This window comes from Uranotaenia lowii, chromosome 1, assembly GCF_029784155.1.
Source record: "Uranotaenia lowii strain MFRU-FL chromosome 1, ASM2978415v1, whole genome shotgun sequence".
Classification (NCBI taxonomy): domain Eukaryota; kingdom Metazoa; phylum Arthropoda; class Insecta; order Diptera; family Culicidae; genus Uranotaenia; species Uranotaenia lowii.
Genome location: NC_073691.1, coordinates 159639889 through 159700836, shown reverse-complemented (window position 1 = coordinate 159700836; position 60948 = coordinate 159639889). Strand labels below are relative to the sequence as shown.

Sequence of the window (60948 nt, the reverse complement as noted above, 5' to 3'; positions counted from 1 at the left end):
TTTCTCACTCAACTAATGAGTAATTTGATCTTCTGCTTCGGGATCGGAACAAAAATCAGAAAAAAAATTGACATAAGGTTTCTTCGCCACTGTTTCCGATCGTAAATCTGGCTATGATTCCCTCTGGAGGTCAGTTATGGTACCAAACTGTCATTGAAATCAAAAGTAAACAGATTATTTGGCACCAGAAAGTTCAGGGGGATGGCAGATGGCATTCTTATTCTTTGTCATTGAATTTGATAACCATCAAAATTACGAGCCCACGATTTTCTGGGCCCATAACAAACTTGACATTTGACTGTCTAGGAACTAGACTAAATGTTAAATCAAATTATGAATGATTACACACCAACACAACAATCATTCTGGCTCCGCATTGGTTGAAAATTTGACTTTTTCAACTCTGTACTACTTTGAGAGGAGAACACCATAAGCCTTCCTCCCGATGGATAGAAAAAAAAGATTCTTGTTCGAAAAAAGAACCAGGTTGCTAAAGGGTGATACGGTCAAAATTTGGTCAAGAGAAAACGCGTGTAAATCGGTGAAATAGTTTATTTAAAAAATCAACTTCAATTTCTTTTTCAAGTTTAATTAATAAAATTCAGAAAAAAAATTCAGTTAGGCTTCCGCTTTTCCAAATCCGAATTGCCGGGCCTACGCTTAACCCCTGCCATCAGATTTTGTACAGCCACCTTGTCCACCTTCTTCGCCGCAGAAAGCCAGATTGCCTTGAACTGCTGCTCGTCCTTAGCAGTTTTTTTGTCTTCTTTAGGTTCCGCTTGACAAAAGCCCTGTATTTTTCAATTGGGCAGAGCTCTGGCGTGTTGGGAGGGTTATTGTCCTTGGGAACCACCTGCACGTTGTTAGCGGCGTACCACTCCATGGCCTTTTTACCGTAATGGCAAGATGCCAAATCTAGCCAAAACAGTATGGAACAACCGTGTTTCTTCAGGAAAGGCAGCAGACGTTTATTCAAACACTCTTTCACGTAAATTTCTTGATTGACAGTCCCGTAAGCTTCAAGCCACAGGTACAGATGGTATGCCAAACCAGATATTTCTTCGCGAACTTTGACAGTTTCATGTGCTTGAAAATATCTGCTACCTTTCCCCTTCCTTTTGCCTTATAAAACTCCTGTCCCGGAAGCTGCTTGTAGTCGGCTTTGACGTAGGTTTCGTCGTCCATTACCTCGCAGTCAAATTTCGTCAGCATCGTCGTGTACAGCCTCCGGGATCGCGCTTTGGCCGTCGTATTTTGTATATCATCGCGATTTGGAGTCACTACCTTCTTGTAAGTCGTTAGTCCGGCTCGTTTTTTGGCTGGATGCACGGTTGTAGACGATACACCCAGCTTATTTGCGGCATCTAGGAGAGAGAGGTTAGGGTTTCGCTTGAAACTACCGGCATCTCTCTTTGTCGTCTCAGCGGCTTCCGGTTTTTGATTTCCTACCGACCCAGACTTCCTGGCTGTCGACAGACGTTCCCCAAACACTTTAATTACATTTGTAATGGTTGATTTGGCAACTTTTAGCGATTTTGCCAGCTTTGCGTGCGAGTAGCTTGGATTTTCGCGATGCGCGAGCAAAATTTGGATACGCTGCTCTTCTTCCTTGGACGGCATTTTGACAACTGAAGAGTGAATTCCAAAATCAAAATAGAAGCAACATTTTACACAAACACACCTTCAAAATGAGGGGTGTTCAGGTATTTTAAATGCAAAATTGAAAGAAATACGTCAAGTTGATATTGACCAAATTTTGACCGTATCACCCTTTATCCTTTTGAGAAAGTCGCTTCCATACGTTGTCCTATGATTTGACAGTTACTTAAATCATTTGGATTCAACGCCATCCTTTCAAAATGTTGTACTATGTTTATCCTTTTCATGGAAACAGACCTATGATCATTTGACTGCTTCGATTCGGAGTCATTTATTGATTTATCAAACCATGGGGTTTTAAAAGCTTCGATTTGGTTCAAAACTCATCCATGATTTTTGCAGAATTTTTAAGTTTCGCTTACATGAGTAAATTTGAGCTTTTAGGTTCGAAAGGGAAAATTAAATATTTTGTACTGAAAATTCAGCATCATTTTTGTATCTTCTATGCAACTGAACCTGGTATTTTTTTTTTGCCAGGAATTTATCACGCCATAATTTTTGTGCCAATCCAAAAATTATTTTAAGGAAATTTTCCGCTTAATAAATTTGCTGAAGGCCGTAACTTTGTATAGAGGTATTGCATGGCCAGTTGTCTAGAAATATGTACCGTTAACTGGCGGAGCTTTGATAAACATGAAATTTTTGCACTCTTCCAAAATATTCGAAAATGAATTAAAAAATTTATCAATGTTCCCTTAGTTTACGGTACTTCAATAGGCACAAGCAGTGAATTGATTGATTTACAATACCAAAAGACATACCCTTGTCCAACAGCTCATAACTTTGTTTTAAACCAATAAGATAGGAAGTTACGGTCTTCGAGAAAGCTATTCAGCGACATATTTATATCGTTTTTTTTATTTTTTTATTTTCTTATTGTAAAACATTTCAAGAATGTCGTGTCAAATTTTCAAGTCAATTGAAGCCAAACTGTAGAAATTATAGGCCTTTATCTCCTTCTATCTAATACTGCAAGAAAGCAAGAGCAGAAACTTAAAACGCGTTTTTCTCGAAAGCACATTTTTAAAGTCCGTGGACATCGTCACTTGAAAACTACTTATCCGATTCTTTTCAAATTTGGAACATATTTTCTACATATAAAATACTAGACCCCAACGTTTTTCTTTTTTCTTTTTACTTTGGGGAGATTGTTCAGATAAAAAATGACGGATTTTTTTTGTGATAAATCGTAGTTTTTATCTCAAACAGGCACAAAAATTTCATAATTTTTTTTTAAGTTAAATAAAAACGTTGGGGTCCAGAAAAACATCTATTAAAAATATTTTGCTCTGATTTTTTTGACTTAAGATGATTCTGTGCTGAGATACAGTGTCCACTGCAAATCCTACGAAAAAATTACTAAATGTTCTTTTAACAATGCTTTGTATAATGCAAAAAATTTGAATACATTTGTTTGAACGATAGCTCTAGAAAAAATCGTGAAAATTGTGTTTTTTTTTACTCGTTAGACCCTACCCCCCCCGCCCCCTTAAATCATGGTTCGATTCATATATCCGATGCAGAACTGCATTCGTCAGACTGAGTCGCATCAAATCCCAAAATTTACTGTCATTTTTGTCATTTTTGTCATTTTTGTCATTTTTGTCATTTTTGTCATTTTTGTCATTTTTGTCATTTTTGTCATTTTTGTCGTTTTTGTCATTTTTGTCATTTTTGTCATTTTTGTCATTTTTGTCATTTTTGTCATTTTGTCATTTTTGTCATTTTTGTCATTTTTGTCATTTTTGTCATTTTTGCCATTTTTGTCATTTTTGTCATTTTTGTCATTTTTGTCATTTTTGTCATTTTTGTCATTTTTGTCATTTTTGTCATTTTTGTCATTTTTTGTCATTTTTGTCATTTTTTGTCATTTTTGTCATTCTTGTCATTCTTGTCATTTTTGTCATTTTTGTCATTTTTGTCATTTTTGTCATTTTTGTCATTTTTGTCATTTTTGTCATTTTTGTCATTTTTGTCATTTTTGTCATTTTTGTCATTTTTGTCATTTTTGTCATTTTTGTCATTTTTGTCATTTTTGTCATTTTTGTCATTTTTGTCATTTTTGTCATTTTTGTCATTTTTGTCATTTTTGTCATTTTTGTCATTTTTGTCATTTTTGTCATTTTTGTCATTTTTGTCATTTTTGTCATTTTTGTCATTTTTGTCATTTTTGTCATTTTTGTCATTTTTGTCATTTTTGTCATTTTTGTCATTTTTGTCATTTTTGTCATTTTTGTCATTTTTGTCATTTTTGTCATTTTTGTCATTTTTTGTCATTTTTTGTCATTTTTGTCATTTTTGTCATTTTTGTCATTTTTGTCATTTTTGTCATTTTTGTCATTTTTGTCATTTTTTGTCATTTTTTGTCATTTTTGTCATTTTTGTCATTTTTGTCATTTTTGTCATTTTTGTCATTTTTGTCATTTTTGTCATTTTTGCCATTTTTGTCATTTTTGTCATTTTTTGTCATTTTTGTAATTTTTGTAATTTTTGTCATTTTTGTCATTTTTGTCTTTTTTGTCATTTTTTGTCATTTTTGTCAATTTTGTCATTTTTGTCATATTTGTAAATTTTGTCATTTTTGTCATTTTTGTCATTTTTGTCATTTTTGTCATTTTTGTCATTTTTGTCATTTTTGTCATTTTTGTCATTTTTGTCATTTTTGTCATTTTTTGTCATTTTTGTCATTTTTGTCATTTTTGTCATTCTTGTCATTCTTGTCATTTTTGTCATTTTTGTCATTTTTGTCATTTTTGTCATTTTTGTCATTTTTGTCATTTTTGTCATTTTTGTCATTTTTGTCATTTTTGTCATTTTTGTCATTTTTGTCATTTTTGTCATTTTTGTCATTTTTGTCATTTTTGTCATTTTTGTCATTTTTGTCATTTTTGTCATTTTTGTCATTTTTGTCATTTTTGTCATTTTTGTCATTTTTGTCATTTTTGTCATTTTTGTCATTTTTGTCATTTTTGTCATTTTTGTCATTTTTGTCATTTTTGTCATTTTTGTCATTTTTGTCATTTTTGTCATTTTTGTCATTTTTGTCATTTTTGTCATTTTTGTCATTTTTGTCATTTTTTGTCATTTTTTGTCATTTTTGTCATTCTTGTCATTTTTGTCATTTTTGTCATTTTTGTCATTTTTGTCATTTCTGTCATTTTTGTCATTTTTGTCATTTTTGTCATTTTTGTCATTTTTGTCATTTTTGTCATTTTTGTCATTTTTGTCATTTTTGTCATTTTTGTCATTTTTGTCATTTTTGTCATTTTTGTCATTTTTGTCATTTTTGTCATTTTTGTCATTTTTGTCATTTTTGTCATTTTTGTCATTTTTGTCATTTTTGTCATTTTTGTCATTTTTGTCATTTTTGTCATTTTTGTCATTTTTGTCATTTTTGTCATTTGATCGTTTTTGCCAAATTGACCTATTTTGCCAGTTTGTTGAATTTGTCAATTTTTTTCAATGTTTTAAATTTGGTCAAATTTGTAAATTTAATCATATCTGTTATTTTCTCAATTTGTCCGTTCATTCATCTTTTTTTTTATTAATTTGTGAAGGATTGTTCGATTTTTTCAATTTTCACTATTGCCAATTTGATATATTTCATCAAATTTGTCATTTTTGTCGAATTTTTCATTTTTGAAAATTTTGTTAATTTTTTTCACTGTGTCCATTTTCTCAAATTTATCAACCGGTTTTTCGATGCGAACGTAAGGTGTGAAGAGAAGAAGAGAAAAGTGCACAAAAAAAAAATCAAACCTCAGAGCCAGCGATGCCACGCATATAGATTTTCTGGTTTTTATACCGATTTTTGGCCAAGTTTTGCCCAAGTATCTGTACATACCGAAAAGAGATTTATGGTAAATCATACCGATTTTACACCGATTTTTGAAATTTTGAGAAATTGAGAGTTTTAATGAAAAATATAGATTTTCTAATTTGCTGTGTTTTTATTTGTAATTTTGCTCTACGTCAGCAAAAGAACATATTTTCAAAATTTGTAACGAATTAAGTTTGCTTAACTCGCTCGCATAAATGAAACCATCATTTCTTGTAGACTAGGGTCACATCGCAAGCATTTATCTTAAGAAAAATGTGATAGAAAGTTTACAGTGTGAACTTTTTTTCTATCCACCTTTGAATACCTATTTTTATATCAATTTTTAGGATTTCTATATCGAAAAAAGATTTTTTTTTGGCTTGAAAAAATCCAATTTAAGTGTGGCATTACTGCTTAGAGCTTCAAGCTCGAGACAAATGAGTAGCATTTGTCTGATTGGATTCAATTTGCTTCCACGAACGAAATTCTCTCCTGTCGTTTGTACTTAGGAAAAAGCTTCTTGAGCACGAACGGCATGTGAGAAAATAAGATGGTGTGTGCATCGTTCAGCTTCCTCGTGTCGTTTTCCCTTTCTCAGAGCAATCTGTGCTTACGATTTTAGCGTTGGGCGACGGATGAGACTTACAATCGCTATCAAAGTATACGATGTGAGAATCAAGACACTATGATTAACTCATTTAACTTCGCGTTTGCATCCCTTGATGCAATCTAACACATTTCATAATGAATTCAGCCCCAATTTTTGAATCCGGCTCGGCTTAAAGCTGAACAGGAATTTTGACAACTTCGTCAGTTTTGGCAATCAATGCCATGATTGTCATTTTGACAAAGGCTCCCCCCTCGATTACTCACGGAATATTGTACACCAATAAAGCTCGCTTCCCTTGGCTATCGTGTCTAGGATGTCATGAAAAATATGACGTCATATTTTGGTCGTCTTGATTAGTGATTGCTGGATATTGCTAGCAAGCCAAATGGACACGTTTTTTTTTGGGGTGATTATTTTAGGATATTTATTTATATATTTTTTTCTTTTCTAGCTTGTCCAGTTTCGCAAGTAACGTCGAGATTCTAAGCGACAAATTTTGAGCTTCCGTATGTTCGGGTTAAGCCTGGAACAAAAAAAAATCAAAAGCATGCAGTTCTATGTACCTAAGGAACTAGACTCAATTGAACCAGAACATCTCTGGTTCTACTCTCGTTCAACCGAGAATGAACAAGTAAAGCAGAGCTAAAGTTTTCGATGAGAAAAGCCACATGTTGCTGGTCTTGTGAAGCGATAAAATAAGGGAAAATATTCACGGTAAATTTATTCCTACTGTTTGCCGCTTGCTGTTCCCAAGCGCCCGTAAATGCTAGAAGTAGGAAACCGGCCCCACTTTGTTGGAGTATAAATAACAGCCGTAAATACTTTGCGGAACAGCAAATTAAAAAGCATCCTACTGTTCCCCTCGAGACTACGCATGGACAAATTCTGATAGCAAGAATAACAAGTATCTTAGGAAAGGACATCTAGATTTATTTGCTGTTGATAAAAGAAGCAATACTTTGAGAAAACTAATAGCTAAAGGCTTACATCTTTTGATATTCTTAATTTTAACGGAAATGGTTAAAAAAAAAAGGTTAAAACAGCTCTCACAGGAGGTACCGGTACCGTACAATTAATTCATACAAAATAACACCGTCATGTTGCGCATCGATGACTCGCGTGTGGTCTTGATTCATTATATCGGTTTCCGAACCGAAAGTCAAGCCAATCAACGAAATCCAAACACATTAGGGAAAACTGCTCCAGCACTGAATGTACTCTGCTGAATTGGTTTGCCAATAAAGTTGACACGTGTTCCCTCCCAGCTTCGATTTCTGCCGGTTCAATATACATAACTATGTATGGAGGAACGCATCGAACGATGGATTTGTCTGCCCCGGTGCGTGTGCGGTGGAATGCCCAAATGTGCCATCGTCATCAATCGCGTCAGGAAAATATGCTAATCACTGGCAGTTCACTCATTGACAACATTTTCGAAGCGTGGAGCAACCTTTTCGTTTGCTGCGGCTGTTCAATATTTCGGCAGATTGTTCTTGTGGAGTAATGAAAAGACTAAATTTAAACTTAGCAAAATTCCAAATTTATTTGGCGAAAAGACGAAACGCGGTTCTAATGTACTGTGTGGCACTTTATTGGCTACTGAAGGCAAATTCCTATTCCACTGCCTTTTTAAAGATACTTCTGACAACGTTATCTACCTAGATTTAAGAACAATAGGCACGAACGTGCTGTTGATCGGATTCGATCGGGATAGAAATCAATTTGATAAGAGAGATAAGCTCTCTTGCGAATTTTATGGCAAATCGACATCCATATATTCCGCTATGCGTGAACATGCCGGCCACCGTGAAAAAGGTTACTTTTTAACAATCAAATTAGTTCCTGTTGAAAAACTGATTCTAAGTTTCAAATATCCTAGTTGCTATCTAATTCATTACACTAACTTGTTCAAGTGAGTTTCACAATTTTTCAATATGTGTAGCATCATTCATTGATGCGGGATTCTTCTGTTGCTTCGTTCAATATTAACCATGTTTTGGTACGATGTTGTCCTCTGCTTCGGTTGGAATGTTGTCATCTGCCTCGTTTCTATCACGTGCTACGTCGGCTGTCGATCATACTTCGTTGCAATGTTGTCCTCCGCTTCGGTTCCACCATGTGCTTCGTCGCCTGTCAATCGTATTTCGCTACCATGTTGTCCTCCGCTTCGGACACACTAACGTGCTTCGTCGGGTCATCCATGTGATCGCTCGGTCGATCCGTCTTCTTTGTCCCAATGGATGATCGAACTCGGTTGGCAAGGTCGAATAGTCAGTTGATTGCCAACCAGCAAATAGTGAATGGGTGGCTCATCGGTCTTCCTTCGGGCTGTTGACGTCTCGCTGCATCCCCATTGGCCGAACGAACTCTGGAACAAAACATAGGCGGCTTTTTACAAGGTAAATGAAAAAAATTAAACGACTTAACTGGGTTGGAGGCAACCGGCCTCCACGGGTCCGTAACCGGACGATGAACGTTGGCACCAAGATACTGAGCGTACTTGTGCATGAATCAGGGCCCTTTGGAAACGAGTTGGTGTGCGACAAATAACCAGACATCCTTCCTTCTGGGTGAGAATCAGCTACCAGGTGAAAACTCAGCAAATTCTTGTGAATCTTCTCTGTCTCGTTGCGAAAACACAGGTCTATCCGACAACAGTGGATGCGGTGAGAACAGATGCAGATTACTTGAGGATTGCTAGTTTTAGGGACTCGCTCGTGGTTGTGGGTTGGAGCAGATGACATCAGGACATGGAGGGGGACGAAACATTCCATAAGCTTTTTTGAAATTCAATATATAATACAGACTTACATGGATGGGAGGCCATTCGACCCCCCAAACGGTGCGCAGTGGGATACTGCGATTGATGGAAGGCACTTAGTTGCCTTCTTTGGGAACCGATTCCTCAGGTTGTTGGATCGGTAGAACGCAAATTTTTCCAATTGATCTCCGATATTCCCCTTGAGCCGTTCGAACATTAACGACGCGAATGTTGTTGTCATTTCCACGGAAGATTTCCGTTATTCGGCCAAATTTCCATTTGAGAGGAGGAAGATTTTCATCTTTGAGTAGAACCATTGTGTCGACCTTTATGTTGTCACGTTGTGTCGTCCATCGAGTGCGAGGTTGTAGACCGGACAAGTATTCGGATTGCCATTGCTTCCAAATTCGACGTACGTATTCTTGAGTCTGCTGCCAGCGGTTCAGTCTATTCAACGAGATTTCTTCCAGACTAGGTTCTGGGATAGCTTTCAATGGACGATGGATAAGAAAATGTCCAGGAGTGAGAACATCTAAATCATTTGGATCAGTTGATAGTTGAGTCAGTGGGCGGGAATTGAGACAAGCCTCAATTTGGGTCAGCAAAGTTACAAACTCATCATGGTAGAGGATGACGTTACCCACTGTACAGCGAAGATGTTTTTTCATAGATTTGACGGCGGCTTCCCAGAGACCACCGAAGTTAGGTGATCTTGGGGGAATGAATTTGAAGGTGATTTGATCCTCTTGAAAGCTTCTATGTACAAGTTCTTGATGCTGCTGCGATCGAAGGAGATTAGCCAGCTCCGCGAGTTCACGTTTTGCTCCTTGAAAATTCAGTGCATTATCGCATTCGATAAGCTCTGGAGTACCTCTACGTGAGACGAATCGTTTCAGGGCCGCAACAAATGCTTCGGATGTTAGATCTCCCACACATTCAAGATGCACGGCCTTTGTCACAAGGCAGACGAATACTGCTACATAGCATTTCCAAGGTGTAGCACGACGAGTTGGACGATAATAAAATGGGCCGCAATAATCAATACCAGTTCGCAGAAAGGGAAATGCAGGTGTCACACGTTCTCTTGGCAATTCACCCATTAGCTGTTGTTGTACATCTGGTTTGCAACGGAAACAATTCACGCAGTTATGAAAAACCTTTCGAGCAAGGTTTCTAATGCGAAGAGGCCAAAAGCGCTCACGAACTGAAGCAATCATCAGCTGGGGTCCAGCGTGAAGTAGTTTGTGGTGATAGTGAACCATTACTAATTCGGTGAAAGGGTGGTTATCTGGTAATATAATTGGGTGACGTTTATTGAAGCCTACTGGCGCATTTCGCAGCCGGCCACCAACGCGCAATATTCCTTCCACTAGAATTGGGCATAATGACTTCAAGCGGGAGCTAGATTTTACTTGTTGGTTACGCTGAATTTCAAAAATTTCCTCCTCAAAACGTTCAGATTGAGCTAGTTTGACTAGCGTATACATAGAGTTGTTCAGCTCATCGCTTTTAAGACAACCTGAATGTCGGTATTCGATGTTTTTAAATTTTGAATTATGCGTAAAACGGAGCATCCAAGCAGTGACGAGCATAACCCTCATGAACGATGAGTAACGTAAAAATATTTCATTGGGTGGAGAAATTTTTGCAACCAAAACAACAGATCGTTCTTCAAGTTCTTCTGTAGAAAATTTTATACCGGTTGGTTTTCCAAGTGTAGGCCAAAACCGAGATGGTTGTGATAGCCAATCTGGTCCCTTCCACCATACTGAATGATTACGTAGCTGTGCAGGAGCAATTCCTCTGGAGATAATGTCCGCAGGATTTTCTATTCCAGGTACATGGGACCAAATTCCCCCAGCAGTAATTCGTTGAATTTCCGAACATCTATTTGCAACAAACGTTTTCCAGCGAGAAGGGTTTGATGCCAACCAGTGAAGGCAAATTTCAGAGTCCGTCCAGAAGAATGAATTTGCATGAAGACGTAAAATTGTAGAAATTTTTTCGAATAGATGACTCAGTAATAAACAACCGGCTAATTCCAATCGAGGAAGACTTTGTTTTTTAGTCTTTTGTGGGGAAATTTTCGATTTAGCAACGAGAAGTTTTGTACTAATCTCGCCTGTTGATGATATCGCACGAATGTAGATGCTAGCTCCATATGCCCGCTCCGAGGCATCGGAAAACCCATGAATCTCAAGGTGTACAGTTGAAGGAGCAACAACCCATCTTGGAGCGGTCAATGTGCATAAGTCCTTGAGACTCTCACGAAATTCCATCCATTGTAGCTGCAAATTTTCTTTAAGAGCTTCATCCCATTCAATTTTTTCTTGCCAAAGCGTTTGCAAAAATAGTTTTGCTTGGACCACAACTGGGCCGACTAATCCCAGTGGATCGAATAAACGTGCAATGTCTGAATAAACGATTCGTTTCGTGATTGGAGATTGTTCACAAAATCTGGGAGTTTCAAATCGAAATAAATCAGAAGCTGTATCCCATTGAAGTCCGAGAGTTTTTATCGGTGAATTAGTTGAATCGAGTTCAAATAAGGTTCGTTCATCGCGCAAATTTAATGGGACATCCTTTAAAATCTCCAAATTGTTCGACGCCCATTTTCGAAGTGGAAATCCAGCAGAATTCGTAAGCTCAATTAACTCCCTACATAATTGTCTTCCTTCTTCTATACTGTTGGCTCCAGACAGCATATCATCCACGTAAAAATCACGACCAACAACCTTTGATGCAGCTGGATGACTTATTGAACTGTCTTCGGCAAGTTTTTGGAGGCATTTGGTTGCAAGGTAGGGGGCCGATGATGTACCATATGTTACAGTTGTAAGCTGATAGGATTTTATAGGTTCAGTCGAGTTATCTCTCCATCTAATTCGCTGAAGAGGCTGATCAGCTTCTCTAACAAGGATTTGCCTGTACATTTTTTCAATGTCGGCTATGATGGCAAACTGTTGCATACGAAATCTTACTACAATCGAAAGAAGGTCGTCTTGCACAACCGGACCGACCATGAGGCTGTCGTTAAGTGATATTCCAGAATCTGAGGCGCAAGATCCGTCAAACACTACTCGTAATTTTGTAGTAACGCTCTCTGATCTGATCACACAATGATGCGGAAGGTAGTAGGTAGGTTGATTCTCATAATCTTGATAGTCATTGATTGGGATCATGTGACCCAGGTTTATATACTCATGAATGAAAGAAGTGTACGCTTCATTGAGTAGGGCATTTGAATGAAGACGTCGTTCGAGCGAATAAAAACGACGATCAGCGATGTTTCTTGAATTTCCAAGTTGTGAAATAATTGAATGTCTTTTGGGAAGTGATACGATGAAACGACCAGAGTTATCTCTTGAAATAGTTTTTGCAAAAAACTCTTCACATTCAGTTTCTTCCAATGACTGAGTGCTTTTTATATTGCACGATTCAATTTCCCAAAAACGTGTGAGTAGTTCTTCTACTGATGATTCATCAGAAATATGAGCAACGTTCACAATAGCTGGGGGTGAAACTGCTGCAACCCTTCCGGATACCAACCATCCTAAAGCAGTGTTCTGCAATATTGGACTTTCAAGATCAGTCTTGCGTTGACCTTCTCGTATGAGATCATAAAAAACTTGTACACCCAAAATTAAATCGATTCGACCAGGTTTGCAAAACGAAGGATCTGCGAGGACTATGTCAGATGGAAGGTCAAACGTTGATACATCAATGGGTTGGCTTGGTAGCTCCAGAGTAATTTTTGGTAAAACATGAAATTTCCAGTTATCTTCAAAATCCGAACGATGAGACTGAATCCGAATCTTAGCTGAGTGTTTTGATGTTGTAGTCGAAAGTCCTATTCCGCTTATAGGAACTAGCTCTCTGCTGCGTTGAAGATTTAGTTGATGCATAAGGTGCTCCGAAACGAAGTTGAGCTGTGAGCCAGAATCCAAGAGAGCACGGGCCCAGATGAAATTGTTGGACGAATCGAAAACCTTCACTAGTGCAGTCGAAAGAAGTATGATTGCAGGAGCACGATGATGAGGTAGCGAAATGTGACTAGTCGAAAGGGCAGGGACCGTGGTGATTGGAGGTTCTGACGATTGACTGTTTTGACTTGATTGTTCAGATTGCAACGCATTGTTCTGAACTAGCGACGACGACGATGATGAATTTGATGATGGTAACGATAGAGTTTGGTTGAATTGATTAGGATTTGTATTACGATGCAACATGGTATGATGTTTTTGATTGCAAACACGACAAGTTCCACTCGGACAGTTATTAGCAAAATGTGATGACGATGTGATACAATTCATGCAAAGTTTGTTCCTTTTAACTTCATCGAATCTTTGGGTAGGAGTAAGTTGTCGAAAAACCTCACACTGATAAGGTGAATGTGCAGGATTCTTGCAGAAAACGCATGCTTGGTTCGATGTGATGGCTGAGTGAGTAGTTGCTTGTCTAGAAATTGTGGGAAAGGGACGCTGCGAAGGGGAGAAGCGAGGAGTCTCCGGTGTTCGGGGTTTGGAAGCTGCAATAGATTGGAGAACAAGCACATGTGAACGCAAAAATTCTATAAGTTCTGTGTAGGTTGGAACACTTGTCGACTTTCTGTGTGTCTCCCAGGAACGCATTGTTGCAGGATCGAGACGCGAGCTGAGCATAAAGACCAAAATTGTACTCCAGTTTTCAGGCGATTCCTCCATTTTTTTGAGCATTTTCAAGTTTCTTTCAAAGTCATCGATAAGTCGATTTAATGATTCGACACATTCTCTCTTGATAGGCTCAACAGAGAACAAAGCATCCACGTACGATTTTACAAGCAAATATTTGTTCTCATATCTTGACCTAAGAATTTCCCATGCAATGGAATAATTGTTAGCTGTAATTTCGATGACCTCGATCACACGCTTGGCATCGTTGGAAAGAGAAGCCACCAGATATGAAAATTTATCTACTTCACTGAGCATTGTGTTAGAATCTATCAGCGACAAAAATGTATCGCGAAACGACGGCCATTCTTTTATAGATCCATCAAAGGTGGGAAGTTTGATTTCAGGGAGTTTTACTCTAGACCTGGCAGAAATTATAGGGCTATTTTGAGCATACGTATCTATGTTAGACTGATGAGAACGCATTTTACTGGCGATTAAACCTTTTATTCGCATAAAGGTTAACTCAAAATTAGCACGTGTTTCATGGTTTAATTGGTTAGCTAAAACATCATCATCTTTTTCATACTCTGATTGATCTTTCAAAGAACGTTTTACAATAGCCTGGTATTCATCCGAACATTCTAGCTGCAATCTTGTTTCAGTGAAATCCGAAAAAATTCCATCCAACCGCTCTCTCCACCCTTCTAGCATGTAGTGGTCCCTATCATCGTCATAATTTGCAATTAGATTTTCCAAATTCTTAAGAGAATCTCTCAAAAAAGATTCGCGCTTTTCGAGCTTCTTAATACTCGAAGCCATTGTGTGAAAAGAACAATGAACCAAAATCCTACTAACCACGTGCCAATTAAAGTTTTACAAAATTTCTTAGCAACCAAAACTTTAAAATTTATTCAATTTGATTTCGATATCCTGCAGCTCCAGCTAATCAACTCCTCTGCTCAATAATGATGCAAGTCTACTTACAGTCTTCGATGATCAGTCAGAATCTACACCATGCGGTTTGCCCAAATCTCATCACCGATCGATGCCACCCAGCACAAGTAGTCGAGAGTGAAGCCTTTGTTCTTCGCCAACTGGGGCAATTGTAACCCGGTTTTTGGCGCCCAGCACACTAGGCAATAGCTGTTGCAATTAATGAGCACTCTCCGGCAGCAAGCACATGGGGTTGATAATTCAACAAATTTCAGGACACAATTTTTATATTCCGCTTGTCATTTACACGATTTGTACCAGTTTGTGAAATTCACTTAAATAGTTCACTTGTTTTGTTTGATCTTGTGAATTTCATCCACATTGTCCAATTGACTTGTTCGATTTTCACGTCCGCAAAGCTCAATTGGCTTGCTCACATGTGAATATAATTTCACAATATCACACAATTTTGCACAAAGTACACCAATTTCACTTCGAACCACGACACAAGAACAATCTCCGAAGGATGTCACTACTAACATCCGGCTCGAAGGACCACTTTTATGTTCAATATTTCGGCAGATTGTTCTTGTGGAGTAATGAAAAGACTAAATTTAAACTTAGCAAAATTCCAAATTTATTTGGCGAAAAGACGAAACGCGGTTCTAATGTACTGTGTGGCACTTTATTGGCTACTGAAGGCAAATTCCTATTCCACTGCCTTTTTAAAGATACTTCTGACAACGTTATCTACCTAGATTTAAGAACAATAGGCACGAACGTGCTGTTGATCGGATTCGATCGGGATAGAAATCAATTTGATAAGAGAGATAAGCTCTCTTGCGAATTTTATGGCAAATCGACATCCATATATTCCGCTATGCGTGAACAGCGGCTTTTTAGTTGGGTACCTACGTCAGATTGCTGTTGAAAATAGGTATGCTAGTGAAACTGTGACTTTCTGCTACAATCCCTTCCTATACAGATACCGAAAATTTTTCATTTCAGATTGATGGAAAATCCGAAAGGACCTGTGCTGGGCGACGTTCGATTCGGAATTTTATTGTTTCTCGAATGAATTTGTATTTGCGTTCCCGAGAATGCTGACGGACAGATAGAGTTCCAGCATGGTTGCAGTGCAGCAGATGTAATTCGCGCATTTCATTGAAGTGTGCGTAACAACACGCTCTCAAACCACTTGGACTCAAACACGTGGGAATTCTCTTTCTCAGTTTCTCATGTATAGTTAGCTATGTAGTGTAGAGCAAAGGCGGGACAATTCATGGGAGCTTTTCATCAACATGCCCTCTAGCCGACAATTCCAACACCTATGAAGCTTTCTCCTATTGGCGCACTAATGCCTGTCTATCCACCTTTATTTCAAATTTTTATAAGTAAATTCTCTCTAGTTTCATTCCACCGCACATGCCATTAAAATTATAATCAATATGTATAAAAAGCACTTACATGTAAATATTAATCATATAGAAAATATGATTATCAAAATCAGTTTCTGAAGTATGAAGCTTCTAGAATCAAATTTTGTTTGATTTGCACTTAAATTTAAAATTATCATAAAAAAATTTCGATTTTAATTGTAAAAACGAATGAAATAGTCACAAATGAAACAAAAATTTTAAAAAAGTCATTAATTCTTTTTTATTTTTCATGTAGGTACCTACACATAATTCTAAGTTTTTTGAATATTTTTGAATGATAATAAAAAATTGTGAAATGAAGGGTTCATTATGAAAGTTAATACTATTCTTTAGGGAACAGTCTCAAGCACTTGCAATTGAAATAGCCAAGCTTTCAGATTCAGAATATCAAACCTTAAGCTAAATTTTTAATTAAAATTTCAATATTATTGAGTAGATGAGCTGAAATCAGCATCAGCGACACAATTAGTGTAGATCTTGAAATCCAGGAGTGTTAGTTAAAAATCACTAAAAGATCTTCTGACTAATTGGCATGATAGATTGCCTTGTTGCCAAAAAATAGTGGAATGATAAGGGGATAGTTCTAATTCACCAGAGAAAAATTAAAGCAGAAGCAAACTGATTTCGGAAGATTTTTACGTCCCAAACTAATTTTTTTGTCAGATTTTTTTCCCCCTTCTTATTTTCTGGCGTTAAGTAATTTTAAAACTTAGCAGTTTAGAGTGAAATCGATCAATGATAATAAAGTAACTAACCTACATGAACAACAAAAAATATGTTCAATTTTTTCATTATCCTTTATTCATTCAACGATACAGATGATAGGGATGAATGCCACAAAGTAGACAATTCCCAAAAAAAAAACAATTCAGATTTTGTCTAGATAAAATATACAAAAAAAATTAACATTTATCTTTTGCTTTTGCTAACATCACAAAAAGAAAGTTGGTTTTGTTAATTATTTGTTACAGAAAATTTTGATCTTTTTCACAACTTTGTTGAACTACTAAGAAAAGTTACAAGTTTTTATAGAAATTCAAGCATTTGCGGATATTTTGTAACGGTTTTTTGCCGCTTGGGGTGGTGATCACCCCAGAAACGGATTCTGCCGTTTATTCGTGCCCACGACCGTCCAGTAATGTTTTGGCCGGACCTCGCAAGCTGCCATTACAGCAAAACGGTTATGGAATGGTACGCAACGAACGGGGTCAGCGTAATACCGAAGGACCTCAACCCCCCAAACTGCCCCCAGTTCCGGCCGATAGAGAAATACTGGGCAATCACGAAGCGGAGGCTTAAGGCAAAGGGAAAACTTGTTAGGAACATGACTCAAATGAAGAACTGGTGGAATCAAATCGCCAAAACGGTGGACGAAAAGGGTGTGCGCCGCCTAATGTGCCGTATTAGGGGAAAAGTACGAGAATTTCTTCGAAACAGCAATGAATAATTTTTTTAATTTTTTTTTATGAAAGAGTAAAGAAAATGCTACATTTGTATGAAAAACAAATTATGAATTCGTTAATAAATGACTGAACTACACGCAATTGTTTGTGTTCCAATATTAAATGAAGCAGACTTTAAACAAACACAACAGGAAAACTTCTTGGAGTCTAATACAAACCAGGACAATCGTAATTCATGACATGTAATGGGCGATGATTGTCCAGAGCTTCTCAACTCGGCCTCAAATCGAAGACCAATCTGAGAAACCTCCACGCGATTGAAAACCACACTGAAAGACTTCTTCACATGAACGCTTCATGAAAATATATATGAATTTTTGCCACCATGAATTTCATGGCATGAAAATCACGAGGAACCTACGTGAATTTCAGGTAGCAAACAGAGCTCGCACAGCAAGCAGAATTCACGTAAATTTCATATGCTTTGTATGTGAAAATAACGTAGATCGACTGTGAAAAAGGAATCGTTCTGCTACATGCGATTGGCGTAGCTTTCTATAAATTTTTAGAACGTAGGAATTTTGATCATACAATTTAAATTAAAAGGTTTTAATTCTAAAGAATTTTATTATGCCACATAATTTACATAACACCGTGTCATTTTTTTCCAATTTCAGAACTACTCTATTTCATATGCCCATAATAAAAAAAAAACAAATATGTTAATAGTTAGGAACAATTAGTGCCAAATTAGGAACATCGACGCAATTTAAAAAACACATTAGTTTACAAAAATTAAATCTTAAAATGATTGTTTCAAATTTTCACCGAGTTCATAAAGAAATTTGGAAATAAGTTACCAAAAAATTGTATGTCCTACAATCGAAGATTTGGCCTTTTCTTATCAAACCTAAAAATCCCTGACAAAATTTAACGAAATTAGGCACACCCAACCTTCTTGACATATATGGGAAATTGAATAAAGTATGTTTTGTGTTTAAATAAGTTTTTTTAAATTTAGTTTTTTGAGCTCGCAATCAAAGTATGTAGTTACATTCGAAAATCATTTCAAGGAATTTTTAACTAATTGATGATGATTTTTTTTTAAACTTCTTACCAAATTTTTAAAATCATGTGAAAAATCACTGAAATGAAACTAAACTTGATTGACTAAAATAATCATGCAGACATTTTTAGTTTATTTTGGTGTCATCTTAAAAATCAGAATATGAATTGTTTGTATTGAATAAAATGGTTTCGTGGCTTCCTAGAAAATCTTAAATTCGAAAATTTGGCCAGCTCTTTGAAAATGTGATCCAACCATGATCAAAATAAACGATTTGGCATATTAGGATATATTGACAGTTCTACACGAACACCACCTTAGCAGGAGGCCTCAGCCCTAATCTCAAACCATGGGAGAACAGAACCGATTTTTGAGAAGGACACACGATAAACGCGATTTCTGGTACTAATATCGACGAATTCGCCCTGTGGAAAAGCGAACATCTGTGTTCGTGTTTTGATTTTTAGGCTGTTCAGGAATGCCAAGTGCATTGGTATTTGGAAAATGAAAATATTTTTTTGATTGCATTGTTATTGAAAAACCTTTTCATGAGTACTGAGAATTAGCAATTTTCCCGTAGATTTCTATTCGAATCTGAAATTAAATGCATCATTTATCTGAACGAAATAACAACTTACTGAATCGCACACTTAAACGATGTAGCGAATTATTTGGTTATGTATAAAATATTCAGAGCATGTAGGCGATTATATTGAAAGTCAACATCGACGGAGCTTTCATTAAATTACTTGTTTGTAACAGTGAATGATTTTGCATTCGTTTAGAAGTAAGAAACAACTCTTTTTTAATCTTCCAAGTAGTACATGAGAATATATTTCAGATGTTTTGAATTCACCTTGCAAATTCATTAGCAAAAATGGCTTATCTTCATCCATTTAAGGACGCCCCCTAATGAATTCAACTGTTTGCTGTTGATAGTTGAAAAATTTATTCAACTCAGAAATATTATGATTAGTTTAAAACATGCAAATAGTGATTTTAGTAACGCACCTAGCATCACTGGTGAGGCCACCAGCAAATCAGAATTTGAGGTTATGGCTGAGGCCAATTTCTCGCCAATACTGTCGTCCGTATATACCCTTATATAAGAGTAAAGAACGAATTCAAAAAAAAAATTAAAACTTAAAGTTACAGACTGTAGATTTACGAGTAAGTAAGCATTAAACATCAGAAAAAATAACAAAAAAAATGTATTTTTTTCTGGACGGCAGGTAACGTCAACATGCAACACTTTTCAACATCAATGGCTTCAAAAAACTTAATGTCGACCGATAATCATACCGCTTGTGCATCGAATGTTCCAAAATTGATGGGACATCAAATTGACGTAGTTAGAAAAATTAATGGTTTCACACAATTATTTTTAATTCTACAAAAAAAAATGCGATTTTCACCCTACTAAGAAAAGGGGGTAAGTTGCAAGAAACTTTGTTTTTGATGACAAATCATATGAAAACGTATGAAAATTTATAGTTTTTTATATATTTTGATTAGGATTGGTCGATCTTGGATCGATCCTTGGAGGATCGATCTTTTCAACTCCGATTTTCGATTTTTTGGATCGATTCTTCGGCCAGGAAAAGATCGATTAGATCAGTTTATTTTCGATTCGATCTTTCGATCTTTTTTACACATTTAGGGGAAATAAGAGCATAATAGCCACATTAAGGAGGACGCTTATTTAACCATAGAAATTAGCTATAATATGTGAGTTATATCATTGTTTCGTGTTCAGACACTAAAAAAGTCAATTTCCTTACTGAATGAAACTTGAAAAAAGTAGACATAAACCTTTAAAAATGGATTTTAAATTTTTTGTGCCGAAATCTGAATATCAGTCACAGTAGGGGAGCCCTAGGCACCATCAATTGGGGCAAAATGAGCAATTTCTGCCGTAGAATCTAGCAGCGAATTTAATTTGATGAAGTTAACTGAAATATACACTTGAGTTATTCACATCTGACGATTAACCTATTGTTAAGGTGTCGGAGAGATAATCAGAAAACTCGAGTTCGATTCCTGGATTTTTTTTTCTTGAGCGTTCATGATCAGTTAAAAAATAATTTTAGAAGTTTTCAATTTATTTCAATACAATTTGCAAATTATTTCCAAACCTTGTGAATTGGGTGCAGAAAGGTGTTTGTGATTGATTTAAAATTAAAAATTTGCAAGAATTTGCTAATCCTAACTAATTATTTTTTTCAAAAAATAAATGAATTTGTTTTTTGAGTTTTTTTTTCTGCATATTTTGTTTGATAACCCTTATTTACATTACACAATCTTGATAAAAATACCTTAAAATATTTTCTTTTAATCTCTTGAATATTTCTAGTCAGTACATGTTTGAAAAATATCGAAGCGGTTCCGTGATTTTTTGATTTTGATTGGTGTTGATTTTAAACACTTACTCCGGTTCACCTTATATAAAAGCGCCTAAAATTTTATTCTTTCCTTATGTAGATGAATTATACAAATTTGAAATTTTGTGTCTTTTTATTGCAAATTTTTTTAATAAAAAGCAGTTTCCTTTTGTTACAAACGGAAAAGATCGATTAATCGGGGATCGATCTTCAAGCTTCGATTTTTTAGATGGATCAATCCCAGAACAGTTCATCTGAATCGATCTTGTAGATCGATCTTTTCCCAAAGATCGAACAATCCTAATTTTGATGACATACTGATTCAAGAACCAATTGTAGTAATTTTCGGTTTTGTTCGAAATAAATTTTACATTTTTTTCTGTCAAAAATGTTTTTAGAGAAAAATCGAATGGATGCTGCATACATTTAGGGGTAAAAATTACTACAACAAATTTTAAAAGCTGAAATTATAAGAATTAATGTTTGGATGGATGAAATTTTGAAATGAACAAACGCGTGATGCAAAACAAATCTGCATTTTGTTGCATTTTAGCCCAAACTGGTAACTGAATTATAAAAATATTTATTTAAAAAAATGTGATGATTGTCCGAAACCAACAGTGTTGGTTCATGATAATAAAAGAAATATAAAATTTGTAGGTATCTGCCAACCCGTTATACTGGGTAAAGTTTTTTAAGACATCGAAAAAGTAAAAATATATAAATCTATTGCTTGATTTTTTTAAATTTTATTTGAGACTCAAAGATTAAAAAAAAACTATCTCACGATGTTAAAAACTATATCATCATCAAATTGTTATCACCTTATAACACTTTATTTACATAAAATTTGAATGAATTGTGGTAAACAAATGTTAAAATGTTGCATCTAATCTTGCTGTTGCAAGATAATATTGATCACCGTGGTAGCTTTGATCAACATAGAAAAAATTCACACAATCATCAATAACTAAGTCTAAAGCTAAAATACCTCAAAACTTTTTTATTGAATTTGGAAAAACTTGGTATGTTTTTGAAAATTTCAAATATTAGTAAAAATGTAATTTCAAAATCTTGAAATAACTATTTTTCCGAATGCTCTCAAACAAACACCCTTCGGATGAAATCAAAGCGTTTATGCGTGAGTTCAACATTTTCCTTTAGTAAATGTATAGTTTTGGTGTAGTTTTTGTTGTATTTTAGAGTAAATTTTTTATATTCAAAAAAATAAGGACATTTTCCAAGAGTATGCCAGTCTTGGACAAAAGGCTAGAAACCCAATCAAATGGTAAAGTTTGAAGGAAAAAATAAAAGGGGAATAGTGCGAGGGCCTAGAGAATTGAGTGGAGGCAAAATTTTATGTTTTTAGTGAATATTTTACTAGTAATGTTGAAAAATGTAGCCCCTTAATTTGTCACCACTGTCCATCTTTCGATATTAATTGTTGTTCGGCCTTAACAGAGAACCGCGATGATGTTTTGTTTTTGACCGCGAAGAAATCTAAACCAAGAAATATCGAATTCAGCATTGTTTGTCTCAGAGTCCACAGGACCAATAAATAGTTACAAATTTGGTATCTTTGAGCCATCGAAAGTGTTGTGTTCATATTTTATAGTTTCAATTTCATTTTGTATCATTTGAGTTTGTTCCGAACTGCCGGAGCAATAGATAAACTAGCATTAGTAAATAAAATGAAGATGTTTTGTATCATTTATGAACAAAAAAACTCGTTAAAACCGTTAAAATAGAGACAAATTTCTGTTACCCCAAAGCATCAAATTCTAAACAAAGATTAATTTAAAGTAGTCCAATAAATTTCTGAAACCATGTTTTACGTTCATAGGAGTCCAGTATACTGGTTTTAAAAATGCAAAACATGTTTTTTTCTTTTTTGATAGGAGGTTAACCCGTAAGGGTTATTCTTCCTCGATGCGAAAAAGATGTAAAATTTTCCTTTACAGAAAAAATAATAGAAAAGTATTGAAAAAGGTGCTCAATCTAACCATACGGTACTTGAAAATTTAAGATTTTAGTTTATTTTCCGTGTGATGTTATGTATACGTCGTCTGTTACTTTGACCTATTTACAGTATCCTCACTTAAAAAAAGTAACATTTTTATCCCTTTCGTTGCTCTTAGTTTAATTGACGTCAATCGTGGAACAGTTCAATTTAAGAGATTTATTTCTGAAAAAAACGTACATCCCAAAATGATGTTTTTTCCTACGAACCCAATACCAATCATACCTGCAGGGTCCTTGTTTTTGCGCGTTTCAAAGAACGACGAAGGGATCCAACAAAAAATTTTGATGGAAAACCAATCAAGGATGGACACTCGATATCCTGCTGGGCTCTGAGCGAAAATGCGGCAACAAAAGAACGAACTGTCCACCCACCGATGACCGCTTCGATTGTTGCAGCCGGGCGCAAAATGTTGGCATTGTTGTTCTTGAATGCGTATTTTGCTCTTTGTTTTGTTTCGCTTGAAATTGTTCTAATTAAATGAAGCTATCAATGGCTGATTGATGTGCCCAGCAGTCACTTTACATCACAATGATTGAACATTAGTATGAAAAAGCGTTGAGGTGGGCTCCTAATTGCGATAGAAATTATTTTTAAAAAATTCAATACATTTCAGTGCCATACATTTCAATCATTTTGAGCAGTTTTCTCATCTGTTCGTTGTTATGCTATGTCCCAGCAATTGAAGCTTTGATAAGGAATTTCGATTGAATACGAGAATGTTCATGTGGAAATCTTCAAAGGAAATCAACACTTTTCTTCTTCACAGCAATACGCTTGAAGATAAAAACTCATGTGCAATTGCAAAGGAATTCATTCAGTACTTACAATTGACAAGAAATTCATATAATCATTCTAGAAGAGCTCAAGCTCGATACAAATTCTACCGGAAAACCTAAATATTTGCCACAATTATGCGTCACGGTTCAAATTTGTTTACCCAGTTTTCCAGAATTGAGCTGTTGTTCGGGCATCCACCTACGTAATCTCTGTCTGCTTACGAAAAACAAACTCGGTAACCGAAACACCGGTGTTTCCAGTCCTTAAATCCCCTGTAGGCCGGCACCGGAGATAGAAAAATGACAGTGCGCCGTTATGTCCGAGCTGCAAAGATGGTTAACGGAGCGATGCCTCACTTGAAAATTTCAAGGCAAGTATTTCAGATTTTTCGAAATTTAGAATTTAAAATTATAAAATGAATATTTATTTATTTAACAGTAAAAACTGACTTTTTGATTCACATTTCGTCACACAACTTTTGGACTTATGTATTTGATTTTTAAAGTGGCATCTGTCAATAGTGTCAAAATGATTTTTTTTTATCTTGAATGAGATTTATAATTTGAATTAATTCATTTTATTATGTTGATCTGCTTTTGCCACAATGATAAAATTGAGCTGACGATTGCGACCCTACTTGCTTACTTTCATATTAGCGTATTTGCTTACATGCTTACTTATTCACTTGCTTATTTACTTTTTTGCTCACTTGCTTAGTTGCTAACATGCATATTATTGGCTTTTTTAGTTGATACTTTTCGGTGAATTTGAAATCAAATAAAAACAATTCTTTTTACGTTTCGGCCTACTACCTTCAGCCATCCTCAGAAAACTATATTATAAACAGAGAAACTTAAATTAATACAAAAAATTTTATTCACCATATTCCATCACAATTTCACTGCACTTTTGCACTTACGATTTGTTTCGCCGCGTGCTTCCTGAACGGCTGTCTTACTTGCATATTAGTTTACTGGCTTACAAGCTTACTAGCTTACTAGCTTACAAGCTGACAAGCTTACTAGCTTACTAGCTTACAAGCTGACAAGCTTTCTAGCTTACTAGCTTACTAGCTTACTTGCTTACAAGCTTACGAGCATACTAGCTTACTTGTTCATTTGCTTGCTGGCTTACTTGATAACTTGCTTATTTGCTAACTGACTGACTTGCTTACTTTCGTAATTGCATTTTTGTTCACTTGCTTGCTTGCTTACTAGCTTACTTGCTTACTTGTTCACTCGCTTACTAGCTTACTTGTTCATTGCTTACTTGCTTACTTGTTTACTTGCTTTTTCGCTTATTTGCTCACTTGTACATTTGCTTACTTGCTCACTTGCTTACTTGCTCACTTGCTTACTTGCTTACTTGCTCACCTTCTTACTTGCTAACTCGCTTACTTGTTAACTTGCTTACTTGTATACTTGCTCACTTGCTTACTTGCTTACTTGCTTACTTGCTTACTTGCTTACTTGCTTACTTGTTCACTCGCTTACTTGCTTACTTGTTCACTTGCTTACATGCTTACTTGCTTACTTGCTTACTTGCGTACTTGCTTACTTGCGTACTTGCTCACTTGCTTACTTGCTTACCTAATTACTTGCTTACTTGCTTAATTTCTAGCTTACTTGCTTACTTGCTTACTTGCTTGCTTGCTTACTTGCTTACTTGCTTATTTGCTCACTTTCTTACTTGCTTACTTGCTTACTTGCTTACTTGCTTACTTGCTTACTTGCTTACTTGCTTACTTGCTTACTTGCTTACTTGCTTACTTGCTTACTTGCTTACTTGCTTACTTGCTTACTTGCTTACTTGCTTATTTGCTCACTTTCTTACTTGCTTACTTGCTTACTTGCTTACTTGCTTACTTGCTTACTTGCTTACTTGCTTACTTGCTTACTTGCTCTCTTGCTTACTTGCTTACTTGATAACTTGCTTACTTGCTTACTTGCTTACTTGCTTACTTGCTTACTTGCGTACTTGCTTACTTGCTTACTTGCTTACTTGCTTACTTGCTTTCTTGCTTACTTGCGTACTTGCTTACTTGCTTACTTGCTTACGTGCTTACTTGCTTACTTGCTTACTTGCTTACTTGCTTACTTGCTTACTTGCTTACTTGCTAACTTGCTTACTTGCTTACTTGCTTACTTGCTTAATTGCTTACTTGCTTACTTGCTTACTTGCTTACTTGCTTACTTGCTTACTTGCTTACTTGCTTACTTGCTTACATGCTTACTTGCTTACTTGCTTACTTGCTTACTTGCTTACAAGCTTACTTGCTTACTTGCTTACTTGCTTACTTGCTTACTTGCTTACTTGCTTACTTGCTCTCTTGCTTACTTGCTTACTTGCTTACTTGCTTACTTGCTTACTTGCTTACTTGCTTACTTGCTTACTTGCTTACTTGCTTACTTGCTTACTTGCTTACTTGCTTACTTGCTTACTTGCTTACTTGCTTACTTGCTTACTTGCTTACTTGCTCTCTTGCTTACTTGCTTACTTGCTTACTTGCTTACTTGCTTACTTGCTTACTTGCTTACTTGTTTACTTGTTTACTTGTTTACTTGTTTACTTGCTCACTTGCTTACTAGCTTACAAGCTTACTAGCTTACTGGTTCATTTGCTTGCTGGTTTACTTGATAACTTGCTTACTTGCTAACTGGCTGACTTGCTTACTTTCTTAATTGCTTTCTTGCTTACAAGCTTACTTGCTTTCTTACGTACTTGCTTACTTGTTTACTTGCTTACTTGCTTACTTGCTTACTTGCTCACTTTCTTACTTGCTTACTCGCTTACTTGTTTACTTGCTCACTTGCTTACATGCTTACTTGCTTACTTGCTTACTTGCTTACTTGCTTATTTGGTTACTTGCTTACTTGCTTACTTGCTTACTTGCTTACTTGCTTACTTGCTTACTTGCTTACTTGCTTATTTGGTTACTTGCTTACTTGCTTACTTGCTTACTTGCTTACTTGCTTACTTGCTTACTTGCTTACTTGCTTACTTGATTACTTGCTTACTTGCTTACTTGTTTACTTGCTTACTTGCTTACTTGCTTACTTGCTTACTTGCTTACTTGCTTACTTGCTTACTTGCTTACTTGCTTACTTGCTTACTTGCTTACTTGCTTACTTGCTTACTTGCTTACTTGCTTACTTGCTTACTTGCTTACTTGCTTACTTGCTTACTTGCTTACTTGCTTACTTGCTTACTTGCTTACTTGCTTACTTGCTTACTTGCTTACTTGCTTACTTGCTTACTTGCTTACTTGCTTACTTGCTTACTTGCTTACTTGCTTACTTGCTTACTTGCTTACTTGCTTACTTGCTTACTTGCTTACTTGCTTACTTGCTTACTTGCTTACTTGCTTACTTGCTTACTTGCTTACTTGCTTACTTGCTTACTTGCTAACTTGCTTACTTGCTTACTTGCTTACTTGCTTACTTGCTTACTTGCTTACTTGCTTACTTGCTTACTTGCTTACTTGCTTACTTGCTTACTTGCTTACTTGCTTACTTGCTTACTTGCTTACTTGCTTACTTGCTTACTTGCTTACTTGCTTACTTGCTTACTTGCTTACTTGCTTACTTGCTTACTTGCTTACTTGCTTACTTGCTTACTTGCTGACTTGCTTACTTGCTGACTTGACTATTTGCTTACTTGCTTACTTGCTTACTTGCTTACTTGCTGCTTACTTGATTACTTGCTTACAAGCTTACTTGCTTTCTTGCTTACTTGCTGCTTACTTGATTACTTGCTTACAAGCTTACTTGCTTACTTGCTCACTTGCTTACTTGCTTACTTGCTTACTTTCTTACTTGCTTACTTGCTTCATTGCTTACTTGCTTCATTGCTTACTTGCTTACTTGCTTACTTGCTTACTTGCTTACTTGCTTACTTGCTTACTTGCTTACTTGCTTACTTGCTTACTTGCTTACTTGCTTACTAGCTTACTTGTTTACTTGCTTACTTGCTTACTTGCTTACTTGCTTACTTGCTTACTTGCTTACTTGCTTACTTGCTTGCTTGCTTACTTGCTTTCTTGCTTTCTTGCTTACTTGCTTACTTGCTTACTTGCTTACTTGCTAACTTGCTTACTTGCTTACTTGCCTACTTGCTTACTTGCTTACTTGCTTACTTTCTTTCCTACTTACTCACTTATTCTCAGATCCTCTAAACTCACATTTACAACGAAGTAGTGCATCTTCCATATCGACCATCTTTGCCAAAACCGATCCAACCTGGTCATTCATCATCAGACCGACCATCCGCAGTTTTGCAATTTGCAGTCCACAAATCTTCTCTCGGCAGGTGAACCGGACCTGGTCCAAGTTTGCCCATGCAGCATCGAAACCCATCTGTGCCGGCATTCGTCACATCAGACGGTGGCTCCCTGGGATGGGTTGTCTATTGTCCATGGAAAATATGTTAATAGTAGGTAAAGGTATCACCCTTCATGTCGAGGCGTTAGATCTAAGCAACCCGCCCATATCGGGTTTGGTGAACCGTAAATTGTGGCTAGCAGCTGTATCATCCGAAACCAACCGAAGGTTGATACAACCTTCCAAACAATCAGGCATCGTTCTCCGCCTGAGACCGGTGCGTGTGCATCGCTAAGATAATTACAGAATTTGCTGATGCCGTACGTTGCATCAGCACTGAGCAAATACAGATGTTTTATGATAGCCTAGCAGCTCACCTTTGCAGATGGATTGGCGTAAATTTGGGTGCACAAAAAGCGACGGCACTCGTTTGTTGACCCAGAAGCAACAAACATTTCTTACTCCAAATGGGTCCCATGATAGTGAAATGATACCTGATTGAGATTGTTTGGGTTTCTGTTGAACAAACTTTAACAAGAATCCTCCAGTGACATTTCAACTTTGTTGAAGTTGTAGATGTTTTCTCTGGTTATATATGGATCGTAATTTTTTCCCAAAATCATGGTGTTAAAATTGCCTAACAAACGTTTCATAAAGAAAACCAATACGAAAAATGATTTGTTCTGACGTAAAACCTTATTTGCCGTTGAATGAATCGTAAGGTTTTGTCTAACAATAAGCAAAAAAATCGCGCAAAAAAAAAAAATAAAGACAAATACAGTCGTTAGGTGCATATTTTACAGCAGAAAATATCGTTAAAAGACTCATTTCATCAGTAAACATTCGAACTAACATAATTCAGTATAATTTTTGGGAAAAAGTTGTTCCCTTTCACTTACAACTTGCTGTGGTTGTAGTGGTTTTTAAAGTTGTTCCCTTTCACTTACAACTTGCTGTGGTTGTAGTGGTTTTTCATCTTCCTTTGTCTTTGATGGGAATTGAGATGGAATGAGATGAAAATAAGATGGGAATGAATGGGAAAGGATGAGAATGGGATGGGAATGGAATGGGAAAAGGTTGGGAAATGGGTTGGGAATGGGATGGAAGGATGGGAATGGAAGTATGGATGGAATGCGATGAAATGAGATGGAAAAGATTGGAAATGGGATGATGGGAATGGAATGATGAATGGAATGGAATGGAATGAATGGAATGGGAAGATGGAATGGAATGGAGGAATGGGAATGGAATGGGAATGGAATGAGGGAATGGAATGGATTGGAATGGGAATTGGAATGGAATGGAATGGAATGGGAATGGAATGGAATGGGAATGGGATGATGGGAATGGATGGGAAAGGGATGGAAGACACTTTTATCAATTGCCAGTTTACATATCCAGCATAAAGGTTGGAAAACAGTATGTTTTTTTTCTAGATTACTGGTTTACATACTCACACGGCACTCGGTACATCATTCGACAATTTTCTTTCTTGCTGATTGTTCCACCTTGCTTTGTCTTTGAAGGGATAAGGCATATGTTTTGTTGTTTTCTTTCAGACATACACAATCGCGGTCGTTTCGATTACAGTCGTTTACCATCTTTGTGGTATTCGGGACGTTATCAACGTTGCAGTTGGCGGACAATTATTGAAAAACTTATCGGTTTAACTGTATTCGTTGTTTCCTCTTGGGCTCGAGCTCACGGACATCGCTATAAAAGCAACTGACATGCACAAGCCCACAAGGCGGTTGTGCTGGGAACAGTGCTGCAAATTTTCTGAAAGCACGGATGATATTGACTGCGAGTTTCTTTCAGTGTAAAAAGCTAAAACTGAAATGAAAGGAATAGAAACGTCAACAAATATAAAAACTTCTGGACGGCTTAGTCATTCTCGTGTTTACGGAATGCTTTGTGAATATGTTTATAAATCAGTAGAAAGCTCATTCGTAAACCAGAACAAACTTGATTCACTCGACTGTTACAAAAGCGTCTTTCGCTAATCATTTCTGTCACTCACTATATTCGATAAATGAAAGCAGCTTTAGCATTCAATCAGTGTTACCGTAAGTTACTGATAATTTCAATAAGCATTTGTTTTTGCCAATTTTGCAAGTTGGGAATTGGGATTCGCCCAAAAACACAACTTGAAACCACTTAAACTATACGATTATTCAAAGGGGAACGAGATGTTATGGAATGAATGTAAATGTCTTGGGGATTGAATTTATGGCAATTAATAATTACAAAAATATAATAAATGTGGTAAAAATATGACAACAATCTGACAAATAAGACAAATTTATGAAAAAAAAAATTGACAAATGTGGTAAAAGTATGACAAAAATTTGACAAAAATAGACATAAATCTGACAAAAACTATGTCAAAAATATGTAAAAAAATGACAAAAATATGATAAATGTGGTGAAAACTTGACAAAATTATGACCAAGTACGTTAAAATCTGACAAATTTGACAATAAAATGACAGAAATCTGATAAATTGGACATTCGACAAAATAATGTCATAAATTAGAAAACCAAATTAACTTAAAATTGAAAAAAAAAACAAGACAAAAATCAAACAAATATGATAAACAATGACAAATATCACAAAAATATGGCAAAGATATGGCATAAATAAAGCTAAAAATAGACAATGCTATGACAAAATATGTCAAAATTTTTTAAAAATTATTGAAAGATTCCTTTAAATTCAACCACGGTAAATGAAAAGTTCATATACCGGTATTTAGATAGCAACTTACTACCTTCTTCAGTGAGCGTGATTCAGTTGAATTATTCAACCAAGTAGGCTCACAACACAACAGAGGGAAACATTATGACAAAAATCTGACAAGTATGCTAAAAACATGCCATAACTATAACAAGAACATGACATAAATTTTCATTATATTTGTCATATGTTTTGTAAAATTTTTGTCATATTTGTCAGATTTTCGTAATGTTTGTCATACTTTCACTAAATTTGTCATAATTTTGTCATGTTTTGCCATTTTACTGTCAATTTTTTGGCATGTTTGTGTCATAATTTTGTCATAGTTTTGTCCTCGGCACTGGCACCTCACGCTCCCTCGTCAACGTTCTTTTCGCCAACCAGCAGCAATTATTCAATTTCCTCAAGTCTTGCGAGATGATCCGTCCGAGCTTTGTCACCATTCAACTGAACTTAATGATATTGGAATGAGGCTTTTTTACTTTCAGCATTGTTTGCCTAAAACTGAAAATGATTTTTGGCTTATCTCATGAACCTGCAATGAGCCTGAATGTATACAACCTATGTTGTCGATTCGTGAATAAGTGTACAGAGTGCTTTCGGGATTGAGCTTTCAGTTAATTTTCGGATGAGTTCAGATGGAAATGACCGTTCACTGCAATAAACTCAATCGAATATTGAGAGCTGACATTGAATTTTTGCAGCCATGATTGGGAACACAATGCCAGCAATGAGAATGCTTATAAGAGCTAGTCCGGTTTAAAATTTTATGCCGATAATTCCATTTCCAAAGAAGGTAATTATTTGAGCAGATTCTGATTTATCGGTGTAGACTTTTTAGCCGATCATATTTGTCACTTTAACCGTGAACTGACAATCATTATAAATCCCAATTTATCACAAGAATCAACAAGAATTCTCAAAAATTCACAACAACAAAAAATTGAAAACTACTTACTTCTGATTATCTCTGATAATTTTTGAAGATTTCATGAATCTTTTTATAAGCTTTGCGGGTACATAGCATCGATAAGAAAATTTTATCACATATTTATTATAACCTTACCCTAAAAAATGTTGAGTGTTTTTGTTCATGCACACACTATTAAATGCTATCATTTTCGTGACGGCATATGTTAGTCTAAATTTGTGACTCTCAAATCTACATATGAAGTTCAATGTATGTAACATCCAACACTCATCTCAACTTTTCTTTAAAGGGTCACGACCCGGTTCAATGATGAGTTTAAATTCCAAAAAAATCGATTTTTAACCATCGTTAGCTCCTTTCGCTCTTCGCAAATGGTGCCACTGTTTCATCAAAATTCAAAGCGTGACCCGGGGAACGTTTTCCCAATGAACTCTGCGAAACGACTGGAAGCAGACAAAGATTAATTTCTTGGCTTACCCTGGGAACGAATAGGCACATACCCACTGGTAGCTCTGCTCTAATTCATAATTGATGAGGCCGCTTAAAGGGCAAAGAACGCGCATCATTGGAGTTGATCCATCCAGTTATTTGTGTAGCGTAGTTAGAGTGTTGTTTTGGAAATTATTTGCGAAAACGAAAACCCCTTTCAAAAGAAAAACTGATGATCATTTCATGCCAAACCTTGTTTACATTGACGTGTTTTAAGCTTGTTGACATCTTCTATTGGTTGTCAGTAAACATTTTTGTTTCCTTTTGAACGAAGATTGAAGAAAATCTCCTATATTGGCTCTCTGGAGCCACGATCATATATGTAAAAAAATTTAATTTCAATTTCTTCAGATTCAGATGTAATATTTTTTGTTAGGCTGCTTTACGTATCCAGTGGTTCGAATTGCGTTCCAATGGAAAACTTCAATTACTCTCTGGAGCCACAATTTACTTGTTTATGTTGTAGTAGGTTTATATCATAGCTACATATTATAATCAACATTGGTAACCCTCAGGGATTCTCAACATGCTTAAAACACTTCAGTAAGGACATTCACATCAAAACCACCTCATGAAGATTCTAAAAACACTCTAGAAGATTCAAGTTAGCGTGTTTTATCAAGAATTTTTTTTCATCTATCAATCTATTTTGTCAACAAAGTTTATATCTTTCTATTAAATACATAACAATACATACAAACATACAAATACAAATCCTACCATTTCATAGAGATTTTCAATATTAACATTCGCATTTCAGATTATCGATTACACCGATTGGAATGCTGAATGAAAATGCGAGAGAAATCAAAGGACTTGCTTTGACTTCAAACAAACTTAAATTACCAACAATGGCTTAACTTCGATCACCTCCAGATGCTTTCTAACATAGAAAAAGTTGGATGCAAGCTTTTTGTGGTCCGTAGGACGCTTGTTGTCATCGGAAGTTTGCAGATGAAAATTTATTAGGACTGAACCAGTCGGCGAAAGAGAGGAGGATTACACACATCGAGAGGAAATGTAGTGGCGGTCATCCGTTTATGCGGATGGGCTAAATTTTGGTGCTTGTATCGTTTAACTGCTAACGTTATTGTCATCCTTCAACGCATAAGCCCTGTGATAAAACAAGGTGGCACCAAACTATTAAGTGCGAAAAGCGTGGCTCCAGAGAGTAGTTGAAGTTGGCAGTAAAAGTTATATAGTATTGACACGCAAATCGAACAACTGGATGCGTAAAGCAGCTTAACAAGGACTGTCTCATGTGAATCTGAAGAAATTGGAATATAATTAATTACATTTATAATCGTGGCCCCAGAGAGCCAATATTCGAGATTTTCAACAAATTGTTCAAGAAGGAAACAAAACTGTTTACTGACAACCAATCGAAGAAGCTCCAAACATGTCAATATGTTAACAATTTAAAAAAAAATCAATCCTTTGTAAAGGTTCCATAAGATGTCCGAAGGTTAAAACTAATTTTTCCAAAACCCGACGACGGGTTTTTACAGAAATCGATCCACTTTTCTGAAGTTATAAATAGAACTAAACGATCAAATCTTCGTTGGATATTTCATGGATAGACGAGAAAAGTTATAACCATCTTACCATTGATTCCCTAATATATTGTTAAAAGAAAACGATGTGGAAGAGGTTTCTACATTGGGATTGGGACAGTCAAAAACTGCGAGTCGAATTCTCGCAAAAAAAAAAGCTTTTTTTGCAACTATCCTTTGTTTTGATTCGCTCAACGTCGTTTCTACTTTCTTTTTCGAAGAGATGTTTACTAGACCGCTGCAAGCTTTGTATGGACATTTCAAATTCTTAAAGTTTTACACCTCCCATAGCTTTTTTTGGTTATTTTTGGTGCCAGAAATAGCAATAAAAATTTTGGAAGCGATCCATCCAGCCCTGAATTAGCGAAACGAGTTTAAATTTTGTATGGAAATTTGTAAGGGAAAAAAAATTTTTTCTTTCAAAAATCGCAAGAGATGTTCTGAAAGTTCCAAAAATTACATTTCATGTGAATAAAGCACAAACGTAAATTGTACCCCAGAAAAGATGTTCAATGTTATATAAAATTTTTGTTTTCAATTTTTTTTTAATATTATCGTTTTTGACTGTTTTTGAAAGCTGTGTAACAGTAGGATGGAAATGAAAAATCTCAAAAAAACTGCTTTACATTGCCACAGAATTTATAGATTTTTATAGCCTTTGCAAAAACATTTCATGCAATTATTAACAGCTCTAGGAAGCAAAGTCTGCCATTTTAAAATACTTTTCAATGGATTCAAATTTTCTATTTTGAAATGGTTATAACTTTTTCCACGAAATTCTTAGCTACTTGTCATGTTGGCAAAAAATGAAGCTTAAGAATAGTTAAAACCAAAAATCAATGATCGACTTCTTTTCAACCTTATTTGAATTTTCTGGATGATTTAATGTGCAAAAATTTCTTCTTTCATACAATTTTCCATACAAAATTAAAACACATTGCGCTAACTTAGGAATCAACCAAATCAACTCAAATTTTACACTGATGCTTGGTGACCCAAAAGTCATCGAAAAAACATATGGGAACAAAAAGTCATTATTTGCAACGGTCTTATGTTTAATGTGATACAGTACTGTTCATAAATATATAGAAATTGGACGCACGTGCACTGTCACTTCGACTTTGAACTTCCGTAACTTTTTACTCTGATGATATTTTTTGATAAAATTTTCTTCGTAAGATAGTTCAACTGTCACAATATTATATCACAGAATTTGAACTTTCTTAAGTTTCTGATGCTTGAGATACATTAATTCTACGAAAATTGGACTTTTTAGGCTTTTACCATTCAAACTGCAATATCTCAGAAACTATGCTATGCTTTTTTGAAATTTTGCAGAATGATTGTTGAAATAACAAGTGAACATGTATGAATTTTTTCGAAAGTTCTATAGATGGGAACAAAAGCTTCGTCCGGTACAATAACTCAGGCATAAACCTAAAATGTGATTTCTATAGAGATTTGCACGAATGTTTCCATTTGAAAGTCCTATTATATGTTCAACAGCCAGAAAATCTATTTCAATCAAAAAATAAAAACAATATCATGGGATTCTGATTTCATAACAAAAATGAATCAATTTTCTTGCCTTTATTGCTTTTGTCAGACATTTTTTGGCTGATTTGTGGATGCAGAAATATTTTTTTCATGAATCGTCCAAAATTCTATAGAATTCAAATTTTCAGGCTAGCTCGCGTAACTTTTCATTCCATCGAAAGAAATTTTCAAAAATTTCAGACATACTAACTTTCAACAAACACTCTGCAAAATTCCAATAAAAAATGTAACATAGTTTCTGAGATATTGAAGTTTGGAATGGTAAAAGTCCGAAAAGTCCGATTTTTGTAGAACTTCTGTATCTCAGGCCACTCAATTTTTAGAAAGCTCAAATTTTGTGATATATTAGTGTGACACTTGATCTTTCGCAAGAAATTTGATCAAAAAATATCATCAGAGTAAAAAGTAATGGAAGTTCAAAGTCGAAATGAGAGTGCGTATGGTTCCGTTTGCAATACATAGTTGTAAAATTACATCAAATATGATGTAACGTAAAAGAAACATCCCTAGGCTCCCAAAATTCATTTTAAAATGGTGGTTAAAACAGGGTGATAAGTTTTTTCCTATTACATTTTAGCTTGAAAAATGCACACATAAAGAACAGTTAAAAAAATGACAGCAAATCTCAATATTCGAGTTATATTCTTTTAAAGTAAAAGGGATCTCGAAGGCTTCATTTGAAAGAGAAAATTTGGGGAAAATGTATCAAATATTCAGGAATAAACATAGAAGATTTGGTTTGAGGTTCAAATCAGATTTGTTTTCAACTCTTGTAAACTAGATACATTCCTGAATCTAAATTTGAAACTGAGATTGTCACCAAATTTTGTTCACGTACACATTGCATTACCTACTAGCTAGATTCAGTGGAAAACTCATCAATTTTTATCCACGTATTCAAAAGTTATTCACAAAACAAAGTGTTGCTTTTCTTTTAAATACACTCCTCAAAATAGCTGCTTATTTCGCCAAAACTGGCTCAAAGTGCTAAGAAAGAACAGAGAAGCTATGAAGCTATTGTAGAATACCATTTTTACAATTCGTTAGTGCTCATGGTCCCTTGGGTTAAACTTTTACATTTTTTTACCCGGAATTTTATAAATATGAATTTAATGAAGATATTCAAGTTTTCCTAACTAAACTTAAAGTCTTTATGATAAACATTATGACTTTTCACTTTTCCATCTTAATTATTTAAATTTCCGTTGGTTTTTTGAATTCAAAACCCTTTTCCCTCCTTTTTTGAAAATAAAATCTATAAAAAACACTGTAGTTGCTCAAATTGGACACATCGACAGTACTGAGTGTCTTTATTGAATTTCCATCCCAATTTCTGCCTTAACTTGAAATTCGAATTGAAACATTTTCAACTGATTGAACCATAATTTTATCCTCTACTGAAGTAAATATTCTGAATGCAGCATAACATTTTCCAAATGATCATTCTCATTGCTATTTGAAGACAGTATACTGAACTCTTCTCCAGTTCCTGTACACGTGTAATGTGTAGTATTTAAATTGTAGTAATGGAATCATAGCCCCCCCCCCCCCCCCCCCGAAAAATTGGCTCGGGTCTCCCGATGGCTTAATTCGGCCCTGACTGCACCAAAAATTCATGAACCTACTTCTTTTGTGAATATCTTTTGATAGCTTTTTTTCAAGTATAGTCGTAAAATATCTAAGAAAGAATTTTTTTTAAACTGTAGAATTGTGGATGTGGGATGAGATTTCAGAGTTTTGGCCTTTGTTCTGCTTCGAGATTGTTACTCTTGATTCACATTAGTCGTTCATCAAAATGTAATAAAAAATTTAAAATTTTGAAAAAAAAAAACATTTAGCTTGCCATTGTTGGACCCTCGTGGAGAGGTTTAAACCCCAAAACGGCCATTGAGGTATCATTAAGGTTTCAGTGTAACTACACTTAGCATGATTGTGTTATCCACATATAATAATTGAGACCCACATTTAAGCATTTTATAACCTTTATTCGGACCAAATGATACCAAATTTTACTGTCACGGCATGATAGCAAAATTAGGTAGGGGAGAATTAGGATACTTGATCCCTGAGGATACTTGATTCCTCAGCTAAATCTAGGAACTGGAATGTCTCACATTGAACAAATGTTCAAGAACATTTGCCAAATATAACATAAGAATACACTTGTTATCTCAAATAATTTCTAAAATTTCATTTTTTGAGTGCTATACACTTTGTTTGAAAAGTCTAACAAAATGTAACTTGAAGATCTGTTTTTTTATTCATTTTACAATGTGTCTACACGAAAAAATTATAATCAAAATATTTATTCCAATGTGTCAATCGTTAGAGTTTAATATGAACTTCTCAATGCTATATTTTTAACGCAATAGTTAACTCTTCATTCTCTAAGAAAAAGTTTTCCAAAAAGTATGTAATGCGTTCACTTGATCCCTCGAGTCCAAAATGATATATTTTTCTTCTGAATGGATGTTTATTGCTAAGCTCGAAATGTAAATATTTATCCAAAAGTCATTATCATAAAATTTCACAAATTTTGCTTCTATCTGAAAATTTGAAAATTGCCCCTTAAAGTATGCAGCTTAGACCTAATTTTAAAATTATTATTTTCTTACATTCAAAAACATTGAAATGATAAATAATGTGGTCAAAAAGTCAATGGAACTTTTATCTTAAGATTTTGTATGATTTTTGCCAAAGCTTGGCGAACTCTAATTGAAGGATCCAGTCTCCTTCAATGAAATATCAAGTCTCCTTTAACTTTCAAAATATCACAATTTTTTAGTTCCATGAAAACGCTTCTAGTTCATCTAGCTCTCCATGTATCGCTCTTACTTTTACTTCTTCTTCTTCTTCATCTTCTTCTTCTTCTGACAGCAACATGGCCAAAACTTGTATGCATCCTGGAAAATGAAAAACTTGCGTTCCTCATTTTTCTTTTCAACATAGTATCTAATACATAGAACATGCATTGCAGATACTGCTACGGCCAGGCCAACCATGTGATGATAAACGCAAAAGATTCAGGAACAAGGGAGGAATGAAGCGTGGAGTTCCCTGCCAAACGCTTCATATGATTGTATATGGTTTTGGTGTTAAATTTAAAATAAAATATAAATAAATAAACAGATTAAAAATAATACAGGACGGGCTCACCAAATCAAAGGGAAACTATAGTTACGGATGATTCAGGACGCAAGAATAGCTTTACTGCGGCAATAATTTCTGGAAACTCGGCTTGACTGGATCAGGGGATGTTGGGGAAACAGCTTGCTTTGCTTCTTCGCAGGAACCGAGGCTTACTAGTAGATCTTCTTTAGGGTGAGCCTCTATTCCAGAGTCCGGTCGGTTCAATTTTTCGGACTTTAGCCACCTAAAAGCTTCCAATTCCGAATATTTCACATATATCACAAATTGTAGTAAACTTTCCTGATAAAAAATAAACTGATCCGCTTTCTTCGCCCACAGCCTACTCGATTTCCCATGTATCGCTCTTACTTTTACTCGTACTTTTTTACATGAAATTACACGCTGTCATAAAATGCAAAAGTTGGTGATGTGCATTTTTTTTCCAACGGATATGATGAAAATAAGAAAAAGGAAGCAAGTATCCCTATTCGCCTCTTTATTTTCGCCATAAAGGTCTACTCGGGAAAGCACATTAAACGCACGAATGTTCGAATCTAGTTCCAATAGAAAACATATCTTCAATTCCTTCGGTATCCTTTACTCAGCCAAGTTTGAATGCTTCTCTTAAGTCGTTATGTGCCTTTTGGTTTTCTGCAAATTTACAAAATGATCGAATACATGATATGCAGCGAACTTAGCCGTCAAACTTTGTTTTGTAATGGAAGGGATTTTACTCGAATTTGTTGTTTATACAATTACATAACCGCTTCTGACAATTGCGGCAACGGATGCTGAAAACTGTTAAAAGTTAGTTTTAATTAGTTTTGAATAATCGCGTATCGCTTGTTTTCCCTCTCTCTATAAAAGTGCATGTTGCATGCTTTAATGAGCCAGCTTCGAAAGTGATTAAGAAAGTCATACATCTCCACAAAGCCAATATTTTATACCAAGAAATTGATCTCCCAACCGGAAGAGATTATTGCCACCATTTGTGGCAAGCGGCTGTGGTTGTGGCGCACGAGTTTGAATACAACACTTCCGGCTCTCGGAAGATGGCCTGCGTTCGATAACATATTGCACCAAATGGCTACACACATAAACATTTCGGTTCCTAGGGAGGGTTATCCGTTAGTGGAACCTCCTTCTCGCAAGGGATTGCTTTGCGGTTGAAGTTCCTTGAACGAAAAGGGTCCCGTACCTTACATGCAAACAGGACCAGTAAAGCTGTGAAATGCTGAAATATGGTTTCTCGCACAGCTTCCGGATGTGGCGAAAGTTGGGACGCCTGTTTGTTTCTTAAGGTATCGAGAAGATAAATGCATGCATATGTTTATATTTCGAGGGGAGTATCCCTAAATGTAGATATGGAATTTGACTTAAAAGAAAGACATTTTGAACATTCTCGTATTTAGTCAATTTGCTATCCTAATTTGAAATCAAGCATGACTCACTACCAAACAAAGTTTCCTCTGTCGCGGCCTTCCCTTGTTCCATATTCATGCAACGTCTTCAGCTGTTGCAACCCTGCAAAATTGCACGTGTTGAAAACACAGAGCTATATCGGTATCATGGCTACTGAGCGAGTTTCTTGTTGCTTGTTGTGATTGAATTTAGGACCCAGGGAAACAGTTCCAAGGCTACCGAGAAGACTAAATCACTTGTCCAACGTAAGGATAGGGATTATTAGGATGCGCCGAATCGCTAGAAATTTGAATGAAAAAATATCAATTCTTTGAAAACAATAAAAAAAAATGTATAAATTCGAGAAAAACATTACTTTTCCATAAAACTTCTATAAATCTTATAATAAATGAATCAACCAACTGCTTTGGAAAACCACAAATGCACACATTACGCAGTTTGATTGAACCAAAAATTTCGAGATGTGGTTATGAATTTGCAAGTGACGGTAATATCAATCCATACAGCAATCGATTTTGGTTTGACTTTCACGTCTGAAGCCGGCAGAGGAGACCTGATATGGAAAGTAATGCATCTCAAACATTTGCAGTTGCCAAACTTCGTAAGTTCATCAGTTTTGTCATTTCACTGTCTAACTTTTCCGGGTGAAAATCACATTGAGGCCATGAATAATGAAGGAGAATTAAAATTTAAATGTTGCTTGAAAATGGGGAAAAATAGAAAATCACTCTTATCAGCGGAAACTTTAAATGGCATATACGTCATTATGCTTTATCGGATTTATCACGGCAACATAGACTTTGTTGGCATGGAGTATACATTTTGGATCCGATATCAACTGGCAGCACAAATGAAACGATGAAAAGATGGTTCTATCCAACTATCCATAAGGCCTGAACCCGGAATTTATTCGTTTTTTGATGCGAGTATAATAATAAACTCAAAGATTTTCTAGTCTTATTCCCAATCTTTGTTCAAAAATTAAAAAAAAAATACATCGAACTTATTAAAAAAATTCGCGTGTTAAGAACTTAGTAAACAACAATGCAATACTATAGAATCGCCAACCGAAGAACTTTTAGATAAGTTAAATGTTTTCCTAAATACATAGTTAAATGTGATTGTGTTTTTTTAAATGGAAAGTTTGCGTTGAAGTTTCTATTTTAGCTACCGTTGAATATATTTGTGAACTTAAAATATATTTTTTGTTTAGTTTTCAGCACACTGATCGGCAAAGCGCAAGGCCAAAGAATCGGATGCGGCAAAAAATTGTTTGGAAACGGGTGTTGATTTGCTGCTGATAGTGACCATAGTGCATGTATGTTGTTAAAACCACTGGGCACAGATGCGAAAATCTCTACAGCTGGCCTCCCTGGACGGACGTAAGTGACAGCGGCTGGAAAAATGCGCGAAGACTGTTTTTCGTTTGCGATCGGAAGAGAAAAAGTTCAAGTGATAGAAAAGTTGTTTAAAGTAAAAAGTTAACTTCTATATTCCCGAAAACAATGTAAGTTTTTAAATGAATTCGTTTTGTATCCATTAGCTTAAAATATATTTCATATAGTCGATCAGGTAGCAGCAACTCACGAGTCCAGGCACATTTTTTTGTAGTAGCCGAAACTAAAACTGTAAGTCGGAAAAACTTACTTACACTATTAGAGCTATCAAATTGAATAAAACTTTATCTTTTTAGTTTGAGCTGATCCAAACGAGCAGCTACATAAGGCGTTTCACTTTCCCGAACATTTCTCAAAAGATTTATTGATGCATAACCTCACTTTGAGATGGGAAGCTGCAGCAAATGTGCCGAGCTGGACAACGAGGAAATGGTTGCCTGCAACGATTGTGATGCATGGTTCCATTTCGTTTGCGTGAGTGAATCACCCGGTGTGGAACACCGTGAATTTCGATACTCGGAATGCGCCGCTAAGAGGGAGAAAAAGGGAAAAAGTCTGGCAAGAAATGCACTGCCCGAACTCTTTCGAAACCCTTACCTCTTCAGGCGAATCCCGGCAATCAAGCGCCCACCGGAAGCAAAAATTCACCATCGAATCATAAAATCATCGCCGATCCGGGATGCACCCGAGCAAGCCAACCAGATGACGGCAAATCGATTGCGTCAAAAAGCAGCAAACGATCCACTTCGCGATTGGAGCTAGAAATGCGTCGAATGGAAGAGGAGTTCGCGATAAAGGAACGGCAGCTTGAGACGGAAAAGATTATCAGCGAGAGGCGTATGGAGCTCGAGCCGCAGCTAGCGCAGAAACGCTTCCAACAGGAAAAAGAGCTGCAAGAAAAACGACTGGCGCAGGAAAAAGCGATACTCGAAAGGCAGCTTGCTGATGAGATCGATTTCCAGTGGAAACAGCGCGCCCTGCAGGAAAAATTTCAGCGTGACCGCTACCAACTAGCGGTAAAAGAACTAGGAAGCGACGATGGTGCAGTTGGTGGAGAGCCGAACGATTTTTCTGAACGCGAAAGCCGAAAAAGGTGAACGATTGGCTCATTCACCGCATCGATCCAGAACCGGGCTTAAGATCTCAACGAGTTCGAAACCGAAGACCAGGAGGTTCGTGAAATCCGGAAGTACCAGCCAAGCGAGCGATAAATGATCGACCAACCGCACAGCACCATCAATCAACTCCCATCCAAGAGATGCGCCGGGCGAGCCCTATCCTTCTGTGGCAACCGGGCAACCGTAAATATAATCTGCAAGAACCAGGTTTGGGAACCAGCTGAAGACATGAGGAGGTATCGTAAACGTCGACAAATAGCTCTCGATACGGGTCGGGGCCCACCAGGACACAACGAGCCGCTCGTCAGGTCCTGTCCAAGAAACTACCGATTTTCACCGGAAGGAGCGAAGAATGACCGCTGTTCTACAGTAGCTACACCAGAACGACAGAAGCCTGCGGATTCACTAACGTCGAGAACCTCGTCCGCCTGCAAGAGTGCCTTAAGGGACCGGCACTGGAATCCGTCCATAGTCGGCTACTCTTGCTAAACTCCGTACCGCAGGTGATCGAAACGCTGCGCATGCTGTACAGAAGACCCGAGCAGCTGATTCATACGCTACTGAACAAAGTGCGAAAAGCAAAAAGCAGATGCACCGAAAAGCGATCGACTGGAAACTTATATTCCTTTTGGTATGGCGGTCCAAGAATTATGTGACCATTTGGAAGCGGCTAACCTACATGATCATTTGGTCAACCCGATCCTGATTCAGGAACTGGTCGATAAACTCCCGGCCGCAACAAAGCGTGAGTGGGTGCAGTGCCGGAGACTGACTGATCGTGTGACGCTCCGCACATTTGCGGATTTTGCTTCAAATATCGTAGCGGAAGCCAGCGAAGTTATTCTTGTCGTCGATTCGAAAGAAACAGCATCTACCAAAGCAGAAAATTCTAGGCCAAAGGAAAAGGGATATGCATAAAGCAGTGCCAGCAACGTAACCGTGAAACCCCAATTAGTCTGTTCGATCTGTAGGAAGGATGGACATCGGGTCAGGACTCAGGAATTGTGACATCTTTCGAAGTTTGAATATGACCGAGCGGTTGAAGAAGAAATAATAGCACAAGCTGTGTGAAAGGTGCCTGAATGAGCACGGAGGCTGGTGCAAATTCAAAATAACTTGCAACATTGGAAACTGTCGAGAACACCATCATCCTTTGGTGCACCGGAACGTAACAGCTAATCCAAGAGATACAATACCAACTATTATGGGACAACATCACGCTCATACGTCCAAGCAGCATTCCGTGATATTCCGGATTGTACCGATTATACTACACTTCAAGCAACGATCGATATCAACTTCCACCTATTTGGATGAAGGTTTGTCGATGACGCTCATCGAGGAGTGCCTCGTAGCTAGCATCCACGCTAACGGTCAACAACAACCACTTACGCTGCAGTGGACAGGAAACATCGTCCGACAAGAACCTAGTTCAGTTTGCTTGTCACTACAGGTATCAGAAGGCACATCGGGAGAGCGATTGGACCTGAACGAGGCACGAACCGTGAAACAGCTGTACCTTCCGAGACAGTGCATAAACTTCGAGGAAATTACCAGTCAGTAACCGCACCTTCACGGTTTGTACACGGCAGATCAAAACGGAGAGGAACCGAAGATTCTGATCGGACTCCGGGGAACTATCGAACCAGGAACTGCACGACATGATGCGCGGCCACTTCGCCGCCGAAGACGCTGGAGTCACAGTGAGTGAACTTCCGGAGTCGGATGAAATTCGCCGAGCTAGAGACCTGTTGCAGAGAACAACCGTACGATTAGAGGGCCGTTTTGAGACCGGATTACTGTTCAAGTGGGACGATATTGAACTGCCGGACAGCTACCCGATGGCGCTCAAGAGGATGGAGCGAGGATCGAACGACGGCTGAAAAAGGATTCCATACTCGAACAAGCTGTACGCCAAAAATCGTGGAATATCAAGCGAAACAGTACGCCCATAAGTTGACGGATGAAGAAATGTTGTTGGCGAATCCCAAGAAGGTTTGGTACCTCACTCTCGGCGTTGTTGTCCATTCAAACAAACCTGGCAAGATACGTCTGGTCCTGGACGCGGCGGCTCAAGTGAAAGGAACGTCGCTAAACTCCATTCTACTTTCCGGACCAGATCTTTTAACTTCGTTGCCAGCTATCATTTAACAATTTCGGGAACGACCGGTGGCTTTCAAGGCGGACATACGCGAAATGTTCCACCAATACCAGATTCGGGAAGCTGATAAGCACGTATTGCGTTTCCTCTTTCGAACAGACCCTACCACCAAGCCGGACGTGTACGTTATGGATGTGGGTACCTTTGGCGCAGCTTGCTCACCGATATCTGCCCAATATGTGAAAAATTTTAATGCGTCTCAACACGCCGATCAATTCCCGGACGTTGCGAAGGCTATTATTCGTCGGCATTACGTTGACGACTATTTCGACAGTGCCTATACTCCTGAGGAAGCCATCAACCAACCGAGCGAAGCAGGTCCGCTACGTGTACTCACGAGCTGCATAGCTGGGTTTCGAATGATAGATCGTTTATTCGAGCCCTGGGAGGAAAAGAAGACGACGAACGATTGCCGCTGCAACCAGAAGATGACAAAACAAAAGAACGCGTTCTGGGAATTATCTGGTGTCCCCACGAAGACATCTTTACTTTCTCGACCAATCTGCGGAAGGACTTGTCACCGTTCCTAAATAATGATCAGCGACCGACAAAGCGAATAGCCCTCCGCTGTTTGATGAGCCTGTTCGACGGATTCCTTTCTCCGTTCACAATTCATGGCAAGATCCTTCTTCAAAGTCTGTGGAGTACCGGGTGGTGTGATTGGGACAAGAAGATCGATGAGGAGAGCTATAGACATTGGTCACAGTGGAGAAACAAACTGTCGTCGATTGAAGAGGTGAGAATTCCCCGTTGCTATCTGCAGAATGCTCCACCGGAGGCCTATGAGTCGCTACAACTACATGTATTCGTTGACGCCAGCGAGCAGGCGTATGGTGCTGCAGCCTTCTTCCGGATCGAAACCGACGAAGGTCCACGATGCTCACTAGTTATGGCGCGAACGAAAGTGGCGCCACTGAAGCAGTTGTCCATCCCTTGCATGGAACTAATTGGCGCGGTACTAGTAATCAGATTACTAAAATTGGTTGAAGATAATCATGAGCTGAAGGTAACGAGGCGTGTGCACTGGACCGATTCGCAAAATGTTCTTTCATGGATTCGATCCGATCAACGGAAGTACAAACCGTTTGTCGCATTCAGGATTGGCGAGATTCTACAGGAGACGAAGATCGACGAGTGGCGCTGGGTGCCCTCGAAGGCTAATGTGGCAGATACACTCACCAAGTGGGGCAGAGGGTCCTGTCTAGACCCGGAAGGGCCCTGGTTCAACGGACCCGAGTCTCTCCAGCAACCAGAGGAGATGTGGCCGACGCAGAAAACACCAACACCAAACACCAGAATCGAGCCACATGTTCCACATTTTCAAGACGAACGAACCTATCATCGATGTAAGTCGGTTCTCACGGTGGAATGTTCTTCTCCGTACGATCTGTTGCGTTTACAGATTTATCTCCAACTGTCGTCGCCGTATTGCTCGAGCACCCATTGAGGTTATTCCGGACGCCACTGAACGACTGAAGAGATTGGTGATCTGTGACGTCGAATTGGTCGAAAGTACCGTAGTTCCCTTGAAGCAGGAAGAATACGAAGAAGCCGAAATCCTGTTGTGGAAAATAGCTCAACGAGAATCGTTTTCATGTGAAGTAAGTATCACACCGAAGAACCGTCGGAAAACTTGATTCCGATCGAGAAACACAGTGCCATCTATCATTGTAAGCCGTTCCCGGACGATTGTGACGTGTTGCGAATGGATGGCAGGATGAAGTTTGCAGAATTCATCCCATACGATACTAGATTCCCCATCATTCTACCAAGAGCCCACGAAATCACAAATCTACTGCTAGCTGACTATCATCGGCGTTTTGCACACGCTAACCGGGAGAACACGTATAACGAAGTTCGACAACGCACCAACCTGAAAGCAGCCAGCAAGGAACTTCAAGAACAGATTCGTCGGATCGGAACAGCTTGCGCTAACGTTTTCACCAATGCCAAAACGCGCTGGTGCTTCAATCCGCCTTCTGCACCCCATATGGGGGACATATGGGAGCGGATGGTACGAACGGTCAAGACGACTATGGCAACCCTGCATTCGGAACACCGAATGAGCGATGAAACACTATTGACCGTTATTGCTGAGGTCAAAGAGATCGTCAACTGCAGACCGTTGGTTTATATACCCCAAGACTCATCGGATGCTGAGGCGCTTAGGTCCCAGTACATCGCCGACGAGCTATGGAAACGGTGGCTAAAGGAATATGTGACGTCGTTGAACGTGAGTACCAAATGGTTAGAAGATTCAAGACCGCAGAAGCCAGGTGATTTAGTGTTTATCACGGATGATCAAAACCGCAACGGATGAGTCCGTGGACAAGTAGCTGAAGTCATCGTTGGAAAAGACGGCCGTGTTAAACAGGCGGTGGTTCGCACTTCCAGTGGACTGTTTTGGCGACCTGTGGCTAAACTCGCAGTCATAGAGATTGAGGCAATTGGTAAATCTGTCCAGGAAGCAGATTCTGGACCAGGTTTACGGGTCGGGGAAATGTTAAAACCACTGAGCACAGATGCAAAAATCTTTTCAGTTGGTCTCCCTATACGGACGTAAGTGACAACGGCTGGAAAAAGCGCGAAGACTGTTTTTCGTTTGCGATCGGAAGAGATAAGTTCAAGTGATAGAAAAGTTGTTTAAAGTAAAAAGTTAACTTCTATATTCCCGAAAACAATGTAAGTTTTAAAAAGAATTTGTTTTGTATCCATTAGCTTAAAATATATTTCATATAGTCGATTAGGTCAGATTAGGTAGCAGCAACTCACGAGTCCAGGCACATTTTTTTTGTAGTAGCCGAAACTAAATCTTTAAGTCGGAAAAACTTACTTACACTATTAGAGCTATCAAAATGAATAAAACTTTATCTTTTTAGTTTGAGCTGATTCAAACGAGCAGCTACATAAGGCGTTTAACTTTCCCGAACATATGTTGTTATTTCAAACGAATTTGACGAAAAATAAAAAGAAATTATAAAATATCATGAATTTTCATCATTAAACGTGACATTTCCTGTTTCCATAAGATTCTCTTATGAAAAGCATAAACTGCTCATTGAAGTTTGTGTTCATCTAAGAATTCATTTGGTCATACGACAATCTTAGTAATTTCAATGATTCTTCTTATGGCGCCACTTCATAAGAGAATCTTATGGCATACATAATAGTATTTTTCTGAGTGTAGGTTCGTGGCAAATTGTCCCCCGAATGATATTGAAATTCTTTCAAAGCAAAACAATTGAGTCGAAGTTTCTGCATTATACAAAAGGTACTATGTAAACTTCCCTCAGGGTGGCTCCCGGCAGGTACGGGCAACTTGCACTGATTTGAAATATTGCCAAAAGAGTCAAAGTTTTCGGCAGCGAAAGTTTTCCGATTGGTAAGTGTAAATTTATCTTATTCTTTCGCTAGTTTCGGGTTCGAAAATAGACGAAACTTCCGGGCAACGATCATGGAAATCTAGACTCGGAACAAAAGTCCTACATTGCTCCAACCAAGTTGACTAGTTCTGCGAAATGCTTCGCTTTGTGAAGCTGTCAATTATATGCGGTCTCGTCCTCCACGTGATGCCAATAAATATGCGCCTGGTGAAGCTTTCGCCACACAAATTAGCTTAGTTTTCCACATAATTAAAGTCATTTATTATTACTGCATGCTCCGCATCAAAGCCCAGAACCGTGAACGAAATAGACGCGATAGATCACGAGTCCTGCTGCAGACGATGGAGGTACCCATATACCTATTATAGGAACTACGTGGAAAGCCATTGTTGAAGACCGCCAACCGAAGCCAGAAAGCTGTGGTAGCACATCCACTCAATTAGCACCCGACGACATTTGACGCTGAGCACAGAGAAAGCCATTTTGTAACCGCCTTCGAACGAATAAATAATTCAATGTCACGGGTAGTTGGTTCGATAAATTAATTTACTATCCACCTTAACAGGAGAGTTCCGGCTCTCTCGGTAGCATAGAATGGAGGTCGGGTTAAAATTTAATTGATATGCTCCCCCAACATGTAGACATACTAACCGGCATTGATAATGGGTAGGAAATTCTAAACTTGGATAACTGAATAAGTGATACGATATAATTGGTTTTTCCTTCACCAAGACCGGTGATTTTTTTTTCCTCCGCAGGTTTTCGACGCAGATTTCAATTAACAATACACCCAAGGACCAGATGGCAAAATTTCAATGCCGATCGGTGCAAATTTTATGACGAAAATGAGTTGAAACGTGCATTGCGCCAAAGATGACATGATTTCATTGTGGCTACTCCAATTCTCGAGCAAAATTATGCATTTCCACTGCATACACATTCTATCGAAATAAGAAAAACATTTAATGAGATTTTCATCCAATTAAACGATTTATTATTCAAAAAAAAGTTAAAAAAAATGCCTACGGTAGAGTGAACATGAACTTCGAACCCGTCGCTCCAGTACGAATATTTTACCAATGTACTACCTGCCCAGACAACCAGAAGTCGTATTTTCTTTTACAGATTACATCGTATAGAATGTTATTTATACTCATTTTCTTAAAAAAAGACATACACCGTCTTAGCCGATTTAGGCTCACAGACTGAATAAACGTGGACAACTTAAGATTAACATTTAACACCCAGTACACCCAAAATTCAGCCTCTGTGCCAATGGCGTGTAGTCAATTTCATAGCATCATTGGTACAAGAAGATAACGCGACCGGCACTGATTCGATTTGCGCCCACCGGCATTAACCTCCCAGCGCAACCGAATTGCGTATGTCTGAATGAAACAAAATAAAAACGTTTTCGCGTCCCTCCCCATCGCATCACAAGCCGAAGAAGGATGGAAATAAATACCGGCCAACACCAGGCAGCCAGCGAACCGAGCACTGTGCGTGTGAATGTAGCAAAAGCAACAACAAAAACATCCTTCTAATTCAATCAACCGGCAAACACGGCTAAGCTGTGCGTGTGTATGTAGCAAAAGCAACAACAAAAACATTCCTTCAATTCACAGGCAAACAACACCGGCCAAGCTGCCCGGCTTTAGCAGCTGTGTATATGTAGCGTGTGTATGTAATAGCAGGCAGTAAGCAAAGCACAGTTCTCATTCAATGGGTTTCCCGTTCCTTCACTCCCGTTCCCTTTCCCGTTTCCATCTTAAGGCAAAGCAATGCATTGAAAGGAGGCCAAACGCCGGGAAGCTGCTGTTGTACGTTTTTTGTGATTGATCGGTAACAGAAAGCCTATTACAAATATACCTCGTCCTGCATGAAGCTCGAATAGTACACTGGTTAGAATGTCGGACTGGCAAGACGATACATTAGGTGATGTGAGTTCGATTCTCACTACAGCGCTGTGGTTTTAATTTTTATTTTCTTGTTTCTGGGATGAATTATCCAATAGGAAGGAAATCCCATAAAATGTTTTTCTTGTTTCGCTTGAATGTAGTGGTCATCATTTTGGTTGGGAGCCGAGTCCTTATGCCAGTTACGGTTTTTCAAACATACCGTCTTCGGCACAGTGCACATTTCAGAGCATTATCGGCACAGAGATTTGCTAAAAAGGCATTGGATTTTTGCAACCTCTTCTATGGGTGTACCAAGATGGGAATCGAACCCATGTCCCAGGTGGTCCATGCGATTACCGTGTCACCACGCTATCCACTCGGCCACCGAGACGTACAAATTTTCGTATATCTGCACCTACAATGTGCGATCCATACATATTCTTTATCGTATTTAAAAGCATTGCATGATTTTATTACGACAAGAAGAGAGACTCGTATTTATGTACATATGAACTCGACCTTTGTGTACGATAATTCGCAAAAAAATAGTGAAACGACCGATATACGGTGATCAGTCGTGACTGAGAGATTTTGTCGTGCTATGCATAAAATAATTCGAAATAAAAAACGTATATAACTGCATTGATTCGTAATAATGTGCATGTAATCGTATACCTTTGCAAATTAATTCGCATGTCTGATTTTCGTAAAACGTATTTGCTGGCAATCGTAAAAGAATACAAAAAAGTTCAATAAAGTCGTTTATGATAATGGGACACCGATGATTGGAATCGTATTAAAGGAGGCTTCAAAATGTTGGTCTATTTTTAGATCATCGATGACGTGTTCTACGATTTGAAAGATTTAAGTTATAGAAATATACGATTTGCTTTTGGTTTAATGTCTTTGAAACAAATCCCCTTGAATTTATATATTCCAGATAGCGTCGAGAACCATCATGAGCTGCAGATCATATGGTCAGGGGATCAAGTCAAGGTACTAACAATAACTTCATGAACGTTGAAAAAAATCAGCAATCAGGAAATTAATAAATTGGTACGATATAAACTTGAATTTGACAGCAAAAAACGCATTTCTTCGAAATAATCTTATTTTTATTATTTTTGGGGATGAATATTCCAATTGGTTCAAAGTACAAAAAAAATAATAATCTTATTTTTATTCATCTGACGGAAAATGAGAGCCCTGCACTCAAGTCGCAAAAGACGACCAAATAAGTCGTCAAACTTTCCATATTGTTATGAAAAATGTCGTATATTACAACCTCAATCATCTATATGATGATGTAAATTGTCATAGTATATTCCAAAAAGAATCTGCGTAGTCGTAAATGACGCATGACAAGCAGAGCTGCAAATTATCAGTGTCAGACAGCCAATGTCAGCCGACTTTGATACTGCTTTGCATGTCTATGTCATGCGATACTGATTTTTGGTCAGCGACATGTGCTTACAATGTCATGACCAAGTTGAATGAACGACATCATGCTTGCTACGACTTTTTTCTTCTTACGGCCAACAGCTACATTTTTTCAACTGTTGCGCAACTTATAAAGTAAAATCCCTCCCATAAAACCTAAAAAATGAAATAGAAAGATGATTCGTATGCGTGGTGCGAGTGGAGTGCAAAAATGTCATTCAATATTGACATTGCTGCCTGACCGACATTGTAGCTTGGTCATTCAGCTCGTAGATGACTTTGATATTCTTTCGATAACATTGACTACTAGACGTTGGTCGAGTCAAACGAAATTGACTGAAATTTGTCAGCCTTGATGACAAGTCATGCAAATCGTAATTTAATACAATCCAAATCAAGAATATGTTTGCTTATGTACCTATATGGCCTCCGAAATGATACGTATATACTGGTTTTGCTACATTATATACGATATGTTTACACGTATATTTGCACGTATATTTGCACGTATATTTGCGTTGCAAATTCGAAATACCCACCAAATGGTTGTCTGGGTGGGTTATTAGGAGATCGAGGGTTAATTGTCGTATACTCTTGGTCTTGTGATGGGATAGGGAGAGACGTGAAAATGTTTTTTAAGGTATGAGAAATGCGGTTGCGCCAACAGACTGCACAGTTTGTAAATGCCAGTTCGGCACGGCATCTTGGGCCAATTTTTGAATACCCCAAGGCTGTTATGATTTGAGTAGAATCTGATTTGTGGGTGTATACTTCAAAGTTCAATGCTTATTAAAAGTGTGCTCTCCAATGCCATTAAACTCTTATGGGACAACTCGGCCCTAGCGATGAAGCTACTATTTCAGGATCACTTACTGCGCATGTAATCATGTTAATTATGGTACACTTATTTCATAAATTAATGACAGTTTGGTGAGTTATTAAATTTGTGCAGAAAGAGTGATGAAATTGTGAGAGATGATGAAGATGAGCCGAAAGCGATTTGGACGGATGCTTTAAGCCGTACAAGACCATTTGTTTCCCACCGGCTGAGTGCACAGAGCACTGACATATAAAAATCTACTCCAATAAAAGCATTCATTTTTCACTTCTCACGTTTCACTTTCCACTTTTCATTTTTTACTTCGCATTTCTCTCTTCCCTTTTCTAACTTTTGACTTGACATTTTTTACTTCTCGTTTTAACTTCTCGTTTCTTACTTCTCACTTCGCACTTCTCAATTCTCACGTCTCACATATCATTTCTCACGTCAAAATCTCGAGCCTCACGTCTCACCCCTCACGTTTCACGTCTCACGTCTCACGTCTCTCGTCTCCCGTCTCACGTCTCACGTCTCACGTCTCACGTCTCACGTCTCACGTCTCACGTCTCACGTCTCACGTCTCACGTCTCACGTCTCACGTCTCACGTCTCACGTCTCACGTCTCACGTTTCACGTTTCACGTCTCCCGTCTCACGTCTCCCGTCTCACGTCTCACGTCTCATGTTTCACGTTTCACGTTTCACGTCTCACGTCTCACGTCTCACGTCTCTCGTCTCACGTCTCTCGTCTCACGTCTCACGTCTCACGTCTCACGTCTCACGTCTCACGTCTCACGTCTCACGTCTCACGTCTCACGTCCCACGTCTCACGTCCCACGTCTCACGTCTCACGTCTCACGTCTCACGTCTCACGTCTCACGTCTCACGTCTCACGTCTCACGTCTCACGTCTCACGTCTCACGTCTCATGTCTCACGTCTCACGTCTCACGTCTCACGTCTCACGTCTGACGTCTAATATTTCATGTCTAACGTCTCATGTCTAACGTCTCATGTTTCACGTCTCACGACGCATGCCTCACGTCTCACGTCGCTCGTCTCACGTCTCACGTCTAACGTATATCGTCACACGTTTCAAGTCTCACGTCTCACTTCTCACGTCTCACGTCTCACATTTCACGTCTCACGTCTAACGTCTCACATCTCACGTCTCACGTCTAATATTTCATGTCACACATTTCATGTCTAACGTCTCATGAGTCTCAAGTATCACGTCTCACGTCTCACGACGCACGACTCACATCTCACATCTCACGTTTCACGACTCACATCTCACGTCTAACATTTCACGTCCCACGTCTCACGTCTCAAGTCTCACGTCTCAAGTCTTACGTCTCACGTTTCACACCTCACAGCTTACGGCTCACGTCGTCCGTCTCACCTTTCAATTCGCTGGTCTCACATGTTATGCCTCATGTTTCTCATGAATCTCATGTTTAATGTCGTATGCCTCATTTCTCTGGTCTCAGGACTCATGTATCTTTTCTCTTATCCCAGGGTTCAGATATTCGATCACAATCTCTCGTGTAAGGTCTTATTTATGTGTCAGGTTTCATGTCTCAGGTCTCATGTTTCAAACCTTTTTACTGGCTCCAGTTTCAAAGCATTCAAATTTTAAAAGGATTTCGAAATTAGAATGCTTTTTGACACGGTTTTTTAACACGGATTTTTTTACACGGTGCATATACCCGTGTAAAAAAACCTTGATGTATTTTGATGAAAATCTTAGCCGTCCATGTTTTAGCAGGCATGGGCTTTCAGTGTCTAATCTTGTGACGTGTTTAATATCATTGTCCTGAAGTTTGCTTCTGCTCACCGAAAGTGGAAAGTTTACGACGCCCATTTCAACGATGGAGACTTATCCAAAAGTTCGATCTTTTAAATTCTATACAAGGCATACGAGATAAGTAAACACATCTCCGCGCGGTGATGCTAGTTTGATTTCTTGGGATAGTCCCAAATCCGCTTGTTTACGGATCAGAGGAATCAAATTCAGCTCACGATATCGAGGACTAAATGTGTGTGTTTGGCAAGAGCAAAAACAAATAAACATACCATGGCAACCACAAGATAAATCTTTATTTATATGTTTGCAAATTTACCGAAGCAAAGTATATTTTGATTACCTTTGTTTATGTCTGAAGGAATGATGGGTAGCGCACAAGTTGATGTCAAGCCCTTCTGGGAATAATCTTCAATACGACATATAAAGGTTCGCGGGAACGGTAACGTCTTCGAAGTTGATTTTGATTTTATCATTTTACCTTAATCTTATGAATTTTGTTCTCATTTTGTAACTTGCTACGAAATTTAAAAGAAATGTGTTTTATAGAAGTTTCAATCTGATTATACCTCATCCAAACGACTTCCCTTTTCAGTGGTAGAAAACAATCTACCGGTTCTTCAATAAAATATCACAAAAACGGAAATCATCCACTCGAAAACCCTTGAAGTGCAGTTCCGGTGACAAAAGTCTGTGAAAGTGATGTGCGACCGCCCGGAAAAATTTCTTTATTTCAGAAATTCTCTGTTCCTTAGTGGCAACAAAAAGCAGTAAGTTTCTTTTCGCTCCAGCAGTTCCACAGTTCCGAAATTGAGCTGCTCGATGATGGTTCTCTCTCAGGGATGTTTAAAAAAAATCTGCTGGAAAAAATGTCACTGCACTTCCTACTTCGTTTTATCTTTCAAATGCACGCTTCAAACGGTTGACTCAGTAAAATGCAGAAAAATTGCAAGTGATTCATTTTGGTAGTTATTTGATGAAAGTGTACGGCAACCGAACCAGACGAAAGAAAACAGCCAAATCAGGGAAAATACTCTTGGCAGTTTAAGTTGGTCATTTCTCCAATTTCTGCCATTGAGATGACCAACTCAAGAAATTTCTAGTTCAGCTTCTGAAAGTTCAATTGCCTCACGCTTCAGCCCTCCTTCCAAACCTCTCGTTCGAAGGAAATAAAAAGTGATAGCGAAAGAAAATAATGCGAAATTGACGTGTCAATGGCACTTGGAGTGATGATATTTGGGAAATGGAACCCAGCATCTGGAACGAACTTCAATTTCATTGTGCCGATGAAATTGGCCATTTGAAACATTTTTTTCAACGTCTGTCAATCATGGCAGCGACAGTTCGCGAAAGGCCCACCGGAGACATTCTCTATCAAGATTTCACTTAAGCTCTATTTTCCCCTGCTCTGATAGCTTTTCAGGAAAGATTGAGATAAGGCAAGCTCGTTTCTTCAAACAGGTGTCAGTTGTTTAAAATCCAATTGAAATATTTAAATTATCAAAGTACGACTTCGTTCTGTTGTTTTATTTTTTCCGTCTCTACATAAGAAGCATTTTTCTTTTAAACTTAGCATCAATTTTCTTTCATCCGTTTGCGTCATGTTTTCCACCAACTTCCATGACAATTTACTTATTACTTTGACTAGACAGAAACCGAAACCTACAATGAATGGTAGTCTTTGCTTTGCGAAGCACATCAACAAAACTAAACGACGGAAAAAGTCGTTTTTCAAATATCCTATCACGGTTCACATTCCTAAGATGATTCCTTTCAGGTCTGACTTTGAAATGCAAGAGCTCTCCGGTTTTGGAAGATTTTGCTACAGTTCAACTCTGCCATGCCAGGAGAACACGCGCTGATGGTACCACCTACTTGTTTATTATTCATTAAAGCAGCTGCAATTCAGCTGCTCAGCTGTGTCAAATGCCAGCTGAATGGTTTCGGCTCGTGCCAACATGGAAAACAGATCAAGATGTCACGTTTCCGGTTACGGGATATTTAGTTTTGACTTTAACAAATGGACAAACATGATATTGTACCAACCTTGCTGATTTCCTGAAAAGCGAACAATTTGAAATAGAAACTATGAAAGTGACCCAAAGCCAAAGCTCATTTTTTGCACAATAGCTTACCATACCCAGTATATTTTTGTCATCCCATTAAAAATGAAAAGAAATTGAAGAATATAATTAGAAGCTAATGATAGTAGCAAAAGTACGAATCGAGGAAGAATGACCTAAATGGGTTAATTTCCTATAAAAAGGAAAAAAAAATATGGGTCATTTTATCGAAGCAGCACAACGAGATAAATTCAATTCATTTCAAATTCAGATTCAAAAATAAGAATCAGAGTTCAGTTTCAGATTTCAGATTCAGATTTCAGGTTTAGAATTCAGATTCAGATTTCAGATTTCAGATTCAGATTTCAGATTCAGATTTCAGATTCAGATTTCAGATTCAGATTTCAGATTCAGATTTCAGATTCAGATTTCAGATTCAGATTTCAGATTCAGATTTCAGATTCAGATTTCAGATTCAGATTTCAGATTCAGATTTCAGATTCAGATTTCAGATTCAGATTTCAGATTCAGATTTCAGATTCAGATTTCAGATTCAGATTTCAGATTCAGATTTCAGATTCAGATTTCAGATTTAGATTTCAGATTCAGATTTCAGATTCAGATTTCAGATTCAGATTTCAGATTCAGATTTCAGATTCAGATTTCAGATTCAGATTTCAGATTCAGATTTCAGATTCAGATTTCAGATTCAGATTTCAGATTCAGATTTCAGATTCAGATTTCAGATTTCAGATTCAGATTTCAGATTCAGATTTCAGATTCAGATTTCAGATTCAGATTTCAGATTCAGATTTCAGATTCAGATTTCAGATTCAGATTTCAGATTCAGATTTCAGATTCAGATTTCAGATTCAGATTTCAGATTCAGATTTCAGATTCAGATTTCAGATTCAGATTTCAGATTCAGATTTCAGATTTCAGATTCAGATTTCAGATTCAGATTTCAGATTCAGATTTCAGATTCAGATTTCAGATTCAGATTTCAGATTCAGATTTCAGATTCAGATTTCAGATTCAGATTTCAGATTCAGATTTCAGATTCAGATTTCAGATTCAGATTTCAGATTCAGATTTCAGATTCAGATTTCAGATTCAGATTTCAGATTCAGATTTCAGATTCAGATTTCAGATTCAGATTTCAGATTCAGATTTCAGATTTTAGATTTAAGATTTCAGCTTCAGATTTCAGATTCAGATTTCAGATTCAGATTTCAGATTCAGATTTCAGATTCAGATTTCAGATTCAGATTTCAGATTCAGATTTCAGATTCAGATTTCAGATTCAGATTTCAGATTCAGATTTCAGATTCAGATTTCAGATTCAGATTTCAGATTCAGATTTCAGATTCAGATTTCAGATTCAGATTTCAGATTCAGATTACAGATTCAGATTTCAGATTCAGATTTCAGATGCAGAATTCATTCCACATCCGAATGTGAACAACATTACATCAGCCATAGCCCAAACTGCTAAACGCTCCATTCCACGTACGACTGGGAAAACTGCACCAAAGTTTGCCTCATGGTGGACCGAGGAAATCGGCGCTCTCATCGAAAAACGGAAGAAAAAGTGGAAAATTTTACGAAGAACGAATAAATCAGCTAGTGAATGGGAAGAAGTAAACGATGATTTTCGCAAAGCCAGAGCCGAAGCAAGAACAGCAGTTGAGAAGGGAAAGAAGCAATCTTGGAATGATTTCTGCAGTTCATTCAATCCTTGTACTTCGGTTTCCGAAATGTGGCAAAGATTCAGTAAAATTACCGGAAGAAAAGCGAACCGAACAAGGAGGAAGTCGATCGAAGGAAAGTTTACCGATGACCCACAAAAAATAGCGAATCACCTTGCAGACACATTCGAAAAAAGTTTCAACTCAAGCGAATACCCTGATACGTTAGCAGGATATTCACCCTCGCCTTCAATTCCAGAGAACCTTGATATGGATGTAGATTTCTCAGGAATAGAACTGACCATAGCACTCAGCAAATGCTCCGGTAAATCAACGGGTTTAGACGAAATCGCGTACATCATGGTTAAAAATATGCCCCCAGAAGCAAAAAAAGTCATCCTGGAAACATTTAACAGCCTTTGGCAACGAGGTGAATATCCATTGGAATGGAGAAAAAGTATTATCGTTCCAATACCGAAACCAGGAGAAACTGGCTGTTTCCGACCAATTGCTTTAACATCCTGCCTAGCAAAAATTTACGAACGAATAGTGAACCGAAGACTGCAACATTTTTTGGAAAAAAACAACATAATACATCCAAACCAACATGCATTTCGAAGTGGCAGAGGTACTACCAGTCACCTTAGCCAACTCAAAGACGTACTTACCGAACATCGACATGCTAAATTACATTCCGAATTAGTCTCGCTGGATCTTTCAAAAGCTTTTGATCGGACATGGAGACCCGGTATCCTGAAAGCGCTTAAAAAGTTCAAGTAGGGAACCGGATATACCAAGTAGTCAAAAATTTTCTTAGAGACAGAACATTTTGCGTATCAGTTGGTGGTGCTTTTTCTACAGATCGGCCCCAAGAAACCGGAGTCCCGCAAGGATCAGTGCTATCTCCAACACTCTTTATTTTGGTAATGAATGATGTGTTTCAATTCATTCCAAGAAATGTATCGGTTCTAATCTATGCAGACGACATCCTGTTGGTTTGTGGCAGCAAATTTGTGGCAATTTGTCGAAAAAGACTACAAGTAGGAATAAACCGCATTCTATCGTGGGCTGAGAAAAATGGGTTTGTCATTAACGCCAAAAAGAGCACCTTGTTGCACACTTGCCAAGGCACAAAAGGCCGACATCGTTTTGGAAAATTGAAGAAGTTGTCGGCTGATGGATTGGAGATAGCGCAAACAAAGACAGCAAAAATTTTGGGAGTACATATGAATCAAAAAGGAAACGCTAATCACCATGTTAAAATACTCACAAAAGAATGCAATGCACGAATCCGTTTCTTAAAAATTATAACTGTCCTAGGGAGCAGGGAAACCTTGTTGAAAATTGGGGTTTCAACAGTTATGTCAAAGCTGTTCTACGGGTGGGAAATATTTGATCCTGTCGATATCATGGGCTTGAAAACAACATATAACAATATGCTAAGAATAGTGTCTGGCGCATTCTGCTCAACACCTGTAGAAGCTCTTTATGCAGAGAATGGCGTAGCTCCTTTTGAATATCTGGTAGCTGAAAACTGGGCAAGAAAGTCAATTTGGATTGCAGAAAGACCAATCAATAGTGAAAATTTCTTACTAAACCGAGCTAATCAAGTACTTACAGCAATAATTAACCAACGTATTCCACCGATACATCGCCTCACTTCTGAAATAAACAAATATTGGAACGAAAATCCGCCAAAAATCGATTGGACAATCAAACAACATTTTAAAACAGGTGGCAATAAAAGATCTGCAGTTGCTATGTTTGCCAATCTAAAAGCCACAAAATACCAATTCAGAAGAGAAGTTTACACCGACGGTTCACTAGCAAGAAGAAAAGTAGGTTTTGGTATTTACAACCCAACGGAAGAAAGCATGTTCAAAAACCTACCGGAAAAATTATCAATCTTTTCGGCGGAAGCTGTAGCTATCAATATAGCAATCGAACGAGCTAATTCACCCACGGTTATATATACGGATTCCGCCAGTGTGTTATCTGCCTTGGAATCTGGAACAAAACATCCGATCATCCAAAACATACTACACAGCAAAAATCTTCAGAACATCACATTGGTCTGGATTCCAAGTCTCGTGGGTATTTCTGGTAATGAAGAAGCTGATCGACTTGCAAACCTAGGTAGAAATGGAGAAAGGCACACAACAAAAATTCCAAAAGCGGACGCGCTGAAATGGATGAAGATGGAACTGAAAATGCAACACCAACAGAACTGGCGTAACCAGCAGAATATTAAACTTAAAGAGGTAAAACTAACAACGGAGAAATGGAATGATGTGAAAAACAAGAGAGAGCAGAAGGTCCTTACCCGATTAAGGAACGGCCACACATGGATAACGCATAAACATCTGATAGAGGGAACTGAAACACCAATATGTGAAACCTGTGGTACCGAGCTGACAGTGAAACATATTATATTAGAATGCCGAAAATTCGATAAAAAGAGACGAGATCTACTACCAGAAGGCAGCCTTGCAGATAAACTGGAGAACAACCGAGAAAAGGAAAAACAAGTGATTCGTTTTTTAAAACAGTGTGATCTTTTTAATGTAATTTAAACTACCACTTTTCTTGAGGGTGAAAACGACAGGTTAATCCCTCGTTAAATAAAGCGTACAAAAAAAAAAAAAAGATTTCAGATTCAGATTTCAGATTCAGATTTCAGATTCAGATTTCAGATTCAGATTTCAGATTCAGATTTCAGATTCAGATTTCAGATTCAGATTTCAGATTCAGATTTCAGATTCAGATTTCAGATTCAGATTTCAGATTCAGATTTCAGATTCAGATTTCAGATTCAGATTTCAGATTCAGATTTCAGATTCAGATTTCAGATTCAGATTTCAGATTCAGATTTCAGATTCAGATTTCAGATTCAGATTTCAGATTCAGATTTCAGATTCAGATTCAGATTTCATATTCAGATTTCAGATTCAGATTTCAGATTCAGATTTCAGATTCAGATTTTAGATTCAGATTTCAGATTCAGATTTCAGATTCAGATTTCAGATTCAGATTTCAGATTCAGATTTCAGATTCAGATTTCAGATTCAGATTTCAGATTCAGATTTCAGATTCAGATTTCAGATTCAGATTTCAGATTCGGATTTCAGATTCAGATTTCAGATTCAGATTTCAGATTCAGATTTCAGATTCAGATTTCAGATTCAGATTTCAGATTCAGATTTCAGATTCAGATTTCAGATTCAGATTTCAGATTCAGATTTCAGATTCAGATTTCAGATTCAGATTTCAGATTCAGATTTCAGATTCAGATTTCAGATTCAGATTTCAGATTCAGATTTCAGATTCAGATTTCAGATTCAGATTTCAGATTCAGATTTCAGATTCAGATTTCAGATTCAGATTTCAGATTCAGATTTCAGATTCAGATTTCAGATTCAGATTTCAGATTCAGATTTCAGATTCAGATTTCAGATTCAGATTTCAGATTCAGATTTCAGATTCAGATTTCAGATTCAGATTTCAGATTCAGATTTCAG

At 37.5% G+C, this 60948-nt stretch overlaps 1 protein-coding gene across 1 annotated transcript; it reads right to left on the bottom strand.

Annotated features, from left to right (window-relative positions):
• Window positions 1-8966: 8966 nt before the first annotated feature.
• On the bottom strand, window positions 8967-27891 carry LOC129738077 (uncharacterized). Its single transcript, XM_055729261.1, has 2 exons — window positions 27705-27891; window positions 8967-10369 (listed from the first exon to the last, which is right to left on the bottom strand). Exons 1-2 carry the CDS (start codon window positions 27889-27891, stop codon window positions 8967-8969), a joined length of 1590 nt encoding a protein of 529 aa, XP_055585236.1.
• Between the last annotated feature and the right edge of the window lie 33057 nt (window positions 27892-60948).

What these genes read in the sequence shown, in the direction of transcription:
- LOC129738077 (XM_055729261.1), bottom strand. Translation starts at nt 27,891, where the DNA reads ATGCCGGCACAGATGGGTTTCGATGCTGCATGGGCAAACTTGGACCAG. An exon ending in TGCACTACTTCGTTGTAAAT is followed by an intron (nt 10,370 to 27,704) that starts GTGAGTTTAGAG and finishes ACCGACATTCAG; the next exon opens with GTTGTCTTAAAAGCGATGAG.